This window comes from Chenopodium quinoa, unplaced genomic scaffold (genome assembly GCF_001683475.1).
Source record: "Chenopodium quinoa cultivar QQ74 unplaced genomic scaffold, ASM168347v1, whole genome shotgun sequence".
Lineage (NCBI taxonomy): Eukaryota > Viridiplantae > Streptophyta > Magnoliopsida > Caryophyllales > Amaranthaceae > Chenopodium > Chenopodium quinoa.
Window position 1 is genome coordinate 6,533,487 of NW_018742329.1, and position 72,089 is coordinate 6,605,575.

Consider the following 72,089-nt stretch of genomic DNA (forward strand, 5'->3'; position numbering starts at 1 on the left):
GGTGAAGTATGTTTTTTCTGTTTATTGATGAGATATTTGCTTCGGGATAAGCAAAGATTTGGATATGACCGGGGGAGTTTGATATGTCTATTTTATATAGTGAGTTTAATATGTGAAGTGCCTTGTTGTGTGCGTGTTTCTTCATAGATTAGAGTTCATTTCTTACTTTGTTTATTCTAGGATTTTCTTCGTTTAGAATAAATACTCTATTTTTAAGCGAGATTAGGACGTCATTCATTAGTTAATTTCCATATTTTAGAGTTCAAGCTTTATTTCTTAGCTATTTGTTCTCTCAAGATCTTAGCTTATGTAATCCATAATTTTTGTTTATTTTGGTAACAATTCTTTTCTTTATTTATAGTAATTTTATTGCCTTGATTAATTATGTCTTGTTTAGTTGCTTTGCTTAGTTTAGATTTAATGCGTGTGAGTAGTTTATTTCTATTGTTCTTAGGGATCCGTAAATAATATGAATGGATGATTTATTGTTGTTCATTGTTAATGTTTTAGATTAATTTTCTATTGATTGAATTAAGTTATGCAATCAGATTTAGGCCTGATTTAATTGTATAAGTTAAGCATATTGATTCGAGATTCGATATATGAGAATTGATGTTTAGGCTTAGTTTTATTAGGGAGGTCAATTTATTATGCTTAAGTCAAGATTCAAGAGATGTGATTTAATACCGCTAGATTAATTTGTGATCGTAATACGTAGCAAGCCCTTTATAATTTGGTTGATTTGTGCATTGATAATTGATTGTTGTCCTTCGTCTAGGAGCATTATTCATTGGTGAACCGATGCCTAGGCTTTAGTTTATTGATATTTTTATATAATTTTTTATTGCGTTAGTTTAATTATTCCTTTTTGCATAATTAATATAAAATCACAACTTGATAGATTAAATTATATTAATTTTTTTTTTTTGGCAATTAAAGAGATTTTATTAATTACCAAGAGAAACAGTTAGAGAATACACCCAAACACCAAAAAAAACTGGTACAAGCACCAGAATAACCAAAAAAGCAATAAACAGCAAAACCAACAAAACACTAAACATAATTAACAAAAAAGCCTCATAGCATCACTGCATCTGCAAGCAACCTTGAATCTGATTTCTCTGAACATCTTAGCAGCAGAAATAGCTTTGTGGTTTTGATTGAAAACCTGATCATTCCTATACAGCCAGATAGCATATAAGCATTCAGCAAAAAACATCAAGAAGACCCGATGCTTAGCATTTGTCTTCTTAGCACTCTTTATAATCCAAGCAAGTTCATCAGTAAAGGACCCAGGAGCTCTATAAAACTGCAAATGATTTAGGATCATACCCCAAATCTAAGCAGAGAAATTGCACTGAAAAAATAAATGCTCCACAGTTTTAGTGGCACTATTACAAAGACAACACTCACCATTATCCACAATTCCCCAAGTAACTAATCTGTCTCTGGTAGGAAGTCTATTGTTGATAGCAAGCCAAGCAATAAATAAGCTTCTAGAAGAAGCTTTGTTTTGACACAAAACTCTACTCCAAGGAACTTTAATAAAATCACCTTGAAGATACTTGTACATTTCCTTGATATAGAATGACCCCTTCTTAACAAATCTGTCCCAACCACCAGCAGAGGCAATGACATGTGAACAGTCAAAGATTTTCCTGAGAGCCCAAGAGCAGTTAGCAGGGTAACTAATACTAAGGATATTTCTGTTCTTAGTATAGTATGCATCAATCCATTTCACCCAGAGCCTATCTTTCTTACAAGAAATAGCCCAAAGAAGCTTGCAGATAGCAGCTTTGTTCCACAGCACCATATCTTTAATATTCCAGCCCCCTGCAACTCTAGGTAGGCAAAGAGTGCTCCAAGAAACATGAGCTTTTTTTGAGGAAGCAGTGCTGCCAGTCCAAAGAAACAGTCTACAAATCTTCTAAATTTCTTTGATCACCTTTTTAGGCATAATAAAAATCTGGCACTAATAAGATTGTAAGCTTAAGAGAATAACTTTAACTAGTTGTAATCTCCCTGAGTAAGCTAAAGTCTTAGCAGTCCAAACCTTAGCTCTAGCAACCACCTTATCTATCAAAGGTTTACACTCAGCATAAGAAAGCTTTTTAGTGGCCAAGGGGACACCAAAGTATCTAAAAGGGAAGGTACCTGCAGGAATCTGCAACTCATTAAGAATTTGCTGCTGAATATTAGAACCAATACCTCCAATATAGATGTTACTTTTCTCCAAGTTAGCTTCTAAACCAGAAGCAGCAAAAAATTGCTTAAAAGCTTGAAAAAGCATTTTAGCAGAAATGATATCAGCTCTGTAAAACATCAAAAGATCATCTACAAACATTAAATGAGTAAGATTCAATTTTTCACACTTAGGGTGAAAGTTGAAATTAGAATCATGCTTCAACTGAGCCATATTCCTTGACAAATACTCCATTCCAATGGCAATGAGAAAGGGAGAAAGTGGATCTCCCTGTCTCAAACCTTTCTTAGCAGGGAAGGGAGGGCTAGGCTTCCCATTAATAAGAATACTGTAAGAAACAGAAGATAGGCAAGTAAAGATCCAGTCTAAGAAAAGATCAGGGAAACCAAGCTCTTGCATTACATTCCTCAAAAAAGTCCATTCAATGGAATCATAGGCTTTTTTAAAATCTACTTTAATCATGCATCAAGGAGAAACATGCTTCCTTGTATCGCCTTTGATAAGATCAGTAGCCAGCAGAATATTATCAGAAATATGCCTGCCAGGAATGAAGCCAGTTTGACAGTCACTCACAATACTACCAATCTCCAACTGAAGCCTAGTAGTTAAGATTTTAGCAATGATTTTATATAAGACTGAGCAGCAAGCAATAGGTCTAAAGTCTTTGATCCTAGTAGGATTAGGAACTTTAGGGACCAAAGTGACAGAAGTGCAATTAACTTGCTTGAGAATTTGCTTTTTGAGAAAAAAATCTTTGATAGCCAAGCAAATGTCATGTTTCATAACACTCCAAGTTTTCTTGAAAAAGAAAGCATTTAGACCATCAAGACCAGGAGCTTTATTCCCATCAATGCCCATCAAGGCATTCTCAATTTCAGCATCAGTAATAGAACTGGAGAGAAAAGCCCTTTGATCAGAAGAAAGCCTAGGACCAGATCTCATAGTAAGAAGATTGATCATAGGAAGAGAAGGAGCAGAAGACCCAAGAAGACCACCATAGAACCTGATAGCTTCATGCAGAATATCATCATGGCTTGTAAGCTTCATATTCTGATCATTGTAGAGAATAGAAATTCTGTTAATCCTATTCCTTTCTTTGATAGAATAATAAAAGAATTGATGATTAGAATCTCCAATCTGCAACCACTAAATTCTAGACTTTTTTCTCAAAGCTGACTCATTAATATTCAACCATTTCTTAAGAACTGCAACTTTATCACTTTCTTGCAGAAGAAGAGAAGCATCAGAATAGTCAAACTGTAATTGGGTTTGAATGTCATGCAGATCATTTCTAGCAAGATCAATTTTCTCATGAATACCCTTGAATTCCTCATTATGCAAGTTTTTGAGCTTATCCTTAATCATCTTCAATCTAGACCAGACAGAAAACATAAGAGTACCCTTAACTTCAGCACTCCAACAATTCTCAATGATGGACATAAAGCTATGATGATCAGCTAAAAAATAAAAGAATTTGAAGGGTCTCCCACCACCAACAACATTCTCAATACACGACAGTAAGATTGGACTGTGATCAGAAGTAGAAGGATTCAAATACTCAGTAACAACATCAGTTTTTGTCATCGTCCAATTAGAATTCCCTAAACACCAATCAATTCTGCTAGCAGTACTATTACTAACACCACCCTTATGCCAACAAAAATAATGGCCAATACTGTTAAGAACAGTAAGACCATAAGCAGTAACAAAATCAGAGAAATCTAGAATTTCATGCAGAGTGACAGCAGAGCCATTTATTCTATCAGTAAGATTCAACATAGTATTGAAATCACCCGAAATCAACCAAGTATGATTGTTCACAGAGTCAGCAATGTTGCCCAAATCCGACCACAAAAGTTTCCTAGTATCAACAGAATGCAGGCCATAAACAACAGAATAGAAAAAAGGATTCCCAGTAACATGTTCAGTGATCTCACAATGAATCACTTGAGTAGAAACAGAGCAAACAGAGACAGTAACAAAGCTAGGTTTCCAGCCTAACCAAATCCTACCCCAGTCACAACAAGAATAATTCATTTCCCATTGCCAATGCCTCCCAAACTTCTTAACATATTTACTACAGTTTTGAGGTTTTATTCTAGTTTCAAATAAAGCAATTACTTTGATATTATGAGTATTTATCAAATTCTTAACCTCAGTTACCTTAGCTGGGTCATTAAGACCCCTAACATTCCAGGTGCAAAGATTAATCATTCAAAATCTGGAGGTTCCCCAGGCACATCCTGAGCAAAAGTATCCCCAGTAACCACATTCTCAACCTCAGGTATAACAGAATTAAGAGCATTGAAACCATTAGCAGCTTGAATATGAATGCCCCTATTCTTTGTCTTCTTAGTAGCCACTCTCCAGCCAGCATCAGCACCAGACTGGGTATTAGCAATAATCTGGTGCTCATGAGTAATAGTAACAGGTCCTGGCTGAGCCTGCAAAGATGTTGGAGCTATAGCTTGCTGAGGTTGCACTTTCTTAGGCACCCAAACTTGCTTTTGGGGTGGCTTCTCAACAGCTATTGGAGCTTTACCATAAGCAGAACAGTCATGTCCTGTAATTTGGCACTTCTTACAATAAGATGGCTTCCAATCATAAACCACTTTTTGCTTAAACTCAACCCCTAGGTCATCCGCAATCCATACATGGTCTGGTAAAGTAGTAGTGACATCCATTTCAACCAAGACACGAGCAAATGAAACTCTCTGCTGTCTGGTAGTACAATCATCAGCAAACAGAGGAACACCTAAGGTGCTAGCAATCCTGCTCAAAGAATCAGCACTCCAGTAGTTTAAAGGAAGGTTAGGGAGTTTAATCCAGAGAAGTATGACCTTCAAAATCTCCTCATAGAAATAAAAATCTGAAGACCCCCTAATAATCAGAGGTTTATTTAAGAAAGTATATGGCCCTCCAGCTAAAATCACATCCCTATCTTCAATAGAATTAAATTGAGCAACGAAATAACCATCATCATGTAAGTAAACATTAGGCATTTGAGCATGATTCCAGACAGTAGTAATATACCTCTTAATTGCAGAAAGAGTTGGAGTATTGCCCACAACATACATGATAATTGAGGCAATCCACTTAGCATTCATTGTTTCAATCTCATTCTTCTGCATTTGCGCCACTTTCTTACCCTCTTTCACAGTTGGAGCAACAAATTGCAGAGATACACCTTTAATTGTCAAAGGAGATCGCTGAAAAAAACTTGTCCAAGTAGACTTCCTTGCACCATCCATATCCAGGCGTCGTTGCACCTGTCTACCATCCCCACCTTCCTTCTCAGTCACTTCTTGATCCATGACAGGAATCTCCCCCATAGTATTCAATCGATGAGTTTCATCTTCAACCTCAGGGATAAAACCAGCTCCAGATCCAGTAAACCCTAAATTCATTGTTCCATTGGTTTCATTATTCACCATTGGAATACCTAGGGTCCGATTTTGTTCCTTCATAAGCTCATGCTCCTCCCTTGTAATGAGTCCAGCACTTGCATGAACTAGAGGTGAACGAAAAAGTTCCACCCGACCTCCAAAACCATCATCAGCAAGCATTGAGCTCAACCCACCATTTCCACCAGATCTAGCTGCAGAACTACTAGGAGCACCTATTGATGATGATTCACCTTTCTCCGAAGAATTATTAGCAGTTGATTTCTTCTTTCTGCCCATCTATGAAGATCAGTGCATGATAGTGATCGCCCTAAACATGCACTAGAACCCTAGAGAGAGAAAGTATATTAATTTATTAAGAATAAAAGAACGTTGTTTCCCTTTGGATTAGACCCAACTACCCTTTCTGTTTTTAGTAAGAAAAGACTTAGGAATTACATTTGATTTTGTGATTTGACTTTATCCTATCAAACGCACCGCACCAACCACCACCTTGTGTCCTCACGCAGCTCCACCACTGGCGTCAGCAGCAGACAACCATTCTTTCCTCCCTGGCCCTCCGCGCCTCCCAGCCAAACGTCGATGTTTCCCCTTAGCTTCCTCGAAACCCCCTCCGACCCTCCCATGCAACCACCACAAAAACCCTTCTGACACTCCCATTATTTTGAATTACTCCTTCCCCAACCCTGAAACCCTGGCGGCTAGGGTTTTTGATGGTGGAGGACGAGTGTTTGGGGATTTTTTGGGACTGGGGGAGGTGAATTAAGGGAGTTGCGAGTGGTGGTGGTGGCAGCTGAAGTGTGCAAGAATCATTGGCCGGCTGTAGCCCATTCAACCGGGTTGTACAAGAATCGTCAGTGTTTTCCATGGTGGTTGAGCTGCGTGCCTAGACGCAACAGCCGAGCTTCTACCTGGCCGTGGCGGCAGGCTATTGTGGTGATTTGGCTACGCGCCTGGTTGCGGCAACGACATGCCGACAGTCTTTGTTGCATGCCTGGTTGATGCAACCTCTATTTTTTTTTTTAAAAAATAAACTAGGCTGGTTCGGGGTCGCCGTCAGCTGGCATGGGAAGAGGGGATTGGGCTGGCAGTTAGGTAGGTGAGGATCCTCTAGAGGAAGGGTGGCTAGAAGGTGGTAGGACGTTGGCTGGGACCCATTAATGGATACCATGATAGAAGTTAGACGGAGGTACCAAAAGCTATATTTTTAGAATTTAATAGGTACCAAGATAAAATTAAATTTTACATGGGTACTAAAAGTCAGCAAAGGCCATTTTTCTTAAGGTATTAAAAGTCAAAATTTCCTTAAAATAAAAAAAGAGGGAGAGGCAAACCAAGGCTGCATAACAATGGTGGCTACAAGGTGTTGATGGTTTTGGACGTGACGAGGGAGGAGGATGGAGGTTGACACAGTGGAGGTGGATAGGGTTTAATGGAACTAAAATAAAAAACAAAAGTACAAGAAACATACTAAGCGGCGGCCAACGACCCATAAGGGATAACGGTGAACCAGCGGTGGCGGCAGTGACGGAATCCGTTTTTCTTTCTCTCTCTTTCTCTCTCCATTGTTCTCTTTCTTCCTTTGTCTTTTTTTGTTTTGAATAAACGAGAGCTCAACACCTTTTTTTTAAAAAAAATCGACAATTTTCAACGGATTTTTTTTGTCGGAAATTCCTACTTCCAACGAAATTTTCCGATGGAGATTTAGTTTCAAGGGAAAATTTCGTCAAAAATAGTAATTTGTGACAGAAAAAATTTCGTTTGAAATTTCCAACAGATAAAAAGGAATTTCTGTCAGAGTATTAACAGATTAAATTCCGTTCGAAATTTGGAATTTTTCGACAGAACTTTGTGTGCGTCGAAAGGGTTCCTTTAAAAAAGACATATTTCTAATAGTGTAACTGTGTAAGTGGTTGAGCTTGATATGATTGTTGAGGAACTAGAAGTTGAGGAAAGTTAGGCATTTACAAATGCATAACAAGGAGTATTCATGTAATTATAGATATGTACAAACGAATGCATATTCTGGTATCATTGGATGATCAAATGGTACCACTGAATATACAGTAATACTATACATACACATAATGGTATTATATATGCATTCAGTTGTACAAATTTTTTGCATAAATAGTACCAATGAGGATTCAGTGGTACCATATAAACTTTTAGTGGAACAATCAACATGTGGTCCCCTATCACGTGATACAATCCGACCAAAAAATAGGTGGGGTCCACCTACAGACCTCTTTCTTCCTATCTCTCTCCTCTTTTCTCTCTCTATCATGTGTTTTAAAAATATTTTACTTAATGTTATGCATTTACAAATGCCTAAATTTCCTCCCTTTAAAATTCCTCATGATTGTTGCCTTTTTACCCTACTGAAGTGCTTATGTTTTTCACGTGTCGTGCATTTACTAGCCTACGTGTCACCTTAGGATTGAAGTACGTGGTGGGGTATTTATACCCCCAACACATTTATTCAAAAGCTTACCACATCACGTCTTTAGCCAATAACATGTAGGCAAAATTACACCCATTGACACTAACTTGTACCACTAGTTAGATTGACACCATTTTTAATAAAAATACGTAAATAACATAAATGATACATGAGTGGGTTTCTTACCAGAAATTAATCATCTAATATTCTAAAACAGGGTAAAGACTAATATAAACTCGGTCCACATTAATATTACTGTGGACCGAGCTTCCATCACGTGACTATCACAGATTCTTTTTTGGGAAGCTTCCTTTTAATTTCCTCTCTCCTCCTGACATATCATTTTCTCTCTCTTCTTTCTTCTTTTTCTCTCTCCTCCTTTGATGTTCTTCTCTGTACACTTCAACAATGGTGAAGGCGAGAGAAGAAAGTTTGTTAAAATCAATAATGGTGAAGGCGAGACGATCATCAAATTGGAGTAAACGAAGAGGATTACGATCATCAATTGGGCGGCCTTGCAAAGGTATTTAATTAGGTTTTTGATTAATTAGTTCAATTTTTGTGTAAATCTTCTGATTCTGTTTAATTTAACTTTAGATTTTCAATTATAGTGTTTAAATTTCATTTTTAAGAGGTATTTTAGTATTTGATTTGATTTTTAGGGTTTAGTTTTTACAATAGCTTAATTCTACTGGTTTTCCTCTCTCCAGAGTTCGTTGTTCGTAGTTTTAGTGTATTGGTTTTAGTCGAAAAGCTTTAGAAATTGCAGAATGTGTGCTTATGCGTGCAAATATAAGAAAACAATTACTGGACCAAATATTAATATAATTATAAGATATCAATTGTGATTATATCAATATAAATATGATTATAAGATATCAATTGTGATTATATCAATATAAAAGTGACTATATGAATATAAATATGATTAAAAACTAAAAATTAGATTATATCAATATAAAAATGATTATAAGATTACAATTATGATTATATAAGATATCAATTGTGATTATATCAATATAAAAGTGACTATATCAATATAAATATGATTATAAGATATCAGTTGTGATTATATCACATCTTTCATTAATAATAATGATCCTCATATTTATTTTGTATGTTTTATTTACAGAACCAAATCACGATACTGGAGAAACTACTGAACCAAATCATGATATCGGAGAAACTACTAAACCAAATCATGATATTGGAGAAATTACTGGAATTGGTGATTAGGTTGGAGTTCTTGACACTTCTAAGCTTCTAATGTCCAAAAAGAATGTGGTGGAATAGAAGATTCAGAGTTGATTATGTATAGGAGGCGTAAACTCAAAACGATGGTTTTTGAAACTGGTGAGAAATCTGGTGATGAAAACTTCGAGCTCTGATGATGAATTGTTAATGGCGTCGATGATGAAGAAGATGCATGAATTGTTTGGGGTTTTATGGGTTTAAGGGTTAGTGGGCTGGGCTGGAGACTTTTTACTGTCTTCTATTTGGTGGTTTGGGCACGTGTGACTTTGGGTCCACAATAAGTTTATTGTGGACCGGGTCCACCCAAGATGAATTGCTAAAACAGATTATTAAAACAGTATTTATTATTTCATGTGTAAATTGTTGTTTTAAAAAAGCTCCAAATTTCAATAACAAAACCCAAATTTTTTCTCTCTCCTCTTTCTTCATCCATTCATCTTCTTTGTTGATTATTCTTTTGTTTCCTCTTCATTGTATATTTTTCCTAGCCTTCATCATCATCTTTTGGTAGGGATTTGAAGTCAATGGTAAATTGTTGTAAATTAGTATGATATTTTTATCAAATTTGCTCAAAAATTAGTATGCTATTTTTACCAAATTAGAGCCAAAAACAGTACGATTGCTCACTAAGTCACCTTTTCGGAATTTTTTTACAACTCTTGAAAGTTTGCTGCTTCCAAAACTTGACCCCTCTAACAAATTCTTAGAACGATGTGATTGATGACTTGCATACGGATGTTAATTTGGACACCATTATTGAATCACCTCCAAATAGTTTTAATTGTGGGCTTGTGGCTGTTAATTTGTAAAATCTAGCAACGTAATTCAGATGATAACTCCTCACCATCTTTTATTTCTTCAATGATGTCTCATAGTTTTTATGGAAGAAAAGATGATGAAGATAAGAGCAACATAAGCAAAGAAAATGGATGAAGAAAGGAGGAATGGGAAAAAATTTGGGATTTCGTTATTTTAATTTGGGGCTTTCTTTAAAAAAAATAAATAAAAATTTGACGCATTAAACTTAATTACCGATTTGATAATCTATTTTAAAATACTACAAAATCTTTTAATAAAGTAAATGATAAATTTTTGGCAAGTGGACCCTACTTAGACATCGTTAATGTTATTCAGTTTTTTTTTAATCAAAGTTGGTATCAATTTAATTAGTGGTACAAGTTGGTGTCAATAATTGTAATTTTGCCTAACATGTACTTCATAGTCCATACAATATCTGACAACAACAAAAATATTTAATTGTACAAAGGCTTAAACTTGAAACCAACAAGTATACAATATTATCCTAAATATTTATTTATTATGCTTTTTACTCAACAAAAATAAAGCTAAGCTAGATTTACTATAGTTTAAAATTGTGCTAATTTATGTTCACTATTGATTATAAGACAATTAAATTTTGATCGTGAAATAAAATATCAAAATTGATGTATTAAATTTTAGTATTGAAAAATAATTGTCTTTTTATGTATTAATTTTTCTAATAAGATTTATTAAAAATAAACAATCAACATTTTTGGATGTATATACAAGATATATGACACGATTCTCCAAATATATATAATAAAATCCAATATAAAAAGAGTATTCAAGATCAGATAACTATCAAAAAATTAAGAAAAAAGTTAATTAAACCTACTCTATCATTACACATTATTATTATTATTATTAATTAATTAATTAATATGGAATTGTCATTGTCTAGTGCAGGAAAATAAATCATATTCATTAGCCATTACACAGTAATACAAATATCATACTTCATTCGTTTGTTTTTAATTGCACAACTTACCTTCCAAGGAAATATCAAAATGTTGCACAATTTTTATTTTAGGGAAATATCACAAATATTGCACCACTTGTCTTTTAAAGAATACAGTAATACAAATATCATACTTCATTGTTTTTAATTGCACAACTTACCTTCCAAGGAAATATCAAAATGTTGCACAATTTTTATTTTAGGGAAATATCACAAATATTGCACCACTTGTCTTTTAAAGAATACAGTAATACAAATATCATATGATAACATTAGATATTACAACGTATCATAGAGCTTATTTGTCGAAGTTTCTTAGCTAGAATATCACTCACTCCAATCCGATTCTTTTTATTATTTAAATTTGAAAAAAAAAAAAATCGGAGGAGTATGTACACAATACAATATTATTTAACGTACTTTAAGAGTCCTATATCATTTTTTACATCACTCACTTGTGTAACTATCCACGGCTTACCATCAGGGTATTGTAAAGTTATCGGTGGATTAATGACTTTTTTAACAGCATTCCGAATGCCTTTCGAAAGAGCTCCCCAATTATTCTCCAACGACAATATCTTATGATCGTTAGGAGCTGTAGTTACAATAGCTCTCCCCTGGCTGTACTTGAAACGTGCTGCCTCTGCAACCATTTGAATCGCGATAAGTAGAAACCGAGCTTCAGTTTTGCTATAACCTCCGGTCGTAGTATCCATCCCATAGACCTTATTCGTGAATGTTTTAAGGTTATCAAACCCTAACGGAAAACTTAACCGATTTGTACCAGCATTGCTTTCGATTTGATTGTAACTTTCTCCATATGTTATATTTATGAAATCTTGAACATTAGGAAAAACTTTATTTGCTTCATCAATGGTAGAAATTCCAAGATTTTTGAAGTAATGGCCGCGTACTTTGCCTCCAAATTTATCAGCGTAGGCCACTACATACAAATCGTTTCTACTCAAAGCAAGTGTAATGGATATTTCATTATTATCCTTTTTAGATTCAAGTTCTACCAAAATATATGTGTCTGGGTTGGTTGGTGCCCTGATCATCGGAATCCCCTCATACACTAAGCTTGGATCCTTAGCTTGGTTGCGTATACTTTGCAGAAGTGAATCGCTAAACATCGCCCGCAAATTACCATATAAAGCCCACAAATATGATTTGGTGTAACCATTATGCCCATTTTCTAAAATTGAAATAATCTCGGTTTAAAAAATGTGGAGCCGTACTGGCTCGCCGGGGGAGACCGGAGGGCATGCCGGAGATGCGGGGGACGCCGGAGGTACGTCGTCGTCGACGGAAAACGAGGTAAGTCACCGTTAAAATTCACGGTTTACCGTCGGAGTGGCTCCGGCGCCTAGGATGGACGCCCAAACCGTAGCCTGGACGTCCAAGCCAGACGCCAGAACCACCAGAGTGGCGTCCAGCCCAGACGCCCAGACCACCAGACTGGCGTCCTGGCCAGGCGCCACTCTACTGGCTAAGGCGGCCCTGCCAGGCGCCAGTCCAGTGGCTGTGGCAACCCTGGCAGACGCCACCCTTATAAATTAATTTTTTTTTTCTTTTTTGATTTTGTTGTTGTTTTTTATTTATTTTTTTTAAAAAAAAAAATCGAAAATGATTTTTTAAAAAAAATCGAAATGGGTTTTTTTTAAATTAATTTTGAAAGTTCGAAATAGGTTTTTTTAAAATTAAGTTTGAAAATTCGAAATGGTATATTTTTAAATTTAGTTTGAAAATTCGAATTGGGTTTTTATAAAAATTAAGTTTGATTATATATAATTATGCTTTTTTTTGTGTTAATTCTGTGTAAATATAGAAATTAAATGTATTATCCGTTAAATGTATTTATTGTAATATATAATTGATGCAGGATTATGGTGGAGACGGAAATGATTACAGTGGGATATTTGGACATGATGGTCCATTCGAAGAAGCTCAACAGGCGATTGATTGGGCAAAACAGGTTGCAATTGCAGCTGGATTTTGCTTGGTAGTAGTAACTCATAAATCTCAACGGGATGGTAGAATGGATCGCATTTTGAGATGTGACCGTTATCGCAAAAGAGAAGAAAGAGATTTTCGTACAGCCACTCGGTTTGATACAAAGCGGAAAGGTTGTGGGTGTGAGTTCAGAGTAAAGGTTCGACAACTACGGAGTCGTGACGGTTGGGAAGTGATTGGTTACTCTAAATGGGGGTATCACAACCATGAGATGATAGTATATGAAGAGGGTCATCGACAGCTGAGCGGCTTAAGTCCTGCTGCGAAACTAGTTGTGAAAGAAATGAGTGATGCTCAAGTCAAGCCTGCTAAAATATTAGCATTTGTGTTAGTGAAATTTCCAGAAGACCATCCAAACCGAAGACACATCTACAACGTCAGACAGCAACTCAAGTCGTGCGTCCTACGTGCACTGGGGTACAAACACCGCTGCAACACGGATGCGATCTTCACACCTCCGTGTTCCCAAACACCTAGCGCCTCGGTGTACAGTGCAGCCCTGTCCACCGCCAACAACTCCGCCAGCAAATCTGCCTGATCCGCATCAGCCACAGCACAAAGTCGTTTACCCTCAACACGAATCCCCAGAATGGCCTCGACGTCATGTAACATGATCGTCATCTCACCGAACGGAAGGTGGAAAGAGTTTGTATCCGGCTGCCATCGCTCAATGAAAGCCGTGATCAGCGTACTGTCAATCTTATCGTGAATGGTGGCAGGAACGTGATTCACCCCAGTGCCCTCCAGTCGCTCGAACATCTCGCTCTCCGCCGGCCAAGCCTCAGCCCATGTACGCAAAAAGCTACAAGTCTTTTCCCGGGTATGACATTTCAACAACCCCGTAACTGAAGGCCTCTCCTGGTCCTCCCAAATACGGGCAGCTATGTGTCCTAGAAAGCTAGGAATCACACTCCCGTCAACAGGCCCACCGGGCACCTCACTCCTAACAACCCAAGAATCATTACCGGCCCTCCACCGTTTCCTGCTTGCCCCATATACAGTGGACGCAGATGATGTGCCAGATCTACTAACAAACCTACCACCCCTACCCTTACGCACCTCCACCATATGTGTCTCGTACATGTCATCAACCCTCTGACTGAATGGACCGTAATCATCATACGGTCCACTGCCATCGTCCACATCCTCATCCTCATCTGCGCCCTCCTCCTGCTCCTCCTCCTGGTCACCCTCCTCAGCATCATCATCGTCATCGTCATCCTCATCCCGACGGTGGATCCGTTCTCTACGAGCTGAGGCCGAAATACCACGGGATCTGACATGTCTATGCCCCGACCTCTCCACTGAATAGCTTCTACTAAGAAGCTCTACATTCTTCCCCGCACCATGACGACCCAGTGAATTCTACACAAAATTTTAAAATATATAAACATACAAAAATTTATACGAAAAATAGCTACCACTACCCAAATCAAATAAACTAAAAACATACTAACAAATTAACATAATAAAGAAATTAACAAAACAATTAAATAAAAATAATAGAATAAAAAATACACTTAGAAAGGAAATAAAACCAACACAGAAGAATATATATAAACATAAATAATTCATTCCCAATTAAAATAAATTAACTAACCAAAAACAATATCAATAATAAAATTTAAAATAAATTAACTAACCAAAAACAATATCAATGTCACAAAAAAAATATAAAACAAATCAAAATAGAGAATAAAAATAAAAATGTACAAAAAAAACAAACAAATAATTGTAAACAAAATATAAACATAGAAAAAATACAACAAAATTGAAAAAATTTATAAAAATAAACAACAAAATATAAAAATAATTCAAAAAGATATTACACAAAAAAACAAAAAAAAAATAAAAATAATATTTTAAAACAAATATATAAAAAAAAAAGGGGGGGCGCCTTGGCTGGACGCCCAGCCAGCGGTGGTGGCGCCAGCTGCAGACGCCGCCACCAGTGGGCTGGCGCCTGGGCTGGACGCTACAGCCACGGCTGCGGCGCCTTGAATAAACGCCACAACCGTGGCTATGGCGTCCAGCCCAGGCGCCAACCTACTGGTGTCGGCGTCTGCAGCTAGCGCCACCACCGCTGGCTGGGCGTCCAGCCAGGGCGCCCCACCTCCGTCACGGCGGTTTTCCCTTTTTTTTTTTTTACAAATTGTACCTTGCCTACTTGGGACCTCCTTCCCTCCGCCGCCGCCGCCAATTCCTTGCCTTGCCGCCTCGACATTGCCGTTGTTTGAAATTTTTTTTTTAGAGAGGTTGAAAGAAGATGAGCGATGAGAGTGTGAGTGTTTTTTTTTAGGTCAAGGGCAATATTGTCAAATCAAGTGAATTTTGTGGGCTTTATGTAGTAATTTGTGGGCGATGTTTAACAAATCCCTTGCAGAAAGGTGTTAGTAAGTATTCTGTGTTGGTTTTGGTTCGAGTTTGAAGGTTATATCGGCTGCATTAACCTGCTGAAGGATAATCCATATAGCTATTGCTAGAACAAGCCATGCTTTCTTGTTTCCTTCTTGCATTTTTACCTAGTAAGTTACTCCAAAAAAAAAAAAAAAAAAATAATTATGTTAGCACTATTTTATTACGAAGTCTATGGATATGATCAGGAAATCAAGATGTGAGGAGAAAAGAATAGTGCATTAGAGACCGTAAAAAGTGATTGGTACAATAATGGTTTTTAATTTTTAGTCAACAAAGTTCATTTTGTAGAAATTGTTTATTTTTTTTTATTTTTTTGACAACAGAAATTGTATAAACTAAGGACCAAATTAAAGTATAGTATATAAAGATCCTAATTAATAAATAAATAAATAAATAATAATAAAGAGGGAAGAGTATGGAGATTAGAATAACTTACAACGAAACTAAGCCAAAGCTTGTGTTGAGTGAAATAAAATATTGATGTGTATAACCACTAACTATAGTAGAGAGAAATGAAAGGTAAAAAATTAAGTAAAGATCAAATGTGCGTAGGTTAGAGGAAAAGAGATTGTCTCTTTATATACGACATAGTGCATATTCAATTGTTCACATTTACTGAACTGAGCTGAACTGAACTGATTGGAGTTGAACTAAAATGAACTGAGCTAAAATGAATATTTATGAGAGAAAGAAATTAGAAGCCGAACTGAACTGAACTGATTTGAACTGATTAGAGCTAAACCGAACTAATTGGAAAGGGGACTACTGTTGTTTCTCAATAGTCAATATATGCAAAGTTACTTTTGACTTTATGCATTATTCATTTAATTTTTACTAAACTTTTTACCTTACCTATATAATATTGTTGGACGCTTCAAAATTTTGCATAATTTTCAGTGTTTCATTATTGGGAAATTTTACACTATTTATCTGAATTACTAAGACCGATCAATGTTAGTGATTTATAAATAGTGTTTCATATAGTTTTGTGATTACTTATTGAAATCATTTTAATAAATACTCGGTATCAGCATACTTATTAATATATAAAGATATTATTGGTCAAAGTTTGATATCGGGTAAATTGAAAATAAAGTATATCCGGTGAATTGAAAACAAAATTTTTAAACTGAATTGAAATAAAGCGGGGAGCAATTTTTTAAAATATTTTTTTACTTAATGCATACTGTAATAATGATTAACATATTAGGTTTAAAGTGTCAATTATTGTGGAGCAAAGAGAGTAATATGGATTTGGGAATGAGAAGAAAACGAGAAACAAGCTAAGAGGGCCCTATATAATTGACTAGGTTGGAATTTTTGGATTAGAATTTCGAACAAAATAAGAATGAGTAATAAATACTTTAATACTGCATACGAGGACACGAGGTACCTAAATTCATAATCATACGTTACTTTCAGAAATTTCAATGCATGTGAAACGGTACGTTTGATTTATCTTGTTTGTTTTTATCTGCTCAATCATGGAAGCTAATACTCTGTATTATTGCTAAATAACAACGCAATGAATCTAAAGCAATAAGCCAATAATGGTGGCCCTTATGATTGAGATACATTAGGTTTTGTCTATGTTTGACATCAAATAAATTTACTTACATTAAGTATAGCTTAGTCTAGTGATAAAGTTTGTATCTCATCTAGTGGAATAAAACCTCATTATTTGAGTCACTCTAGGCTAGAGATTCTCTTACCCTTCTCCCCACTCTAAAAGTGTCTAGCCCGTTAACCGACTTAATTCGAATCGGGAAGACATGTGAAAGGTTTCAGCCTGGTAGGGCCTTCTCTTTATCAACCAAAAAAAATATTTACATATAAGAATAATTTGAAAATTTGCTTCGGACTATGTATCATAACTTGAAATAAAAGGCGTATGTTTTTTCTTTTTTGAAACAAACGCTAATTAGGGCATGTTCTCATTGACTAGACTCAGTTGAACTGAACTGAATTGAATTGAATATTTTATAAGAGAAGGAAATTAGGAGCTGAACTGATGAACTGAATTGAACTTATTAGAGCTGAACTGAACTGAACTGAAAATAATCGTATGAGAATAAGCCCTTAGTGCTTTTATTTAGAACTTGTTGCCCTATCGTGCGCGATAGTCCAAAATGGAAAATATCGGAGGTTGATATTGTCAATCGTATTGCTGTTGTGGAAAATAATGGCTTATTTGTTGTAATGAGACTTTGAGAAGTTCGGATGAATTGTTTTGGTAGAGTGTTTTTTAAAAAACTTAAAAAGTAGGAATAATATGTATTCCATAAAATAACTTTCAAAAAAGAAGTGACGTGACAATAATGATATTTTCGTGTGTCAAATTAATAATGTGTAAGTAAGTTGTGGGTAATTGTAAACCATTCGCTAGTTGTAATTATCTTAAGAGTGGAAAGTTACGAATATTTTTTTTTTTTTTTTTATAATAAGAGAATAAAAGTTCTAAAGACCCAAGTGAATTTTTGCGATAATTTTTTGGTACGTTGATTTTGAACTAATTAGATGTATGTAATATATTTTTAGCTATAATAACTACAATAACTATAGTTGATTTTGTCCCGTACAAAAAAAAAAAAAAAAAAAAAAAAAACAAACTATAGTTGATTGACCCATATAATTATAATAACTATCATATATTATTAGTTTTTATATTATCATCATATAACTAATATATAAAGCTAAACTTTTAGCCAGGGGACGAGACATCGACACTTGGCGTTCCAACTTTTTGCCAAGTGTCGTGCCACGTAGGATAGAGTTATATAAAATTCAATTTGTAGGATAAAAAAGTTAGTTTAGAATTTTATTTTCAATCAACTTTGGATATAATTTTAGGATAAAATTGTTAATTTAGAGTTTTATTTTTGATAAAGTACGAATATTTCATATGTACAAATTGAATTATAATTTTATTCAAAAAATATTTAGATTATAACTCTCATAAATTATCATATAAATTTATTTTTTGTATCATTATAGTTTTTAGAGCGAAGGAATTAGTTCAAAATGTACCACATCCATGGGTTATAATATATTCTAATCAATTAAAATAATATACTTCACAATCTAATATAATTTTATTATTGTGTGTAGACCTGTTAATCAGGTCGGGTTACGAGTCATTTCAGACAGGGTCAAGAAATGTTTTTCACCAGTATTATTATTATTAGTCATTACATGTCTACAAGTTTAAATCGTTACAAAAATACGTCAATTGCTAAATAATTTTGTATCAATGATATATTTTAAAATTTGACATATAGATTAAAATATATCTTAAAATTTAATAACAACCCGGGCATCACACGGGCACAAAACTAGTTATATATTATAATGATAACCTAATTTATATATTATCCTAATATATTTTGACCCATTTTTAATTATAATAACTATAGTTGATTTTGACCCATTTAATTATAATAACTATAGTTGATTTTGACCCATTTAATTATAATAACTATAATAACTATAGTTGATTTTGATCCATTTGATACGGATAATATTATAATGATAACCTAATTTATATATTATCCCATTTAACGTAATATAATTATCACCTCTGTGTTTATGATAACCTAATTTATCAATTTATATTATAATGTTGACTATCCATTATAACTCATTATATTATATTGATCGGGTGTCAATTTGTAATGGCATTAGGTTGATATCCGGTTAGAGGCCTCATTATATATACGGATAATGTGTTTGCAGTGGGCCGGGGTTCATCTTTTTATTTGCAGGTGCTCGACAAACGAAAATGGAAAATATCGGGTGTCAATATTGTTAATCGTACTTCTATTCGGTTTTGTATTTATGAAAAATAAAATATTTTAATTTATGTAAAGTTGAGGTAAATTTTATTTTATTTTATTTTATTTTATTTTTTTGACCGGAGAGGTGAATTATTTTGTTATATTGAAACATAATATTATAGAAGCATAATATATAATATATTTTTTTTTTTTATTAAAAAGAGCTTGTTATCTGTTTTCTTAAAGGCCATTCACAAAGAAAGCTACATAATATCATAGAGAACAAATTCAAAATGTGGGTATTTTTAAAGGATAATGATTTATAGATTTCTAAATTTTGTTTAATAATTTGGTTAGCATTTTATATCTGAATTTGGATGACTAAGGAGAAAACTTAATTCACCCACTAGGTAGTCTACCCATGTGAGTTGTCAAATAATGTGGCATTGCTTGTAATATGTGGCATGTACATGTCATTGAAAGGGATAAAAACACAATTAATGCTTTGTCGGAGTAAAGAGGAGAATATTTTGGTATTTGTGGCTTTTGTTGTTCCTTCTCTCCCAATGACTGATATCAAGCTACTAAACTAATGATTCAACAGGTTGCATGGTGAATAAATGAGAATCCCTTGGCACCATTAATTTTCATTCTAATTTTTTTTTTTTTTAGAAAGATTAATTGGTAGAATTGGCCTACCCCTTTATCATACTAGTGGAGACAACTCTATTTTATATGACCATGACTTAGACCATCTCCAATGGTGAGACTCAACTTTAAGTATTGAAATACAGTACAAAATGAGTTGTTTTTACCTCCAATGGTGAGATAATATCCACTTCTCAATTTGGCAACTCATGTTAAGTCTAACTTTTCAATGGTGAGACTCTCTAAAATATACAAATGTCACTTTCAATTTATGAAACATCAATTATTGTAAGAATAAAAAATAATGAAAAAAGGTAAAACTTAAATAAATTACAAAATATATTAGAATATTGATAAGGGCCTACACTTTTTGTCAAATGAGACTCAAAGTAGAGTATCTAAACTTAGCAACTTTCTTTTAGAGTTGCTAAGTTTAGATACCAACTTATTGGTATACATTGCAAAAATACTCTCTCTCTCCTAAAAATACTCACTTGAGTCTCACCATTGGAGAGGGCCTTAAAGAGGTATTTCTTATACAATCAACTTTGTTTCTTATGATAATATTAATTTCTATTATCAGTTGATATATAATTGAAGTATATTCAAGAATGAAGTTGTATCAGTTGTTCTTCGGGTGCTTTTGGGAGGAACATTTGTTATATTAATTCTTATCAAGATACATTTGTTAATATTAATTCTTATGAAGATACATTTGTTAAGGAACATTGCTTCGGGCTCTTCACATCTTCAAAGATTTGAATAGAGAGTATCTCCGGAGTTTTTAAAATAGAAGATACGAGTACAACGTATAATATATTCTTAAAATTATATCTTATGAAATATATTCTTAAAGGGTGAACCTTCATAGCAAAGAAAACTTTATGTCATGATTTCTTATGTTATCAATATGAAAAATTGTTTATATTTTATCATACATAAAGTTGTTTCATGCATAATTATTAAAATATAGGGCATGTTCACATTAATTGAACTGAGCTGAACTAAACTGATTGGAGTTGAACTTGAACTGATTGGAGCTGAACTGCTGAAGTGAACTGAGCTAAAATGAATATTTTATGAGAGAAGGAAATTAGGAGTTGAACTGAACTAAACTGAACTGATTGGAGCTGAACTTAACTGAACTGAACTGAAATTAAGTGACAATGGATTACAAAATAAAAGTATACACATATGATAAGGGAAGTTAATGCTTAAGTTAAATATACTCATATGAAAAACCAATATGGAACATTAGATTGAAAAAGATGTTATTAATATATACATGTTCATTTGTTTGTTGACTTGCATTCTTCTTGTATTTCGTAGTTTGTTTGTCATAGTCATACCCTTTTCCATGACTTGGTTTTTTCCCTTTACTCTAAGATCTTCTGGATCTTTGACATTTTGTTGATTATCTACATTTTCCCTTTGATCATCTCCATCAACTTCACCTCTAAGTGAGGGGTGTCTTCCATAAACTTTACCAAGTGTACTCACTATCCGCCAAGGTAGTTCTTGAGATTCTTCAACCAATTAATGCTTTCACTTGTGGCCTCAATTTAACCAAATTCTCCAAAATAAAAGAGTATGGTTTATCATCAATTGTTGCCATAGAGGCATTTTCCGCAAATTCCTTATGCAATGCTAAATAGCTCTTTGCATGTGGATTTTTGTCTGTGTAAAATATCGCACTACAATTTCTGTGTAGTCCTTAACCAAGTCTTTTCTCCATCGATTTAAGATATACTTTTCAGGAACACATAATATATCCTCCTCATGATATACACGAACCACATGGCAACACATGATCCCTCTAAATTCAAAGTTTCTACAATCACTCTTCACATCATATAAATCATGGTCAAAGGTCACTTTAAATTTTTGTATGCATGGCCATTTAGCCTTCTTGGTCACTACATCATAGACACAAACACTTCCATTATCATGGGATTTAGTTGCACTTGTATATGTAACCATACGCACTTGTTCTTGAAACTCTTCAAATTTTTTTGAGATATAAAGACGTTGAAATACACTCTCGCTCACAAATTCGGTGAAGCATAGGGTTGGCTTATTCATTGAACGAAATGTTTCATTTTCCTCCTCATTGGCTCGTTTTCCTAATGCAAGACAATATTTCTCAACAAATTCTTTCAAGGTAGTATTAAGGTTCACAAATGCTTTGAAAAAAAAAATCAGCTCTCACTACGTTGTGTACTAGACATTCCAACCCAAAAGTCATTTTTGAAATATATGGGAACCCACCGACGTCTTAGATTAAACATCTCGTTAAACCAATTAATTTGTTGTAACTTATGCTTTTCAATAACATCCTTCCATTTTTTCTCAAACTCTTCAACATGAAGAGAATCATGGAGAGCCCGACGCAGCTCTCTACGGATTATATCTCTATCTTCATGAAAATTCAAGTGCTTTTTTTGCAATTCTCATAATATGCCAAATGCACCATCAATGTTTTGTGTTTGGAAATACCTCCCTAATAGCACTCCCTGAGGTAATTAGAACATTTAATTTTTCAAAACAACATCAAGGTAGATACTATCACTAATATAGACAAACTATAGCTACTAATTACCAACAAACACCACATATATAATTTATTATAAAATAAAGCAAGATTAATTAGTATAATATTATGCCTATCACTATGAAAATACACTTTTTTTTTTAAGGAAAAAGGAGATATATATATATTAAAACTTAATCATTCACAATAAGTTTGGGTAATATAATGTTGCTATCAATCGCAGCTACACACAACAAAACCAAATAAAAGCTTAGCAAAATAAACAAACTATTTACTGTATAAATTATTAATCCATGCATGCAAATATATATGCACAACAAGTTATTTACTGTACACAATATTAATCCATGCATGCAAATATATAAATGAAAAAGTTATGCAAGTTATTTATAAAGTGGTAGGAAGTTTACCTATAGCCATGCATTGATCTGTGACAATACCATTTAGAGCTTTTCCCAACATACAAGCTAGCCAGGTCTTAAACAACCAAATATAATTTTTCGTGTCCTGACCCGAAATTAGAGCACACCCAAGCAATATCGATTGACCATGATGATTCACTCCTATAAAAGGACAAAAAGACATCCTATACCTATTTCTTAAGTATGTCGTATCAAATGATACCACATCTCCAAAATCACGATTTGCAGCTCTACATCTCTCATCCGCCCAAAATACATTTGGTGTACCATCGCTTGTGTCATACTTGTAGAAATTTTTTTTGTCTTTGGTAGACATATCCATGAAATGCTTCTCCATAGCAGAAAAGTCTCCTTCTTCAAGGCACAAACGTCTATGCTTAGAAACCAAATTTCTACAATCTTTCTCAGAGAAGGGAACTGCACCAAATCCCCGCTACTTTTGTCAAATGTAGCTGTAATTTTAACATTACAACCGGTAACTTCACTTCGTGTAGGCTTTGATGGATTCTTCCCCCTAGGAACAAACTTTCCTTCTTTCTTACATACTAGCCTCAACCTTGTGCAATCATACTTATTACCACATTCAGTACCTTTGACATTTTCTCTACTTCTGATTTTCATTTGGAACCCATTTTGTTTTCCAAATTCATGATAATACCCAATGACATCTTCATAAGACGCAAAAATCATCCCTACATTTAGAGGAGCAAGTTTTTCTAGGTTTAGGATGACTTTCATTAATTCCATTTGTATCATCATCATCTCTCAACACATCAACATTTTCATTCACTTCGTCACGAATAAAATCTGGTTCCGAATTAATATCAAAGTCCATATCGGAACTATCGTATTCACTGTCTTCAACTTGATACTCTATATTAAGATCTATTGTTGATGGTAATACTTTAGCAATACGACTCTCATCCATTTTCAAATTTCTGCATACAATATATATTATAATTAGTCAATCATTATTAAAGGGAGAAATTGATAGTTTTTTTTTTCATATTTTTTTTAAAATAATGTATCTGTTTACTTGAATAATATTTCAACAGTCAAAGGCTTTTCTTTTTGTTAAAAAATTCTAAGATACACGTTATTATTCTTATAATTTTTTTTTTTTTTTGCAAACCCTATCAATTGTACTATATATATATATATATATATATATATATATATATATATATATATATATATATATATATATATATATATATATATATATATATACTTCCATCATATAATATACTAGTAGAATACACAGATTAATTCCTCTCAATCTCTTATATTTTTCTTTATTTTACAACACGTTATCAGCACCATCGCTAAGCAAAATCAATCATAATTGATAATACTATCCAATTAACTGGACGAAAATATGAGGGAAATCAGTCATCCGAAAATATGAGGGAAATCAATCATCATTGAGGTTAGTCTTTTGTATTTATTGGATTAATTAGTATGAAATTTATCATGAACTCATCACCATTTTTGTGTTACGGTTGAACAATATTCCGATTTATAAACATGTACGTTATCGATTAATGCAAAGTATATATATATATATATATATATATATATATATATATATATATAGAGGAAGGCTCATGTAAGAACCCTCCTTTATATAAGAACCCATTATATATAAGAACTAATCTGGACCGTACAATTAGTTTGATCTGACCGCTGAAAATGAATGATTAGTAATGGCATTTTAGTAATTTTTGCTGTTCTTTTCCCTTTCTTTCTCCTCATTCACGGTTCTTTCCTTTTTTTTTTGGGCTTTGAACATTAAGCTCTCTCTCTCCTCTCATACATTACAAATTTACAACTCTTTCTCTCTCCTCTCATACATTACAACTCTCTCTCTTCTCATACTTTTGGATGCAAATTCCTTCAAGAAATTAAGGTTTGTTATTCAATTTTTATAATTTTGATAATTCTTTTAGTTAATTTATTTATTGATATCTATTCTTTGCGAATTTTTGTTGATTTTTTTTTATTTTGGCGAATTTGTGTGAAATTTTATTTTTCATATTATTTGTGGATATGCAATTCATCAATTCGAAAATCAGCAAAAATCTGTTTTTTTTTTTCTTTTTGCGATTTCATCATTCATTTTTTTTTATTATTGAGATTAATGTAAGTTTATGTCGATTTTATCTTCTTTTTTTTTTTTTTTTTTTGCGAATTTTCTTGAGTTTTTTTCATTAATTTCATCAATTTCATTTTCTAGTTTTCTCTTTCTTCTTCGATTTTTCATTTCCAGATTTTTTCAATGTTATATGTTTTTTTGTTTTTTTTTTCCTACTTTCGAGCAATTATTTTTTGTTTTTTTCGATTTTATCTATTTTTTTTTTTTGCGAATTTTCTTCAGTTTTTTTTCATTAATTTTCTGTTTTTTTTGTGATTTTTCATTTCCAGATTGTTCTGTTTTTTCCTTTGCTTGAGTTTTTTTTTTCATATTTTTGTTTTTTAATGGATTTTAATTTCTAGTTGCTTTTTTGCTACAATATGTGTTTTTTTAAATAGGTTTTTGCATATTGATGGATTTAGATGGTGTTCAACCTAATTATCCTTCTTCTTGTGTTACTCATTCAGGTAATTTTATTGTTTTTAATGTTTTAATTTCAATTTACTTACATGTTCTAAAGTTTCTTTACTATGTTCTAAAGTTTATCGGTAATGTTCTAAAGTTTTCTCTATATGTTCCCATCCGAATGATAAGTGCAAATGCCATGTTCCGTTGCCTATTGAACTCCTTTTAGAATGCAGAATACATCGGAGTATGAAAGAGTGGTTGATGAAGGATTATAAAAAGTAGTACGTGTGGGTAAACAATATTGATCATTATTGAGGAAGTTAATTAATTTGATAAATAAAAAATATCTAATCCATTTTAAATAATTTGTAATGATTCAAAGTAAACTGTGGGTAAACAATATCGATCATTATTGGATAATGCCACAACAACCTCAAGGCTCGTCTTGGAGCTGGGCATTGGGGGCTTGGGAGTTGGGAATGCTACTTTATCCTAGCAATCTGACATAGGGATAGTTGATGCATGTCACTGCCACTGGAATCACCAAACCATGGCCCCACCAATCTGACATAGGGAGTAGGGAATCCTACTTTATCTTTATATTCTAAAACTTTCATTCTATGTTCTAAAGTTTACCTTCTAGTTTTAAATTTTACTTTTTATGTTCTAATGTTTACTTTCATTGTATGTTCTAAAGTTAACCTTTTAGTTTAATTTTTTTACTTTATTCTAAATTTTATTATGTATGTTATAAAGTAATTCACTATGTTCTAAAGCAATATGTTATAAGTATGTCCCTAATTTACTATGTTCTAAAGGTTATCCTTGATGTTCTAAAGTTTTCTCTGTATGTTCTAAAGTTTTCTATGTATCTTTCTCTTTATATTATAAAGTTTTTTATTATGTGCTAATGTTTTCTTCATATTCTATGACTTTCATTGTATGTTCTAATGTTTACTTTCATGTTCTAATGCAGTTGGTGATATTTATCGTACTCCAGAGGTTGTTGGATCATTTAGCCCTGGTGGTACCACTAAGGAATGGATTCCAAATGTTCCCAAGGAGTTAAAACCCAGTTTGGGTATGATATTTAAAGATCCTGAAGAGGGTCTTAGTTTTTATAAAGCATATGCAAATGCCGCTGGGTTTACTTCTAGGAAATCTACTACTAAAAGGAAGAAGAATAACAAAGATATAATTGCTTTTCAATATGGAGTTTGCAATAAGGAAGGTTTTAGGGCAATAAGAAAACCTATTGCTCAACAAACAGTTTATGAAGAAGGAAAAGTTCATATTACTAGGAAACGTTTAGTCACTCGTGTAGGATGCAATGCTCACATATGTATGAGATATGATGCTGGAAAGTATGTTGTAACTCATTTCAAAGAAGAACATAATCATCCTTTATATACTCCAAGTTGTGCAAAATTTCAGAAGGATAATAGAAAAATGCATATTATGCATAAAAAGTTGATTGTTGATAATTCAAAGGTGATTTATTTTTATGTACTAAATAATGTTTTTTTTTGTTTTGATTTACTATGTTCTAAAGTTAATTCTTAATCTTAATAATATTTTTTTTTTCTAACAGGTAAATGTTGGTCCTGTGAGGTCTTATACTATGATGAAAGAATTAGCTGGATCACATGATAATGTTGGTGCATCTAAACAAGATTTCAAAAATTTTTATAGAGATTTGAAGGCTTATATTGATGGATCAGATGCCCAAATGTTTGTGGATAATTTTCAAAATAAGAAAGTGCTCTGGAGTGCATTTTTTTTTTCCTATGATGTTGATGAAGAAGATAGACTTTGTAGAGCTTTATGGGCTGATCCAATCTGTCGAAAAAATTATGCACTTTTTGGTGATATGGTTTCTTTTGATACCACATTCAAAACAAACAGGTGATGTTTTAAATATAAATTTCTTTCATAATGTAATTAATATTTTACTTTTACATATTAATTTTTTAAACATATGTTCTTATATTCTAAATATCATGCCTTGTGTTCCTAAACAATTATCCATCATGTTTTGATGTTCTAAACAAATATTCTTTATGTTCTAAACTATGTATGCCTTATGTTCTAAACATATATTGCTAATGTTCTACCTTATGCTTTAAAATATATCCATCATGCTTTTATGCTTTAAACATTATGCTTTTGTGTTTTACACTTTATTCTTTGTGTTCTAAACTAATATCCATCATGTTCTAAACATTATGTCTATATGTTCTAAAGTTTACTTATAAGTTTTTAAAGCTTTACTGTATATTTTTAGTTTAGTGTTTATGTTTTAGAGTAATTCACTATGTTTTAAAACAACTATATTACTGCCAAGTTTAATAATTAAAGTAAATTACTATCCTCTAAAGTTTATCCTTAATGTTCTAAAGTATACCTCTATGTTCTAAAGTATATCTCTATGTTCTACAATTTACCTCTATGTTCTAAAGTTTACCTCTATTTTCTGCATAAATAATTTGTGTATGTTACAGATATAATATGATCTTTGGTCCATTTACTGGAGTTGATCATCATAAAAAATGTGTTACTTTTGCGGCTTCTTTTGTAGCTCATGAGGATATATCATCTTTTGAATGGGTTTTCAAAACTTTTCTTAAAGCAATGGGAAATAACGAGCCTGTGTGTTTGATTACCGATCAAGACCCTGCAATGAAAGTTGCTGTTCGTAATGTTTTTCAAACTACAGAACATAGGTTTTGTATGTGGCATATTATGAAAAAGGTGCCTGAAAAAGTAGGTCGGGCGATTGCCCAAGACACTGATTTCTTGAAAAAACTGTGTTCATGTGTTTGGCATTTAGAGATTGAGCCGGCAGAATTTGAAGAAAAGTGGAACAAAGTTATTTCAGAATTCCATTTGAACGATCATGAATGGTTGGCATACATGTACAACATACGTGATATGTGGATTCCAGCGTATTTCAGAGATTTATTTTTGGGTGGCATTATGAGAACCACATCTAGATCAGAAAGTGAAAATAATTTTTTCACTATGTTCACAAATCCCCATCTCACTTTGATTGAGTTCTACATGAGGTAATAAGTAATTGTCTATATATGTTCTAAAGTTACTCTTTATGTTCTAAAGTTTTCCTTGTATGCTCTAAAGTTTTCTTTTTATGCTTTATAGTTTTACTATTTATTTTATAATTTTCTTTTATGTTTTCTTTTTCTCTTTATGTTTTAATAATATTTAGATCATAATAAACATGTCATGTATATTTATATGTTCTAATGTAATTCACTCTATGTTCTACAATTATCTTCTATGTTTTAAAGTTAATTTCTATTTTCTATAGGTTTGAATGTGCATTGGATGCTCAAAGGCACACTCAAAATAAAATGGATAATGATTCGAAGAATAAGCGTCCGGAGTGTAAGACTCCAATTCCTTTAGAGAAAGATGCTTCTGAATTGTTTACAACAACAATTTTCTATGAATTTCAATATGAGCTTGAAATTGGATGTTTTAATTGTGGTGTTGAGGAGATGAAGAAGGACAATGAGCTTTACATTTTCAATTTGAGGGAAGGAACTAGAAGGAGGACTTTTGATGTTGTTTTTGATCCAACTACCTTTGATACCAAGTGTTTTTGTAAAAAATTTGAACGTGATGGTGTGCCTTGTAGGCATATGATTTGGGTGTGGAAGGCAAGGATGTTAGAAAAAATTCCCAAGGCCTACATTCTAAATAGATGGTGTACAATGGCTTATAAGAAGACCATTTTTGATTTAGAGGGTAATGTGTTGGAGGAATGTATTAATGCAGTAGATAAGAAAATGTTATTAAGTGATTTGTGGTCTGAAATTCATGCTTGTGTGAGTTTAGTGCAAAACAATGAAGATGATCTTAGTGATCTTGTCAAAAAACTTCGAGCCATGAGGGTAGATTTGGAACAGAAGAAAACAAATGGAAGCAACAATCTTTCGAGCAAAGTTAAAGACATTGAAATGCTTATTGGAGCTAGTCTACCTTCTAATGTTTTAATCAAACCTCCTAAAATTTCGAAGAACAAAGGCACGGGGGTTCATGTTCCAAATCAGGTCAATGTTCCAAATGATGTCCATGTTCCAAATCAGGTTCATGTTCCAAATCACGTAAATGTTCCAAATGATGTCCATGTTCCAAATGATGTCCATGTTCCAAATGAGGTTCATGTTCCAAATAGTGACAAAAGAATGAAGAGTGACAGAGAAAAGTCTATTGAACAAAGTCAAAAGAAGAAGAGATTATGTAGAGCATGTGGGGAGCTTGGTTATCATGATAGTCGTAATTGCCCTGGAAAAGTCAAGTGATATTGTAAGTAAACTTTATTTTTAATTTTCTTATATTTATTTTGTTCTAAAGTAATTATGTTTTAAGCAAGTTTAGAACATAAAGTTATTCATATATGTTCTAAAGTAATTCAATATGTTCTAAAGTGTTTTCTCTTTGTTCTAAAGTTACTTTTCTATGTTCTAAAGTGTTTTCTCTATGTTCTAATGTTTATTCTTTCTGTTTTAGTGTAATTTAATATGCTCTAATGTTTAGAATATAAAGTTATTCATTTTGTTCTAAAGTTTTCCTTTATATTTTAACTTTTCTCTTTATGTTCAAAATATTTTCTTTATATGTTCTAAAGTTTTCTTTATATGTTTTAAAGGTTTCTTTAAATGTTGTAAAGTTTTTACTCTATATAATATCATGTGTTCTAAACTAATAGAAATGGCATGTTATAACATTTTTTAATGCTAAATTATGTGCTTATGTTCTAATATTGTTTTATTTTTTTTTTCTTTACAGGTTGGTGAATATACTATTAATCCAGTTGCATGAGATGTTATATATTTAGAAACAATATCTCATTTACTAGCACGTAAAATATTATTCATGTAATTCTTAAAATATAAGAACTCAATTTATTTACTTTTAGAAACAATATATTTTTATTTCTTTTTTGTCCAATTATTATTCAGAGTATCTCTACTAGTGTTTTTCTTATCAATTTTTATGTTAATTAAAGTTGATTATAATGTTTTATAACATCTCCCGTCTTTTCATCTTCCCCCCTTTTCGTAATTATAAGTTGTTTTATTAAGTCAATTTGAACTACGAGTAATGATAGTACAAGCATTTTAGATACCTTTATTAAACAACATTTAGTTGAATCTTGCTTTAATCAACTTTTATTTATTAAAGTTTCTTAACATTGATTTACATATGCCTTCTTAGATATGCACTAAAGAGTGTATGCATTGTATTCAAAAGGAAAAATAAAGCAAAAGTAATGGATTAGAAGCAGCCAGTTTAGAACATAAGCAAATACTTTAGAACATAGATAAAAATAATTAGAAGATTAGCAAAATCAATAATTTGGACATGTAATAAGAAAAAAGTACAACATAATAAGATATAATTAGAATCAAGTTACCAATTGAATGCTTTGGAATCTTGTTACTTTGGCTGTTGTCATTTCTTGTTACTTTTTTTTAATTTTCTTATGTTCTAATGTTCTACACTTTAAGTTTTAAGTCAAAATTAATATATAATAATATATTCTAATATCCTAACTTTATAAGCATATAATTATTAAAACATAATCAAAAATACTTTAGAACATACCCATATAATTTAGAACATGAATATAATTTAGCATATAAGTTTATATGATATATTTTATATTAAAATTTTAGCATTTAATATGATTCAACAATATATTTCTTGTAACAGGTAAATACATAGAACATAAAAAATTACTGTTATATTCTTTGCAAATATCTCTCTACAAATATAAACTTAAGATCTTAACAATCATATATCCATTTTGTTCTCCTTTGACCACTTTTTTGATCTCCTAATCACTTTGTTCCGTTCTTCATTTACTTCTGCTGTTATTATCTTCCCACAATACTCCACTCTTAATTTTTTCATTTGGTCAAACTGCAAAAAAAAAAAAAAAAAGAGTAACTTTTAGAACATAAACAGAAATACTTTAGAACATAAGCATATAATAGAACATGAATATAATTTAGCATATAAGTATAAATAAATATAATAAACCATAATATATCTAAACAATAACCAAACCAAACCACAACACTAAAACCATAACACCAAAACCATAAACGAAACTAATTTAAAACATGTATCTTATGTTTTAAACTTACATTGTCTAATTCTAGTCCTGAATTCCATTGTTTTACAGATTCTCCTTCATATGTTTCCATGTGCTTCAACAGGAACACTCCACAATCATGTTTGTTCTTATTGCTCTTCCATGACATACTCAAGTTTCTTGTTTTGAAGGAGGATACAAAGTCACTCTTTATATTTGAGTCAATTGAGTGAACGAAATCAGCAAATGCATTCAACTGAAAAATTGGATAAACTTTAGAACATATAAGGTAAACTTTAGAACATAAAGAAAAACTGTAGAACATATAAGGCAAAAGTTAGAACAAAAGTATAATTAAAAAAATGTAAACTTGATGTCTTACCATTAATCTATGGTAATTTCCATATTTATTGTGAAAAGGAATATTTGGTGGAAGAAATCTGTTGTCAATCAAATCAAATGTTCCTTCCACAAAGTTGACACACAGCAAATAGTAGTGATCTAGTAAAACGACCGGGAAGAAAACCTAATAGATAAACAGAATTAGAACATAGATAAGCAAAATTAGAACATAAGCATGCATTTTAGAACATAAGCATATAGATTAGAACACAAGCATATAATTTTTATAACATGTAGTTTAGAACATAAGTAAGTAGTTTAGAAGATAAATAAGTAGTTTAGAACATAAGTAGATACTTTAAAACATAGATAAAAATAATTAGAACATAAACAAAACCAATAATTAGAACATATAATAAGAAAAAAGTACAACATAATAAGATACCAAATTACCAATTGAATGCTTTTGAAGCTTGTTACTTCGGTCGTTGTCATTTCTTGTTGCATTCTATCAAACAAAGCCTTCATTCTATCATCTTGCCTTTCATTTGATTTGAAGTATTTTTCTGTACAACGTATGAGCTGAAAAAGAAAAAGAAATTAAAACATAAGTAATTAGAACATAGGTGCATAGTATAATCTATATGAGAAACAAAAAGAATCTACTCTTAGAACATAGTTATAATTTTAAGTTCGAAAACATACATAGCATTCAGTACTGAAAAAGAATCTACTCTTCTTGTCTACACCACGTCTTTTATTTTCAAAATTCAATAGGCAAACATAAGCATCCACAACATTGTTCAACATGTGCTTATCTTCTATGAGACTATGAATCTCATCTCTCGTAATCGTTGTCCCCATGTTATCAGCATACAAAAGCTCCCTAAAATCAGAACAATAAAATCAGAACATAAGCATGTAGTTTAGAACATAAGCATGTAGTTTAGAACATAAACACATAATTTAAAACATAAGAATATAGTTTAGAACATAAGTACCTATTTTAGAACATAAGCATATAGTTTTACACATGTACTTTATAACATAATCTCGTAGCTTAGAACACGCAGTTTAGAACATAAGAATGAAGTTTAGAACATAATTTATAGCTTAGATCATAAGCATATAGCTTAGAACATAAGCATATAGCTTAGAACATAAGCATATAATTTTAAAGTTTTAAAGTCTTACTTATTATCTCCTTGAGCAAACGCATACTCAGCTACCTTTCTATTGTCCACATTCTTGAAAAGTTTTTCATGTTCAACCATGAAAGGTGAACGCAAGTACATTGGAAGCTTATCCTTTCCTCTTTTTTTCCGTGTCTTTTCTTCTCCTTTTTCTTCTCCTTGTTTCCTACTTAATTCAATTAAAAAATATCACATAGATAACAAAAACCATAACTAAATCAAACGAAAATTTATTGATAACAAAAACCATAACCAAATCAAACCAAAATTTATTATTACCAAGTTCTAAATTAAAATTTAACTAAACCATAACCAACATTTGTTTTAAAGTTTACAAAATGATTACCCTTTCTTGTTCTCATTTTTTTCTTCTTTGTTCTTCTCTTCATTCTTGCTTCCTTCATTTTCTTTCTTCTCCTCTTGATTCTCCTGTTTTTCCTCCTTTTTCTTCTTCCCCTTTTCTTCTCTCTTCTCCTCTTGGATCTCCTCTTTTTCCTCCTTTTTCTTCTTCCCCTTTTCTTCTCTCTTCTGCTCTTGGATCTCCTTTTTTTCCTCCTCTTTCTTCTTCCCCTTTTCTTCTTTCTTCTCTTCTTTTTCCTCTTCTTTCTTCTTCTCCTTTTCTTCTTTCTTCTCCTCTTTTTCCTCTTCTTTCTTCTCCTCTTTTTCCTCTTCTTGCTTCTCCTCTTCATCCAATGTAGGTGGATGATCTGGATTTAGAAAAGCACAATTTAGAACATTTGCTGTCACTTCTTCGTAAGTGAGTTCTGCTTCATTATCTTCTTGATTTTCTGGGACATCAAACCATAAGTAGAAACAATAAGGACACAACATAGAAATAGTTGGAAAAAATTTAGAACATTAGAAATAACTAGAATATAACCAGAAAAATTTAGAACACAAGAAGTAACTTTAGAACATAACTAATTTACAACATAATTATATTATTTAGAACATATGCACATAATTAAGAACATAATCATACAATTTAGAACATATGCACATAATTTAGAGCATAACTAATTTCAAACATAATCATATTATTTAAAAAATATGCACATAATTTAGAGCATAACTAATTTAGAACATAATCATATTATTTAGAACATATGCACATAATTTAGAACATAATCATATTATTAGAGCATATGCACATAATTTAGTACATAATCATATAATTTAGAGCATATGCACATAATTTAGAACATAAGAAAGTAGTTTAAAACATAAGCATCTGATTTAGAAAAAATTTAGAACATCAGAAATAACTTTAGAACATAACAGAAAAAATTTATAACATAAGAAGTAATTTTAAAACAAATCTAGTAATATTATTTCAAAAGAAAAAAGTTTGAAAATAATGTAAAACTACCAACTGCTGGTGAGGGGGTCAATAACTTGAAACTTGGAGGAGTTATATCAAAAGGTTGCTTCTTTTTTGGAGGAATTGGGGTTTTTGGTGACTCCTCATTCCTTTTCTCTTTCTTCTCAATTTTTTCCTCCTCGTTTCTCTCTTTTCTGTACTGCTCTTTTTCTTCTTCTTTTGATCCCAAATCTTCATAGCAATTACACCATAAAAATTAAGTATTATAGTAAATAGCAAAAAATAATTAGAAAATAAAAAGTAACTTTAGAACATAAGAAATATATACAATTAGGAGACAACCTAGAAATAGTTAGAATATAAAAAATTAAGAATTAACTTTAAAGCATAACCAGAAAAAATTTAGAGCATAAGAAGTAATATTAGAACATATCTAGTAAATATTAGTACATAAAAAATGAATTTGAAAATAATGTGAAATTACCAACTACTGGTGAGGGAATCAACAAGTTTTTGTCTTTATTCTCTTCATTTCTCTCTTCTTTGTTCTTATCTTTTTCCTCTTCCTTTGATCTCAAATCTGCTTAACAATTAGAACATAACTAATTTAGTACATAACTAATTTAGAACATAACTAATGTAGAACATAATTATATAATTTAGAACATAAGCATGTGATTTAAGCGCATGTTTTAGAACATAAAAAAGTACTTTAAAACATAAGCATCTAATATAGAACATAAGTATAATTTGGAAATTAAGCATGTACATGTGAAATTACCAACTGTCGGTGACTTTGGTGACCTTGTTTCCTCGAATTTCTTCCATGCCTTATCCATAACCATATCCAATTCTTCAATAAATGCTGGTTCATCGAAGACATGTTGATCTTGGCTGAGTATAGAAGGGCTTTTCTTTTCTTCTTGGTTCACGAATGTCTATAAAATAAGAAATTATAATTTAGAACATAATATGCATAATATTTATATAAATTTATTATACTTTAGAACATAAGCTGAAAATACTTTAGAACACAACCAGAAAATACTTTAGAACATAATTATAATACCTTTGTTGTGTACTTGCACCATATGTTGTCTATGAGATGTTGCATTTTTCCTGTTGTTTCTTCCTCAACAAAAAGATCTTTTGCTTGTTCTAACATGCCATACATCTCTTTAACATTCGAGGCAAGTGTTTTTGCCAAATCTCCAAATTTGCTCAAAAAGCCCTTCATTAGAACACAAAAATATTTTAGAACATAAAGGACATAACATGGATAATTTAACAGAAAAGGATTAAATGGAGCATAAAATATAATTTACAATATAAACTAAATCATACCATCATGTCATTTCGAGAAGTTGTAGAACTAGAACCTATTGATGATTTTTCCATTCTCTTCTCTTTTTCCTTTTGTTTTGGTTGTTTCTTTTTTCCTTTTGGTGCCTTCTAGTATATAAATTATAAAATTTAGAAAACAACAACATAAAGTGTAGTGTTTAAACATAAACATATACAAATATCATACCACAATTGATTCTATTCTTTCCAAGAGTTTTCCATATCCAAATCCATGATCTTTTTCAAACTTATATCTCACTTGAATCCTTTCCTTTGTCCACACCGAAATTAGTGGACATTTTCTTGGTTTTTCTAACCCTCCTCTTTGTAGACGATCAAAATAGAATACCTATTTAGTACATGTTAAGAATTAATTAGAATATTTTTCACACATTTTCAACATAACAAGAATAATATATATACATAATGGTAAGAATTTAAAACTTACCATTAGAAAAGGTAAAGGACCTGTAAAGTAAGAATTTCCCTTCTTCCATACACTTACAGAATCTTTCAAGTGCTCAATCACAAATGTGCACCAATCCAATTCAGCAATTTTCTTTACATCCATACAACTATACAAGAATTTAATGTATAGTTGTGGGTTGTTTGTTGATCGAATGCAACAATTGACAACACATACCACAAAGTTCCAAAGAAATTCATCAGAAACTGATTTTTCCTTCTTCAATTCTTGAATTCTGTCAATCAATCTCTTGTTGGTTGGACTTCCCTTTTAGAGGTAAAAAAAAACATATAAATTAAAACCTATGGAGATAATAGATCTATTTTAAAGCAAAAAACACTTTAGAACATAAGCAAAGCACTTTAAAACATACAATTTATAACATAAAATTCATACTTTAGAACATAAAATTTAAAACATAACCACATTATATCATCATACTTTTTTGAGGCCAAACTTGCTTCTCCAAGCTTTTAGAAACTTGCTCCATTTCAGATTTGACTCATCATTTGGTTGCTCAATCCTTTTGCCTCCCAATGGCAACCCATAAGCCAAATGAACATCAATTGCCTCCAAAAAGATTTCTTGTTTTCTCTTTGGTAACATCAAACAACATCTCTCCGTGTCAAAATTCGTAACCAAGTTTTCTGTCAACCTAGAATTATAATGAAAAATGTAAGATTTAAAGCACAATACAGCTATATTTAGAATATAATAGTCAATCTTTAGAACATAGAAGATTAAAACATTTAGTATAATATTTAAACTTTTGAACATAATTTAGAACATTATATAATAAAAAAAGTCTATTTTAGAACATAATAAACATACATTAGAACATAACAAAAAATTAATTTAGAACATTAGTGTATAGCAATTCAAACATGAGAGTTCATAATTTTAGAATACAAGAAGTAACTTTAAAACATAAGTAATTTACAACATAATCATATTATTTAGAACATATGCACATAATGTAGAACATAATCATACAATTTAGAACATATGCACATAATTTAGAACATAGCTAATTTCGAACATAATCATATTATTTAGAACATATGCACAAAATTTAGAGCATAACTAATTTAGAACATAATCTTATAATTTAGAACATTAGTGTATAGCAATTCAAACATGACAAATCATAATTTTGAACATAACATTGATAATACTTATGATTTTAGAATATGATTTTAGAACATAACATTCTACTACTTACGTAGAATTAATATGGATTGGTAAATCCAATTCCAAAAAGCCTCCAAAACCAATGTTCCGAATAGCTTGCTTTTGTTTTTCCGAAAGATTTATCAACACATCCTTCATGAATTGAGTAGGAGGTACTCTTTGATAAGGTTGCCTCTTAACTAGTTTATCTTGCTCATTAGCTTCTACTACTTGGACATCCTCACCATCTTCTTCTTTTTCAATCTTTCTTTTCTTCTTCTTCACATCCTCACCATGAATAGATAAACATAATTAGAACATAGATAAGCAAAATTAGAACATAAGCGTGCACTTTAGAACATAAAAATAAAGATTGTAAAGATTAAAGAGTATTATTACCTGAGTTTGATTTTTTTTATCGATTTTTTGTTCCTCCTCACTATCATCTTCCATCTCCTCTTTTTCATCTTTCTCTTTCATCTTTACATCACCCTTATTATCATCCTCACCATCATCTTTACTATCATTATTCTTGTCATCATCCTCTACATTATTACCCTCTTCTTCTTTTTGATCTTTTCCTTCTTCTTGTTCTTTTTCTCTTCCTTCCTTTTTTTGCAATTTTCGAGGTGGTTGAAGCCTTGTTGGAAGTTTTCTATGTCTTATAGCAACACTTTTACTTTCAATATGCTTCTCAAATTCCGATCTATCAATTACTTCCGCTTCAACGTTTTCAACTTTCCTTTAAAAACAATTAAAAATAATTAGAATACAACTAACATTAAATAGAGTGCAAATATAAAGGGATAAGATGAACATAAACTATAATGGATACATATTAGAACATAATACAAATCTTCAGAACATAAGAGAAAATTTTAGAACATAATGGAAAACTTTAGAACATAATGGAAAACTTTAGAACATAATACAAATCTTTAGAACTTAAGGGAAAACTTTAGAACATATTGGAAAACTTTAGAACAAAATTTAAAACATAATAGGTAAAGTTTAGAACATTAGTTTAATTACCTTTTTCTTACATAAGTAATTTCTTCTTCTTGTATATTAGTAACTCCTCCTTCTGATTTTGCTTCATTTTGGCCTTGCATTTTGCTGCAATTTTAAGAAATAAAAAACATTAGTAACATTCCAACATTATTATTATATTTTTGAACATAGGAATAATTTAAAATATGCTGAAAAATAGTTTAGAACATGCTAAAAAAGAGTTTAGAACATGCTGGAGAGTGAAAAACCCAAAATAGAATGAGTAAACTAGAAATTTAAAAGACAAATGAAACAGAAACATGATAAGGTTTGATTGAGTTTATTTTCAGCCCATGTTCTAAATTATTTCAACCTATGTTATAATTTTTTCCTATGTTCCAAATTTTTCTACCTATGTTCTAAAGTTTATTTTCAGCCCTGCAATCACAAGTTCACTACCAACAACCCCTAACCAATTAGCTGCTGCTGCATAAATCAACCACCACACTACAACCCCTACAAACAGGGGCAATCGCACCAACATCACCAATTTTGAAAAAAAGTTTGTGAATTGGGCATGACAGAATTTTATATTGTACACTATATCTGATTGTTCTGCAAAACCTTTCAGAACTAATTAATCTTCAGTCTGACATCTGACAAATGTTTAACATTATTAAATCAAATCCCATGTAAATGTAATTTCATCTTCTCAGGCTTCTCTGTTATTTTGTCCATTTTATAGCTAAAAACCAAATCCTACTAAATTAATAGATTATGTAATACTAAGTACTGTAAGGACTTAGAGGGTCAGAGCCCACATTTTTGGTGTAGTGGGAGAGGGTTTTATACTTTTACAGTTTTTATTTACTCTACGAAGTACTATATGCATTGTTCTTTTAGGTTAGCCAGGCTAGCCGCTATCGAAAAAATCAGCAAAAATCGAACACTAAATTCGAACTATAGATCCAGAAAAATAAGAAAAAATAGAACATAGAGAATAAGCCAGATTTGTTTTTAGACATGACTAATTGATGCAAGCAGAATAAGTAATGCCAAGTTGTTCAAGCTATGCTTGCTCATTAATCTTCATACCACCATATGACAACAATAGCCACCATCCATACCACCATATGCAACAAAATCTTCATACAAACATGGCTTCTCCTCTCAATGACAACAATAGCCACCAAATCAAGGCAACATGTACAGCAATCCCGGTCACTCGTATTGTGTCCATTGGTAATCCAAAAGATGACTCAGACTCACTACTCATCAAACTCAAAGTCGATTTCAAGCCATTAAATAACATTGACGGAAGAGTGTTATCACACATATCCATCAACAACAAATACCAGATACATATCCATCAACAAGAAAAAAAACAATGATTTTAAGAAATACTGGACATTCATATTCATAGCTATAATTTCGCTTACTAACGAAATCGAGCATTTAGCAGACATTTTAAAAAAAACGCAAATATCAACTCACGAAATATCAAAAACAAATCAAAAAAACCATAAAAATCGAAAACAGAAAAACCATTAAAATCGAAAAAATCATCGAAAAATCGAACTAAAAAAACATAAAAACGCAAATATCAAATCACGAAATCGCAAAATCAAATCAAATAGTCGGAAAACATAAAATCGCAAAAATCAAAACAATAAATTGCAAAATGTACTTGAACAACATGCTAAGTTCATGGAAATTTGAACAAAATCGAAAAAAAAAAACGCAAAATCAAATCAAAAAATCGGAAAACATAAAATCGCAAAAAGCAAACCAAAAAATCGCAAAATCTACTTGAACAACATGCTAAGTTCATGGAAATTTGAACAAAATCGAAAAAAAAAACATACCTGAGTCGAAAATCCTTCAAATTGCAATTTCTATGGAGATTTTTAAGGGTTTGCAAAAGAGAATGAGATGAGCACGAAGAGAGAGAAAGTTAGAGGAGAGAGAAAATTTTGATCGGGTGGTAGGGCCGTAGGGGGTATGAGGAAAAATACGTGTTTTAATCTTAACCGTCTAAATTACCTTAATCCTACGGCTGAGATTGGTTCTTATATAACTAGGGTTCTTATATAAGGAGGGGTTCTTACCGGATCCCTCCCCTATATATATATATATATATATATATATATATATATATATATATATATATATATATATATATATATATATATATTGGTATGCGACACTGGTTATATTTGTTGTATGGAGTTTAATAGATGCTTAAATTTATTAAAAAATAATTATTTATTTATTATTGTATAATCTCCTTATATGCTTGAGGAATGCAATTTGATAACCCTGCATTGAAGGTGTTGCAAAATGCTAACTGGCCAGCCAATACTAAGAATTAGGGAGTATTACTTTATTCACTATGATTCCATGATTATTATGCTTGATTGTATGCTATTGATTTAGGATTATCATTGCTACCTTATTATAATAAACTATGGCTTATTAAGCATGCATTATTGGATGATGGTGAATTTATTGAATTGGTGGAAGTTTTTTTTTTTTTTTTTTTTATGTCTCGTATTATTTTTTCTGTGATAAACTTTGGTAAATAATAAATAAATTGTGTCATGATCATTGTCAATCCTTCGTACAACTACTACATATTATACATAGCAAGCATCTCTGGTAAGCCTATTAGTAGATAGTTACATGAACTCAATTTGGAGGTTGCATTGTTAAATTATGATAGGATGTTAAAGTTGTGCTTTTCTTTAATGCGTAGTAATGAGACGCGGCTTGAAATATTTATATGATGATTGATATTATTATTTGTGTACTATTATTTCAACTTGATTTTAATTGTTAGTGATATTTGTTGTCTTTGAGATTAATGAAATGTTGAGTATATATGAACTATTGATGTAGAGTATCCATCATTATGCCCATTTTTAGGTTCAATGATATTGTATAATTTTGGTTTTCAACCTTATATATAATTATATATTTTTTTTCAATCTTACTAGTAATAAAGAGTTAATGTATTATACTAGTACAAACCAAGTTGTCTCATCTATAATGAGAGGATTGCAAGTGAAACTTGTATTTCACTAGAAACATGACGTTAGATTAGGACTAATTTATTTTGTTCAATTGTAAATATGTGTTTAAAATCATATTATATGTATTATTTTGTTTGATCAATATACAAGTCAAAACTTGATTTATTGGTAAAACAAGCATAAACAAATATCCTCATAATTATTTACATATGATAATTCTTGTACAGTCAATTATAGTTAGCATTCTTATCTCCTAGCATACTTATCACTTTAAGTTGTTATATTTGTAATTATCTTTAGCTAGGTTGTTCTCTCTATAAAGTACTAAAGCATATATGCCAATCTTCTATTTCACTAGAATTAAACATTGTATTTGTCCAAGAGTATGTATATATTATTTTTGTTACAGATTTTACTTTGGGTCTATCTTGATTGAATCAAGTGATTGCATCATGTTAATACAGTTCTTGGTTGAAGATTGTTTCATAGTGAAATAGTCCAATAGTGAAGTACCAAATAGCACTATTATATAATAATATTGAAAAGAGTTATAATTAGAAATAATGAATTTTATATTTATATGGATTTAAAATTCCCCAAACTTTATAAAGAAAATATATATATATATATACTTGTATGCAATTTCATATGTAGTATCCAAAGAAGAAATAACTAAGAATATATTATGTTAATGCTATTCCTCTTGCTTCACATGTAATGTTGAAATATTGACGCATGGATGTGTAATTAAATTTGATTATATACCTATTAATGAAAAGCATGATTACAACCTAAACTAAGTAAAGAAAGCAGAATTACACGGTAGAACATTGGGGGTCGGACTATAAAACTTCTTACGTCTAGGAAACCAAGTGTACTCTTTGTCAAAAAAAATAAATAAATAAAATAAAATAAAAATTTGATTATATACCTATACTATATACATGAAGTTGGATTATGATAATGATAAATAAATTAAACATGAAATACTTATGCATATGTACCTGAAGTTCCTTTTGAATGAGAGTTCCTCTGATTGAAAAGAAGCAAGTTTGTATGATTTTTTCATGATTACTATTTATTGAAAAGTTCGATTAGAATTGCAAACATATTTACTTGTACATATCAACTATTGGACCAAGAAATAATATTTATGAATTTATAAAATGATGTTGTGAGAAACTTTACATATGATCGACGTTTTCTTATGCTCATATATAAAAGAAGTTTTTTTTAAGATGAATGTAATTGGCAAGAGGAACATGATTAAGTGTTCTATAATTAAGCATAATATTATCTAAACATATTTTTGCTAAAGGAAAACGTTACTTGATACATGACATTGCCAAAAGAATTTATGGCTTAAAAGGTGCAGGGATTTAAAGGTTGTTGGATTGATTCATATATATTAATGGCTAGTTTGATACATACATTAACTTAAATATCTACGATTTATTTAATAGAAGAGGCCTCAATATTTTAAAATTATACCATCATGAAGATGGATATAAATAAATGTCATTGATCATATACTATTTGTAAATGCATGCTCCAATTAAATTTGATGTCCTAGAAGGACAACATCAGTTGTTGATGAACCTATAGCACGCCTGAAGCGTGATAGATCAATGGGTTCTAAAGAAAATTAAGTATCTTTGATAAGGAAAGGATCGGAGCTACATACTATTGACAATGACAAATTTGAGGAAGTGATAAATCTCATTACATTTCTAGAAGAAATCACTTTTAGTAAAATTCATATGTCTCGTGATTATATAAAAGAATCCTGAAGACCAAAGTATGAAATATCCAACAAGATTAATATGTATCAAGATTATAGTCAAAACTCCAGCAGAGTATGATTAATTATTGTATAAAATATTAGTTGATTGTCTTGCCAATGGTATAAAGAAACACATGTTGGTGTTCAAATATCACATCATATTCATGACCATGCATAAAGTAAGTTTAATAAAGTGATCACTAGTGTTGGAAATCTGACCAGACTTCAAATTTAGAGAAGTGATTGGATGTGATAATTAAATTAGGCCATTCGGGTTTAATAATTACCCGTTATGAGAACTTGAATTTTCATTTGATAATGTGCTGACACTCACTCAATGTTAAATATATGAACTAAATTGAATGGCAAGACATAACATTGAGATTGAGCTATATTTGGATTGTGATTTTTAATAATTTATGTTAAAAGAGAAGTTCAAGAGATAATACATTGGTTTTTTCTGAATAATTGGTGACCAAAAATTCACTAGAATAATTTATATGTTGAAAAATATTAGGTGATCAGAAGCTCACCATGTACAAGTTATATGTGAAAAATTTTAAGTAACTAGTATCCTACTATCAATGTTTTTAGTGATCCCGAAGATCACCACTTAGAGAAATTACAAGAAAGTTTATATTTGTATTACAATTCTCTTGATTGGGGCTATTGTATGTCAGCACATAAGAAATAGAATACAAAAATAGACAACTGCACAATTTATTACCCACTATTAATATTGATCTCTAGAAGAGAACCAAATTTCATTATTCTCCAGAAGAGATAGAACTTTATTGAATATATATGATTATCCTACGAGATGAAATTTGACGCACATGAAATTATATTCTAAGTTGGTGAAGAATTGCCCCAATATTTGAGATATTTTACCAACTTAGGGGAAAGAATTGAAGTAAGTTGGCAAAAATTATAAAGCTATAATTAGTTGATTCCTCTAATGATACTTTGTGAAGTTACATGCCAACTTTTGTATTAACATATGTTGCACATCTATGATTTGATTTGTATACTGTTATGACCCATCTAGAGGCATAGAGAGACACATTTTGATTATATTGATAATGATATTATGTGCATACATTAAGATAGATCTTGCCAATTTTTCTTTAAACCACTACACCTGAAGTGTATTTTGTATGATCGGTTCCAATATAAACATGTGATATATGGCAAGATAGTGCAGTTGATACTTTTAAAGTATAATAATAGTATATTAATACCATAGTGTGAGAAACACCCTTGATAGGTGGTATAGATATCTGAATTATTATAATAGATGGCCTATTATGTAAGAAAAGTTATGATGGTACCAATGAAAAATGTATTCAGATATTATTGTCAAAATAGCATATAAATTAAAATTGTACCTTGAGGAATTATATGATGATACCGGTATATGATGGAACCGATAAATAATGCATATGCATGATATAATGGACTAGCGATTAAGGGATCTGGAATATATGTCCATTTTAATGTCGACATAATGATAATAATAAAAGTTTATGATGGACCAAAAGTCCAAAGAAATATGGATTTTTAAAATCCAGACTGTACAGTGTCTTGCATTATTTCGAGTCTTATGTATGTTCATATGCATGTGTGAGTCATAGGTTATTGGATTATTCATTACATATGTTCGAAGTTGTAAATGCATAATTCATTTTATAATTTGTTTATTATGTTATCATGTTTTTATATATCATATTGCATGCTTTAATTTCTATATAATAATTGTGGTGTATGTCAATGTTCATTCAAAGTATAGTAAGACATATTTACAACTTTGATGGAAAATTAGAAAGAAATACTTTATGTTACAATGGGCTTACACTTGTGATGAAGTTATTGATGACGTCGATTGAATAACATATTATGAATCATGTAAGAAGAGTTTTTGAAGAACTTATGCACGACACATTTAAATATTCAGCCCTACAAAGTTTATATCATGAATATTGCAATTCAATTATTATCAAACTCTTGATAAGTCAATGTGACTACTGACATCTCAACCTAAAGATTGAGCATATGAAAGTTAGTGAGAATTACTATTTGTATTTGCAAGAGAACTATCAAGTCAATTGTGAATATTCTAAAGAATATCAACGGGATGCTTATGCGTGAAACAATTTTATTATGGTCTAGAAGAACCATGATAAATGTATATAATTACATGTGTTATATTATAATTCATATGAAATTGAAGAATACATTAATGATATCAAGTTTTGTCATCATATTATTATTAATGAAGTTTGATCAAATAATGATCATCAATTTCTATCATTAACGACTTCCAGAAGAAGTCATAATCGTATTAGTTTAATTTTTAAATCAACTACTAAACAGATCGAGATTTGAAATAATGATATTAGAGATAAACACATGTATGGTGAAATGAAGACACTTCACATGTTCACGTGAAGACTTGAAGAATTGAAGATGCAACTTCAGTTTTAGAGAATCGAAGGTCAACTAATGATATTTCACTTACTACATATGAGAAGATATCCAAACATATTGGATTCATTGTTGCGTTACTAGAAGATATCAAGTTATGTATTCATCGGGGGGAGAAAATACACGATGCACTCTTTTTCCCTTGACCATGGTTTTGTCCCACATTGGGTTTTCCTGGTAAGGTTTTTAATGAGGCAGCATCTCGAGCGTATTACGAAGAATGTTGTACTCTTTTTCCTTCATTAGGTTTTTATCCCACATGGTTTTCCTAATAAGGTTTTGACGAGGCACAGTCTTCGATAATGGACATTCAAGGGGGAGTGTTATGAAATATTGTGTTGATGACCATTATACTTCTTATATCATCCGGAATATTCTAGATGTAGGGTTTATTCTTATCTAAACCTATTTGTGGATATCCATCCTGTATCATTCTAGAACTCTCTAGATTTTAAGGCTTATTATTCTCCAAGAAAACCCTATCAATTGTACTGTATATATATATATATATGTATACTTCCATCATATAATATACAAGTAGAATACACAGATTAATTCCTCTCAATCTCTTATATTTTTCTTTATTTTACAACAAGAAAACAAAATAAAACAACCTAAAAGTCTAAGCAGGGGGTTTGACGTATGAGACAAGGGAATTGAAAGTTATTCTTATAATATTTAGTTTTCATTGTAATACTTATCTCATATTACTTGCTTTTATTATGTAGATATTTTAAGAATTTGTTTCCTATTATCTTGTTCAATAATATAACTATATGTTTTTTAAAAAAAAAATCCAATTTTGTAAATTTTTTTTATTGTTTGATTAAAAAAATCGTTTCACAAAAAAATATCGTGTAAAAAAAAACAAAATCGTTTACAATGTTTTCTAATATATATCATAAATAAAATGTTATAGAATAACTATCAAATAACCGATTTTTTAAACTAGTATTATTTAGATTATAATTAAAATATTGACTATAAAAAAAATCGTTCTTAATAATTTAAGTTATCACATAAGTATATGATTAAATATGAACTATATTTGCTTTCAAGAAGATTATTTCATACCACAAAAAATTGATTGATTATGACATAAAAAACAGTTTACGTACTAACCTGTGATAAACTCCTTTAATATTGTTATTGGAAGGACATCATCACTTGAAGCCAAATCACAGAATAATTGTTTTGATTGAAGCTTGGATAATTATGGAGTATACTTTTTTGATATGGAAAAATATGCAAGACTTTGTCAATAAAGAAGAATAGTTAGCACCTTCTTGTTGTACTCATGAAGAATGAAAATGGTCTTTTTTTTTTAAAAAAAATAAATTATTTTGTGTTGTACAGTAAATTAAAACTTCAGTTTTAATGATTTAGATTTAGAAAATTGGAATGCATTTGTTTCAAAAAAATTGGAATGCATAAAATATGTTGTCTAGTTCTCTGTATTATGCTTATTGGAAAATTAAATTGCATTAATGATTTTATAGTGTTAAAAGTGGGTCAAATAAACAGTTTTTTTTATAAAAAAATTACACTTCATTGCCACGTCAGTTCCACATCAACCGGGTAAACTACCCAGTGGGTAGGTGTATCCATGCCCGATGACTAAGTATATGCATTTTGAGATTTTAAACTCTAACAAATTCCAATGGGAAATTGAAGTCATGTGAATTGACTAATAAGCAAATAAAATTTTAGAGGCACTTCCCAATAATCAATTTGATAAGACTATTCATAATATTGAATTCTATTAATCAATTGCATATAAACTGTGACCTTTAGTTAGGGGTGTTCAAATCCGGGTACCCGGGTTTTCGGGTACCCGAATACCCAGGTACCCGGAGTTTCGGGTACTTACTAATCTGTCCCATGTCCTGACCCCAATATCTCGGGTACCCGGATTCCGGGTACCCGAATTATTCGGGTCGGGACAAAGGGTACCCGGATTATTCGGGTCGGGACAAAGGGTACCCGGATCTCTTTTTATTTTTTTAAAAAATAATTTTTTACTTAATTTTATGTAATTATACCTGCTATGATTTTCTTGTAAAAAAAAAATACCTGCTGTGATTTAATTTATTTTACTAAAAAACATGCTGCATTTTTTTTGTAAAATTTTTTGTAAAAATTCCAGATTTCTTTTTTGTAAAAATTCCAGATTTCTAGTGACTAACTTTTACAAGAAAAAAAAAACTTGTTCTCTGTAAAACTTGTTCTGCTAGAGTGCTAGATGAATGTATTTCCAGAATTACTAGATGCATGTAAGTTGTTTATAAACCAATTATAATCACAAATTAAAAAACAAAAAAAAAAAAAAAAACCCAAAAAAATCAACCACAGATCATAAATCTCAAACTTTTACACCCTCATGAATGACAAAACCATAATTAATTAATAAAAAAATAATAAAATCAATTCAAATTGATAATTATAATTGTCCAATTGAACCCTAAAAAATTAATTGAAATTTTTTTTGGGCTGTAGAGGCGCGGATCCGTCAAACATCAAGCGAGCGGCCACCGAAAAGGAGATGAGATGACATCTAAGAACAAACAACTAGCAGAAATCCTACCGTTTTCACTCGCAATTTACTTCCTCGCAATTTCAAGCATGATAATTTCTCCTCCTTTGTTCAGAGAAGAGAATTCCTGCGCCTCATCGTGGAGAAGATTATGCTCACACCTCGCCGGAGTAGCTTTGTTGTCGTGGAGTTGCGCTGTGAGATAGTCATGGTCTGAGAAAAGGTGTGAGGCTGCCGTGACTCCGTGAGATAGTGAGGAAAAATGAAAGAGAAAGAAGGTTGAACCAAGAAAGGAAGAGGGGATGGTGGCTGCAAATGCAATCAGTAAACCCTAGTTTAGGAGTTCTATAAAAAAGCTTATATACTTACATTATATTGAATTTCAGACAGTTAAAAAAAAAAAGGTGCGGGTCAAGCGGGTACTTGTGTAACTTGATTTTTGTCCCATGACCCGTTCCGTGACCCGAAGATTTTACCGGGTCGGATACTCGACCTGAATAAATTGGGGAAAAATTTTAAAATACCCGTCGGGTATCTTCCGGGTAGTCGGTCGGACAAGCGGGTCGGGTTTTTTTTTAACACCCCTACCTTTAGTGCTTATTCTAGAAATCAGTTTTTTTTTTTTTTTTTTTTTTTTTTTTTTTTTTTTTTTTTTCAGTTAGCTTTAAGGCATTTAAATTTTAGTCAGTGTGAAACTTTGGCTGTTCAATTTTGCAATTAGTATCACATTATTAAATTGGTTCAAAATATGGTCATTGTTCATGAATTTATGTTTAATTGTTGTTACTGTCATCAAAATTCACTATCATAAAGGAAATACAGCTTGGCCGTTCGGATCGAGCTGTTACAGGTACAATTGTTAATATTTTCCTCATTTTTTTCTTCAATTCTTGATAATTACTCTCATTTTCTATCCTATTTCTTTAATCTGTGTTTTTTAAAGACTTTGATTTAAGGTTCGATCTTAACTTTTTTGTATCGATATTGTTTGATTGATCATCTTTATCTTAATTTTATGCTGTTGATTCATGTCAAAAATTAGTTTTTTTTACTCAAAAAGTTGAAGTGATTATTTGTTGACAAAATGAGTATTTATTCTCAGTTTATTTCACATTAAAATGGTTAGCATAGTTTTGCAATAGTCTGGTTAGGAATGAAGAAAAACAAGGTGAGTGCTCTAACAACATACTTTTATGTGTTCCTTACTTGTCAGTGTTGTTGTTTGAGATTTGTTTGAATACCATATAATTATCACTTGTTAGTCTTTTATATATGTAGTAAATCTGAAAATGCAATTGATTAGGATTGGATTATGTTGTAAGCGTTTAGATTTTGCGTGTTTAACTTTTTGAATGAGACATGCATTTCGCTGGACACATATGTATGTAGCATGTTTATGCTTTGTTTTCAATTTATAAAATAATGTATTAATTAGTTTCATAATTACATGAACTATGCGTCTGTACAGAAATTTGCCGAGCCATTTGTTGTTTTTTCAAGATGACTGTAGCCTGTAGGCAAGAGTGGTATTGCAAGGACTTTTCATAGGCTGTACACTATGCCCTTGTGTGTGTGTGTGTTTTTTTTTTTTTGTAGTTTTTCTTTTTTGAGGTGTGTGTCTCCATCTTTTTTTGTTGTGTTGCTGATGTTTGTTATGTATCTTGCAGGAGTTACCAGACAGTTGGACTGCTATGTTGGCTGGTGTGTTTATTCAGTGGAAGTCATGCACGGGAGTAATAGTCGAGTGTGAAATGTTAAACTGCTCAAAGTCACCAAAAGAACCAGAGAGTACATGTGCTTAGATTTTGGGTGGGAAGTGTTTGTAAACGATAATCACATACGTAATGGTGAGGTTATTAGGTTTACTATAGTGGAAATCGGACCTTTTATGTACGGATATTTTCATCCTTAATGGTTGAAAGTTTGGTTCTCTTGAACCTTTGCAAAATAGTGCATCAAACTGTGGAATTGAAGGTGTTGATGATTTTAGAGAATACTTGGGTATTGGGAATAAGCCATGGTTTCCTTAGGTGATTAAACCAGCATGTTTTGCAAGAGATTACTTGGTTTGTAACTTCTTTGCTATGCTTTAATCATGTCAACCATATGTCGGAATTTGCAATAGTGTTTGTAGACACCCAATTGTGTCTCCCCAAAACCAAACCCAGTGATGAATACCTTTCACGTCGAACCATAATCGAATGAAGTGAAAGTGTGAAAAGTCAAGTGTTGCCGTTAGTTTTTATTAAAATCCTTCTTTCTGTTTCCGAAAACCTGCTCTATTTTATAAAAACGTCCAATCCAACTTAGTTTAGTCCATGATAAGGGTCCAATAATAATATAGTTGGATGGGGATTGAAAAGACCTTTCCAACGATATATTATAAGCCCAATTCCGATGAATAATGAGGAAATTATGGCCAAAATACTAAATTGGGCCCAAACCCGATTTTACCTACGACCCAATAATCATGAGGAGGGTCCAAAGGTTTAATCCTATTCCTAAAATAATTAGGATTGATTAGAATCTTCTATAAGTTTCTAAAATATCTTAATTATCCTTTTTTGAAAAGATAAGATTAAGGAATTTGATTTAAATATAAACTTTCCTTTTTTAAAACTTTCCTTTTTTTAAAGTCCTAATTCTATTCGAATTTAAACATGTTCAAAGACAGTCAGATTTTATTTTCGTGCCTCAAATTTTTTTTCCAAATTTTATATGATTGGATAAATCTTGAAATTATCTTTCCAATGATATATTATAATATTAATTCTGAGTTATAACGAAAAAGATATGAAAGAAATACGAAACTCTATCCAAAACTGACACCGTCCTACTATTTCGGCTATATCTTTTTATCTACAAAATATTGTAATCTGATTCTAATTGGGTTGGAAATTAGACTTAAAGAGCTTTCCAACGACATATTATATGACTTATTTGGACTTCTGGATCAAAAGATATGATAAAAACAAAATTCGCAAAAACTGATGTCTACGAGTTTTATTTCGATTCGAATTTAGATTCTTTTCTTAATTTTTCGACCCTCTTTTTTCCTATAAATAGAGGTCATATCTCCCCTTTTTCAAATCAAAAATCTACAATCAACAACCATCATAATTCTCTCTATTCTCTCTCTAAGAAATATAGCTTATTCTTTCCCTCTTGTTTTTCTAAACTAGCTTTTACAAACACAATACCGCATTCACAAGATCTTGAAACATCTAGCCAAGTTCGAAGTTGCCTTCGCCCTAGACGTGAAAGGTTTATACTTTTCTGAGGGTTTGGTCCCAAATCCAGTCTAAACTTTTTAGTTCTTTCTTTTAATTATTTAATTTAATTCTTTAATTCTTTATTTTATTGAAGTTTACTAACGTGTGTAATTTGTTATTAGAAAGAGGTACGAGGCTTCATATTAAGTAATTAGATTACTCTCTTTCAATGTAGAAAGCATGCTTAAATTTGTTCAATTCCTAGTATCATGTTAGGATGTTTTTAATGCTTTCTAGAATCATGTTTAGGGTGCCTCTTATTATTTCTAATATCATGTTATCATGTTAGTACCATGTTAGGTTTAAATCTTTGATTTTTAATGTTTAGTGACATGCTAGGTTTTGTTATTAATCTTGTTAGTATCATGCCAGGATCTTGCTATTATATTTAAGCTTTATTATTAACATGATTTTTATTGTTATTATTATCATGATTATGATTATTATTCTTATTGATAATTATTATGTTGCTTGACATTATACATTATTGTTATTGCTTGATCACACCTTTTATGCATGTTTAAAGGAAATTTGTACTTGAAATCACGCTTAATAAGATAATTAATAATTTATTTTAGGCTAATATGATTTTAATTTAAGTGATCGCCAATAATAGCTTTGTTCGTGCATTAATATTCAACCAGCATAGATTAAACAGGTTTAAGGTTAATATAATGTTTGCACGTTAGTCAAAAAGCGCACATGAATACGAGTAGAATAAAGTAGAGGCCTATTTTATAGGGCGGATCCTTTCTTTTGTAGATTGGATTTGTACCCTCATCCCTGAACCCTACTTGGTTCAAGACCTTATTGAGTTGACGATCTCATGGATCGTTAAGGGGTGTAACCTTCACCTCGTGATTGGTTTACAAGTTCCTAAAACTTGTTGGCGACTCTTTTGCTATCTTTTCCTTCCCTTTGGACGCCACCATACTTAAATGTATGATCACAGTGGGGTTCAAGCTTGGGGTTATGATGCTTGAAATATTCCCTACAGTGTTCTAATGAGTTTTTTCTTTTGATATGTGTAGGATGTTCCTGTAACGTTTGGTAATCATGTCTTTCTGATGTAAACACGCAGACACAAATTCAGGTTTGTTATGGTAGCAAAACATGGAATGCTTATGTTCAGATTTGCTCCAAGGTCAATGGTAACATTTACAGTAGAATAATGAATGGAATCTCACAAGCTAAGTGTTCTCAGATGGGGATTTAGAAGCTGGCAAAATTGGTGTTGTATTTTTGCAAAGCAATGATCTAATTGTCTTAGAAATAATGTTTCATTAATGCGTAATTGTGTTATGTGTTATGATTAAGCTTGTGAGTACAAAGACTTGTTTGTCATTTACTTTTGCTCCCATCTTTAGTCATAGGAATAGGTTGATTGTATTTATTTGATGGAATTTATGTTAAGGAGTCTGTAGACAATATTTTGCAAAGTTATTGCAAAGCTACTTTGACAAAATTTTACACCCAGTATTATCCATATTGGAGTATTACGTGCAATTGTTAGGATATTATGAATCTAACACAAATCTACCAATACTGAACTTTTTTGTTAAATGTGCTACTAATTAGATAATTTTTCCTTGTTCCATCTTTCAACAAGCTTAAAAAATTATAAAACTTTCAAAATTCCAAATCCTTCTTATCTTTGATCCATCCTTTTAAAAGCTCTGAAAATTATAGTTTGCACTTTATCCTTTTTTTTCTCTTTTCCCTGAACTCATCTCTTCCAATCTGTCTCGCTCTTTTTCACTTAGTTTCTCTCTTTTTTGTGGCCTAGCCCCTTTCCTTTTTTGAATTGTTTTCTTTATCTCTTAGTTGCTCCCTTCCTCTCCCCCTCTCTCTCTCTTTCTCTGACTTTCTTCCTCTCTTTCTTTTTCTCTCTTTCTCCCTATACTTCTTCTCTAACCCTTTTATTTCTAGGCTCCTTTCTCTTCCCTCCTTTATCTTTATGTCTATCTTTTTCTCTCTACACTTGTATCAACATACAAAAAAGAACTTATTTTTTAATTTAACACGATTATACCATAATGTTGAACTTGTATATTGAATATGCAATAATTTAGAGGACTTGTCCTTGTTTTATCTTCTAAAAGGCTTTTATAATTTTTTAAAGCTTTGAAAATTCCCAATGTTTGTTATATTTTTTCTATTCTCTAAAATGTTTTGAAAATTATAGGTCTTTATGGCTAGACATCGTAGTGAAACTAAAGGTCAAAAGACTCGGCTGCTTAGTAATCACTTCATAGCACCAATTGAGGCTGAACCAGATTCGCCAAAGAAGAAACATGTCCTTATGGCTAGACATGATAGTAGGACTAAAGGTCAAAAGATTCAGTTGCTTAGTAATCACTTCATAGGAGTAATCACTTCAAAAGATTGAGTTTTTCCTTCTCCTTTTTTAGCAGCCCAGTTACTCAAACCGTCTTCACCGACACGTTCAGCATTACTCTTTGGTTGTCTCCAAGAGGATTTTTCATTGCTCTTTTCCTTCTAAAAGTTCCAATTTCCAAACCCACCAACTCCACTTTTCTTTTGTGAATTCCAGCTACATGCATAAATAAGGAGACATTTTAAAAATTGGCTTCTTCAGAACCCTAACTTGATGAATATTCAAATTTTTATCAGAATCCCATGAAGTTTGAGAATTTCATTCTTCTTTTTAGCATCCCAGTTTCTCAGATCGCCTTCACCGACACTTTTAGCATTACTCTTTGGTTGTCTTCAAGAGGATTTTTCATTGTTATCTTTCTTCTATAAGTCCCAACTTCTAGACCCACTAGGCCAACTTCACTTTTGTTCTCTAATTTCCAAGTATATGCAGCTTCATGCCTTTGGTCTGCCTTCCTTTTAGTCTCCAAAGAGGTGGAAACACCATCTTCATTGGCTTTACCGGCGCCCCATCCACAAGGACTTGTATTACAATTTTGCTTGCTAGAATTCCATCCATCAGCACTACTTTCATTATTCTTATCTTGAAGAATTTGGTTTCCTCCTAGAATCTTGTTTCTCACTATCCTTTCCAAAGTTGGCCTCTTCGGAACCCCAACTTAATGATTACCCAAACTTCTTATCAAAATCTCATGAAGATTGAGACTTTCCTTCTCATTTTTAAGCATCCTAGTTACTTAGACCCTCTACATTGACACTTTCAGCATTATTCTTTGGTTATTTCCAAGTGCATTTTGCATTGTTCTTTTTCTTATAAAAGTCCCAACTTCCAAATCCACTAACTCCACTTTCATTCTCTGACTACCACCAACATTCAGCTCCATGCTTGCAGTCTTCCTTCCTTTTAGTCCTCCAAGAGCTGGAAACACCATCTTCATTGGCTTTACTAGTGCCCCATCCACAAGGACTTGTATTACAATTTTTCTAAGAATCTCATGAAGATTGAGACATTCCTTCTCATTTTTAGGCATCCCATGTACTTAGACCGTCTTCACCGACACTTTCAACATTACTTTTTGGTTGTTTCCAAGAGAATTTTGCATTATTCTTTTTCTTCTGAAAGTCCCAACTTCAAGATCTACCAACTCCATTTTTCTTCTCTAATTTCCAACTATATGCAACTTCATGCCTGCGCTCTGCCTTCCTTTTAGTCCCCCAAGAGCTGGTAATACCATCTCCGTTGGCTTTACTAGTGCCCCATCCTCAAGGACTTGTATTGCAATTTTGCTTGCTAGAACTCCACCCATCAGCATTACCTCCATTGTTCTTATCTTGAAGAAGTTTGTTTCCCCTTAATTCCTATTTCTCACTGACCTTTCTAAAGTTGGCTTCTTCATAACACCAACTGGATGAATACCCAAACTTCTTATCAGAATCTCATGAAAACTGAGACTTACCTTCTTATTTTTAAGCATCCCAAGACCATCTTCACCGACACTTTTAGCATTACTCTTTTGTTGTCTGCAAGAGGAGTTTGCATTGTTCTTTTCCTTTTCAAAAGTCCCAACTTCTAGACCCACCAACTCCATTTTCCTTCTCTGAATTCTAACTACATGCATAAATAAAGAGACCTTTCCAAAGTTGGCTTCTTTAGAACCCTAACCTGATGAATATCCAAATTTTTTTTTTTATCAAAATCCCATGAAATTTGAGGATTTCACTCTTCTTTTTAGCATCCTAGTTACTCAGACCGTCTTCACCGATACTTTTAACATTACTATTTGATTGGTTGTCTTTAAGAGGATTTTAAATTGTTATCTATCTTCTGAAAGTCTCAACTTCCAGACTTACCAACTCCATTTTTCTTCTCTGATTTCCAACTGCATGCAGCTTCATGCCTGTGGCCTACCTTCCTTTTAGTTCTCCAAGACCTAGGAACACCATCTTCATTTTCTTTACCAGTGCTCCATCCAGGAGGACTTGTATTACAATTTTGCTTGCTAGAACTCCATCCATCAGCACTACTTCCATTGTTCTTATTCTAAAGAATTTGGTTTCCCTCTAGTATGTTGTTTCTCACTGTCTTTTCCAAAGTTAGCCTCTAACATCCTAGCTACACAGATCGTCTTCACCGACAGTATCAACATTACTCTTTGGTTGTCTCCAAGAGGATTTTGCGTTGTTCTCTTTCTTCTGAAAATACCAACTTCCAAACCCACCACCCCATCAGCACTACTTTCATTGTTCATGTCATTAGAAAATTCCTTCTTCCAAGTTGAAGAGTTTGGTTTCCCCCAAGAGTCCTGTTTTACATTGTTCTTTCCAAGTTGGATTCTTCAGAATCCCAACCTAATGGATACCAGATTTTTTATTAGAATCCCATGAGGATTGAGACTTTCCCTCTCCTTTTTTTAGCATCTTATTTACTCAGACCGTCTTAATCGACACTTTTAGCATTACTCTTTGGTTGTCTCCAAGAGTATCAGCATTACTCTTTGGTTGTCCAAGTGGATTTTGCATTGTTCCTTTTCTTCTAAAAGTCACAACTTCTTTGCTTAAACCTCTACTCTAATCAAAAGACAAATATGGAAAATACAAGGTGTCGATATTGTCGACGTTAATTCGGTAACCTTTATCAATAAACCAATCTTATAAATTAAACATTAAATTATACGCTTCTCTCAAACCATAGAATTTATGTTCAGGACACTATCATGCTAATAACTTCACACCCAAGCCACAACAAAAGCTTCAACTCTGTGGTGATTCCAGGAAATTTTTGTTATGGGTTCGGACACTTCGTATATTAAATAATATAATTCAAAATTTATTACGCTAATAATTTGCGTATGCATAAATATTAAAAATAACTTAACAAAATATCAAATTTTAAAACAATCAAAATTTTTTTTGATTAAATTAAAGTTATTTTTCAAATAAAAAATAATCTATCAATTAATTACTCTTTAGTCTTTAACTATATAAAAAAAATTGAAGTACAATGAATGGGACTAAATTTTTTAGGCTTGTTGGATAAGTCTTGGTAAATTGGGTATTGGGCACTCACTAGGAACAAAAATGGTTGTGGGAAGAATTGAACGCGCGACCACTGACATTTGAAGATAGGTTTCTATCGCTGAGCTACAAGACGCGTATTTAACATTAGCGCGTTGAAATATATTTAAATGGTTTTAATATATAAAAAATCTGATTAGTTTTATACCAAGTCCAGTATGGATTCAGCTGAACCCACTAAACCCATACTGGAATCACCACTACCTCAACTAATAATAAACCAATCTACTAAAAAATAAAACATTAATTTGTGCTTCTCTAAACCCATAGAATTTATATTCAAGACACTATCATGTTAATGAACTTAAATTTAATAGCAATATAAACTACATGCAACAATCAGAGGAATCTAAATCATTTCAAACCTTTACCAATAAACTAATCTAACAAATGAAACATTAATTTGTTCTTCTCTCAAACCATAGAATTTATATTCAAGACTCTTCTCCTCCATTTATTCTCGCTCTTTCCCTCCCAACCTCTTTCTCTTCTCCTGTCCTACCTCCTCTCTCTTATGAATTGCTCACTTTGTCTTATGGCTGCACTCGCTGTTTCTCGGCCCCTGCCCTCTATCTTTTTCTCTTACAACCCTTTTATTTTCCTAGTTCTTTTTTCTCCTTTTCTCTTTCCCCCTTTATCTTTATATCTCTCTTTCTCTCACTATATGGTTGTACAAACATTTTAAAAAATTCTTACTCGTGAATCTAACACGATTGTACAATGATGTTGAACTTTTATGTTAAATATGCTACTAATTAGATGACCTGTCCTTGTTCCATCTTCTAAAAGGCTTTGAACATTATAAAAGGCTTTTTAAATTCCCAATCCTTCTTTTCCTTGTTCCATCCTCTAAAATGCTTTATAAATTATAGGTTGCACTTTATCTCTCTTTCTCTTTTCTTCTACTCCTTTTCCGAAATTTTTCTCGTTCTTTTACTCATGTCTTCCTTTTCTTTCCCCCTCTCTCTTAAAGATAGCCCACTATATCTTTTGGCTGCCCTTTCTCTCTTTCGACCCCTCTTTCTCTCTCTCTCTCTCTCTCTCTCTCTCTCTACCTATCTCTCTCTCTCTCTCTCTCTCTCTCTCTACCTATCTCTCTCTCTCTTTCTCTCTCTCTCTCTCTCTCTCTCTCTCTCTCTCTCTCTCTCTCTCTCTCTCTCTCTCTCTCTCTCTCTCTCTCTCTCTCTCTCTTCCTCTCTCATCCGACCCTTCTATTTCCTGGTTCCTTTCCTTCCTTCTTTTACCTTCATTATCTTTATATTTTTCTTTCTCTTTTATGGTTGTACAAACATAAAACAAAAGTACTTAATTATGAATCTAATACAATTCTACTATAATGTTTAACTTTTATGTCAAATGTGCTACTAATTAGATCGATGATTTGTCCTTATTTGATCCTCTAATAGGTTTTGAAAGTTATAAAAAGCTTTAAAAATCCTTCTTATCCTTGTTTCATCTTCTTAAAGACTTTGAAAATTATAGGTTCCACTTTAACCAACCTTCTTCTTGCTCTTTTCTACCGACTCCTCTCCCCCAATTTTTCTCGTTGTTTTCCTCTCGACCTCTTTCTCTTTTCCTAGCCTACCCCCTCTCTCTTTTGAATTTCCCTTTTTGTCTTTCGGCTTCACTTTCTCTTTCTCGCCCCCCCTCCTCTCCTTCTCTCTCTTCCAACCCTTCTATTTCCTTGTTCCTTTCTCTCCTTATCTCTCTCACCCTCTATCTTTATATCTCTCTTTCTTTCCCTATAATTTTACAAACATTTCAAAAAATACTTACTCATTAATCTAACACGATTCTACTATAATTTTAAACTTTTATGTTAAATGTGGTACTAATTAGATGAGTTGTTCTTGGTATAACGTGAATACCTAAAGCACCAATAGAACTATCATAGATTACTGATCAATTTGATTGAAAGTCTTTTGTGACTAACAAAAATTATTTGTTCTGTTACAATTGAACTTAAACTTTGAAATTTGCAGTTCACTCAGTTGTCAATGAACTCGAGGACTCTACCGAAATAAAACATGTTGTTCGAACAACACTTGGACTCTGTTCTTTTGTGTATGTTATGATAAGTTTATTCGGGTTTCTTCTGTTTGACGATGGAACTCTGGATAATGTCCTTGCAAACTATGATATTGACCTTGGTATACGTACCATATGGTGGCGTGTTGAATGATGTTGTTCGTGTCATCTATGTTGCACGTACACTTGAAATTCAAGTGGCGGATGTAGAATATTTAGTGTGGAGTGGCACTAAATTAAAAAAAATAAATAAAATGCTTGTATAAGGGCTTGAACATAAGACTTTTAGTCCAAACTCAATGCATTAGCACTATGACAACGCTAATTTGATGTTATTATTGCATAAAATTGTATTTTACCTATAATATTACATATATACTTAAATAAATAAAAATTAGGCTTGATGCTTGTTTTCCCATTGTCTTCTATCCATTAAGGCTCAATATTGACGACCTTTTCTTCCCCTCATCAAGTCCTCTAGTTAACAGCAACAAGAGATTTTCACTTATTATCGCAGTGCTTATAACTCTCATAGTTCTGAGAGCTACTGTTAGGGCCTATTATTGTGTATAGTGTATAGTTATCGGGCCTATCTCATGAGCCCTAATCTATTTGCTAGGTTGTATATATACTCTACTCTACACTCTAATGAAACTACGGAAAATTATTTCGTGACATGGTATCAGAGCCAAAATCATTCTAATTTCTGCTACTACTTCTGCCTCGGAGGTTGCTGATACGAGCCTCTCCTCTGAATCATCTCTTGATCTTGGTCGTGGTCAACGACATAGATATCCCCCGGGTTGGCATCGGGATTATGTTGCACATACTATTTCTGTTCCGAATCCATCTATCTCTCCCAGTTCATCGACCACTCCAAGCTCCTCAAGTACTCCCTATCCCTTAGCACATTTTGTGAATTGTGATAAATTTTCTGTGCGACACCGTGTATTTATTGCAACTATTGATACGATGGTTGAGCCTCGTAATTTCAAGCAGGCAATGCAAGATGAGGGGTGGAAAGCGGCTATGCAAACAGAAATTGATGCATTAGAAAAAAATGGCACATGGGTAATGGAAAAATTGCCTCCGGGTAAGAAAGTTCTTGGGTGTCGGTAGGTTTACAAGGTCAAAATTAATTCCGATGGCACACTCGAGAGATTGAAGGCTCGTCTTGTTATCTTTGGTAATCATCAGGTTGAGGGTATTGATTACAATGAGACTTTTGCTCCCGTTGCTAAAATGGTCAGTGTAGACACCCATTTGTGTCTCCCCAAAACCAAACCCAGTGATGAATAACCTTTCACGTCGAACCATAATCGAGTGAGGTGAAAGTGTGGAAAGTTAAGTGTTGCGGTTTAGTTTTATTAATTCTCTTCCCTCTGTTTTCGCAAACAACCTTATTTTATTGTAAATAGCCAATCCAATTTAGTTTGGTTTGTAATAAGGGTCAAATAATAGTGTAATTGGATGGGCTTCGCAAAGATCTTTCCAACGATATATTATGAGCCCAATTCCGATGAATATTGTGGAAGTTATGGCCAAAATACTAAACTGGGCCCAGTTTGTTATTTACATACGACACAATAATCTAGAGGAGGGACCAATGTTAATTATTGTTCCTAAAATTATTAGGATTAATTATAATTTTCTAAAAGTTTCTAGAAGGTTCTTTTAAATTCTATAGAGTTAGGATTAATAATTATTTCAAGATGGATTTTTATTTGGAATAAAATATTATTATTTTATTATATTATTATTATTTTAATCATACGTTTTTAGCTTCTGTACGGATTCCGTAGATCAAATTTGGTTAAAGATCGGATTCTGCGTGGAAAGCGCGTGAAAGCCAGGTTGTCGCCAAACGTCAAGTCTGTCGCCTGGCCACAGACCTTGTCGCCTCGCGACAGAGTGTATTTCTGGCGACAACGTGTAGTTTTATTCCTTATCAAATTCTGTCAATTTTCGGACTATTTTTCTTATAAATAGGGTCCTCGACCTCCATTTTCAACAATCAACTCTCATCAAGGGTTACTTGATTTCTTCTCTCTCTTTCTAAACCAACCTTTTTAAACACAATACCGCATTCGCAAGACTTAGAAACATCTAGCCAAGTTCGAAGTCGCCTTCGCCCTAGACGTGCAAGGTTTATAATTTTCTGAGGGTTTGGTCCCAAATCCAGTCTAAACTTTTTAACTCTTTCTTTAAATTATTTAATTTAATTATTTAATTCTTTTTCATTGAAGTTTACTAACGCGTGTATTTTGTTATTAGAAAGAGGTACGAGGTTTCAAAGTAAGTAGATTAGCTTACTCTCTACTTTATTGCAATGTAGAAAGCATGTTTATTATTTATTAATTCCTAGTAACATGTTAGGATGTTTTTAATGCTTTCTAGTATCATGTTTAGGGTGCCTCTTATTATTTCTAATATCATGTTATCATGTTAATACCATGTTAGGTTTAAAGATTTGATCTTTAATGTTTAGTGACATGCTAGGATTTGTTATTAATCTTGTTAGTATCATGCCTAGGATCTTGCTATTATTATTAAGCTTTATTATTAGCATGATTATGATTATTATGATGATGATTATTATTATGTTGATTGATATATATTTTATTGTTATTGCTTGATCACGTCTTTTATGCTTGTTTAAAGGGAATTTGTACTTGAAATCACGCTTAATAAGATAATTAATAATTTGGTTTAGGCTAATGTGATTTTATGATTTTAATTCAAGTGATCGCCAATAATAGTTTTATTTGTGCATTAATATTCAACCAACATAGATAAACAGGTTTAGGGTTAACCTATTGTTTGCATGTTAGTCAGAAAGCGCACATGAATACGAGTAGAATAAAGTAGAGGCCTATTTTATAGGGCGGGTTCCTTCTTTTGTAGATTGGATTCGTACCCTCATCCCCGAACCCTATTTTGTTCAAGACCTTATGGAGTTGATGATCTCCTGGATCGTTAAGGGGTGTAACCTTCACCTCGTGATTGGTTTACAAGTTCCTAAAACTTGTTGGCGACTACTTTTCTCTCTTTTCTTTCCCTTTGGACGCCACCATGCTAAAATGTATGATCACAGTGGGGTTCAAGATTGGGGTTATAGTGCTTGAAATATTCCGTACAGTTTTTGGTGACTCCACTGGGGAGGATTTCTATTTTAATTCCTGAAATTTATTTTGGCAATTACTTAGAATGAGCGGATGAGACTCGAAAAGTTCTAAGTTTTTATGTGCGTAATTTTGATTAACATTATTGTCATATGCATAAAAAAGGTCCTCATTGGATAGACCATCCGAAATGAGTAAAAAACATAGGATTTTACACGTAAGAAATTTGAGATATATCTTTCACAACTAGAATCGAAATAATACTGCGAAATCTGGAAAATTCTAAGAACACAGATACCTGCCGAGGCATGTAGGAACTAGCGTCTAGAAAACAGGGCTTGTCGCCTGTAAAGAGCTTTTGTCGCCTGGCGACAGTTCTATCGCTTGGCGACAGAGGCTATTTTGCGGCGACAGTCCCTGTAGTCTAGCGCCAAGTTCTTCCAATACCAAGCTAGAACTCTGCCTTCTTGTTTTGACCATTTCTAGCACTTCTGGCTCGATTCTACTTCCTGATTGAGTTTTTCTCACTTTTCTGAAACCCATATGTGTTCTACATATGTCCATAACCCTCTGGGGGTTCATGCTCCATCTACCCAATCAAACACTCCTAGCAACGACGGGTACATCCGAGTTAGTGAATCCACCAAACCGTGGAAGCAAGTTTTTAGCTTGCAGGGTCCCATCCATACACGCCAGCCCTTCCAAAGGTAAGACTTCCGCGCGATGCATCCGGACTCATAACCATGGACCCTCTTTGACTAACCCTTATCCCTGAACTTTAGAGAACTAGAGCCATGGTTAGGTTGCAAACTCATTGCATCATATTGTGACTACGTGAACTACTTGTGCATTTTTTCTTGTGCATACTATATATGTGCTAACCGTTTGTTTGACTTGTGTTTAAGTCTAAATAAACCAATTAATGACTAAAAAGGACTTTGTCTAAATTAATTAATTAATTAATTTGACTAATTAAAGGCTAATAAATTAATCAACTTGACTTAGTACGACTTTAGGCATGTCCCCTTAGAGTAAAATTACTCGAAATAGTCCAGATTAATGTTCCAGCAATGGCGCAAAAATCTGAGCTGTGGCGCCTCTGTTTACTGTCTGTCGCCTGGAGACATCTCTGTCGTTTGGCGACAGGCTTTAAACAGTGGCGACAGTTCTGTTGTTATAGCGACAGTCCAGTTTCTTACTCGAGTCATCACGACAAGTCTAATAAAACAGTCTACTAATCAGTTTCACCGATTTATTAATAATTTGAACCATGTTTAAGTCTTTAATTGAGTCTAGGCACTGAGTCCTTTGTTCATACAAGAGAGTCAAAGCATGTCACTCGCACACACTTATAAAGCACACACTTAACATGTTCGTTACACCATGACCATGTCTAGAGAGTCTTGAATGCGTGTTTTCCGTCATTTTTTTAGGGGGGTAAGTCGGATATTAATCCTCCAATTAACCACTTGTTTGAACCCAATCCCCAAAAAAAAATATGCACCCTATTTTTTTTTTTCTTTTTAAACAATAAAATCAAAGTCAGTTTGAGTCGAGTCATTAAAACGAATATGGTTTAATTTACAGCGCGTGGACAAGAAAGGAAGGGCGTCTAATCAAGGACAACACTTTCGTTCAAGTAGCACTTTTTGATAAGCCAATTGGTAGGAAAAGGAAAGCTAAGAAGATAATGGCAAGTCAAGAAGAACTCAATGAGGTTAGGGGAGAGGTAGCTAACCTGGCTGAGATGTTGAAGGGTCTAACTCTTCAAATCAATGACCCTACAAGACAACAACAAATGGAGCTCATTCAGGAAAGTCTGAGCAAGCTGTCCAATGACTATAGATTCCAAGGGATTAGCTCGCTAGGGGTCTCAGTGGACAAGGACCTTCTTCCGCAGAAGTTCAATGCCAACGACATCCCGAAATTCAAGCCGATGGACAACCCTTATTTTCATTTAAGAGCTTTTGAAACTGTAATGAATATTAAGGGAATAGATAAGAAAACGTTTCATTCTATGTTTTCTTTATCTTTAGAAATTGTGTGTCAACAATGGTACTTTTCTCTTGACAAAGAGAAAACCTCTAGTTGGGAGTCCATTGTAAGTGCTTTCATTGATAGGTATAAATGCAATATTCAAGTTGAAACCGATCATAGGGAACTTGAAATATTAAAACAAAAATAAAATGAAAGCTTTACTTCTTTCTTTAACAAATGGAGGGAAACTTCTGCAAGAATGGTTGAGGTGCCCAGTGAAAAAGAGTCTGTAAGGATGTTCATTAAGAACCTCCAAGAAAAATACTCAAAGCACCTTAAGTACCAAAATAATCTACACAATTTCAAGGTCGTCTATGACATTAGTATTAATATCAAAGACGACCTGGCTAAACAAAAAGATGCTAACAACCATAACTCCAACAGTGGATGGAAAGGCAAGAAGAACGATAATCCTTCTTCTTCCAAAACCACCCACTCAAATAATGTTGGCACCTTTAATCTAAATGAAGTCCTAGCTATGAATAATAATCAAGGACAAAAGAAATCGTTTAGGAAGAACTATACTCCTATCGGTATGAGTTAAGACACCGCGTTCGATCGCCTACACGCAAAAGATCTTATAACTCCTATTGGACCATTTGGGGACCCACCTGTCGAAAGGAGAACGGCTAGCTGGAACCCAAATGCACACTGTAAGTAACATCAAGGTAGGGGCCATCCCACGGAAAGTTGTTGGAGGCTAAAGGAAGCCATCCAAGATCTAATCGATAGCAACAAACTTCCATTGCCCCCTGCAAGAAAAAAGCCAAGTATCAATACCACACCACTATCGGATTCTTTGGCCATTTCCGATGAAGAAAGTCAAGTAGACCCATCCAGCCTTATTAAACCTGTTGAGACTATTGAAGAAGAGGAAATATTTGAGGATGCTAATGACTCTTTCCCTTATGGACAAGAACCTGCAACTAAACAGGAAGTATACATGCTTATGCAGGTTATGTCAGAAGCAAACAGGTTAATGTACCAAGCCACGCAATGAGCTACTCAAGAATAGACCTCCACCAAGGGAGAAGAAACCCTTGTCCCTCCAAGTTATAGACACTCCCAAAAGGAACAATAGGCCATACACTCCAATTGGGACATCTTACACAAATATGTTCAAAATGCTCTCCGAGAATGGTAAGATTCAACCTCTCGAACCGAGACCATTTGAATCACTTAAGAGGACAGATAGGTATTACTGTCCATATCATCAATCAGGGGGACATACAATAGAAAATTGTTTCAAGTTCAAAGAGTTGGTTCAACGACTGATTGATGACAAGAAGCTAGTCCAACTCCCGCAAGATGCTACAATTAATGGAGTGTGGGACAGTGATGATGAGGATGTCTACCTCAAGGATTTCAAAGAAACTCCACTTTCAACGATATATCCAGTAGGTGACATTTGGGACGAGGAGGATTCACCTATAGATGTCCTCACAAGGTCTGGGAGAATGCACCTCCCATTACAACACAACCTATACCTACTATTCAACAAGTTCCCATACCCATCATAGAGGACAACGATGTTGTCAAGCAATTAAAGAAGACCAAGGTCGAAATGAACATATGGAAACTTTTAGCTACATCCCGAGAACATAGAGTTACGGTTATGGATGATTTAGCTAAAGCAGGCATAGATTCGGACACCACTCCTGAGGGGTTGGCTAAATTCCTAACGAGTGATCTCCCAAGTCCCATCAACTTGATCACTTTCTCCGACAAGGATTTACCGCCAGAAGGTGTTAAGCATAACAAGGCTCTTAACCTCACAGTAATCTGCAAGAGGATGAACGTCCTTATGACTCTTGTAGATAATGGATCGGTAATCAATGTTTGCCCACTTAGAATTGTGAGGATGTTAGGAATAAGAGATGAGGATTTATCCCCATAAACGCAAGGAATGAGAGCCTACGATAACTCACGCCGCCAAGCATTGGGTATAATTACCATGAATATAACGGCGGGAGCAATCGAGCATGCTACTACGTTCCAAGTGGTAGACATTAAAGCATCTTTCAATCTACTATTGGGACGCCCTTGGCTTCATGACCTAAAGGTCGTCCCTTCATCTCTTCATCAACAAGTAAAAGCCATAGTTGGAGGAATACCGATTACAATCGATGCTTCACCTATGAGAATCAAAACAGTAGAAAATCCACTAATTAATGTGGAACATGATGAGGATAATGAATACTTGTGGGGCTTTAATGAAGAGGTCTCCTTGATAGAGGAAGATGAAAGGACCCCTCTTCACTATGACCTCCACTCAAACATGGTGACCAATGCTATCTTAAGAAAACAAGGACACTTTCCCTGGAATGACTCTAGGAAAGAAGAAAGAGATAGCCAAGCATATGGGACTACCTGGCCTTCCCAAGCTAGACACTTTCGGACTTGGTTTCGAACCAACTCTCGAAGACCTTAAGCGAGCCCAGGAAAAATCAAAAGCACATAGGAACGCTCGCACACAAAAGAAAGTAATGCCAATGGATCGATACCCTCTTACCTTAAATGGACAGTTCATAACAGAAGGAGAGGATTATCCATCCTATGAATTTCCCGAACCCTTTGTTGTAAATGGAATAAGACAACCGGGGTTTGAAATATTCTTGGATTGTTACTTTCTAGAAGAGATCCCAACTCCTAGCTATAAGGAGAAAGCACCCCCTTGCTTTGAATTTAATGTCATGGGACTCCTCTTTGGGCGAGAAAAGAATGAGCCAAGATACGTGGAAGATAATTCTTCACTCATTCAAACGGTCCTACAAAGTGAAAATTTTGACCCTTCAAAGTTTATCACTCTAGTAGAAGATCTAGTGCAAGGATGGCGCAAGATAATAAAGGTGACTACTGCAAATGGAAAGAAGATCTCCATAACTACAGGACAATGGCCAATGTTCGAAGAATCGTCTGAGTCAGAGTCCGAGTCGGAGTCCTCCCCTATCGAGTCCTCTAAATCTCTAGTTGTAGCACCTCCATCTTCTATTTCTACTCCTAGGATAGTTAGTGATCAAGTCCTAAGGGACATCTCCTTATTTGATGTAATGATTTCTTAATTTAATAATATGTCTTCTTCCCCTTATTCTTCGTGTTTTTCTTTAACTCAAGATGATAAGCATTGCTTAACTAATGATGAAAATGACAAAGAAATTATTAAAGAAATGGAAACACTTGAAAATAAGACACCAATAATTGAAGATACTGAAACGGTTGACATCTCAAATGATCCAACCACTAAAAGAGAAATTAAAATCGGACTTACACTAAACAAAGATGAAAGAACCGATTTAATTAATCTACTTAAAGAATTTATCGATGTATTTGCTTGGTCATATGAAGATATGCCAGGCATTAATAGAGAAATAGCTCAACACACCATACCATTAATTCCAGGATTGAAACCTGTAAAACAAAAGTTACGTCGAATGAAACCCGACGTAGCTCTTAAAATAAAAGAAGGAGTACAAAAACAAATAACTGCATGTTTTATCAGGGTATCCAAATACCCTGAATGGGTCGCGAATGTGGTCCCAGTTCCGAAAAAAGATGGTAGGGTTCGAATGTGTGTCGACTATCGAGATCTAAATAAGGCAACCACACATCGATATTTTGGTAGATAATACAGCGAATCACGCACTTCTCTCGTTTATGGATTGATACGCTGGGTACAACCAAATTCTCATGGCCGAAGAAGACATGGAGAAAACAACATTTATAACACCTTGGGGAACTTACTGTTACACGGTAATTCCATTCGGGTTGAAAAACGCGGGTGCTACTTACCAACGAGCAGCGACTACCCTACTCCATGACATGATGCACAAGGAAGTGGAAGTATATGTGGACGACATGATTGTAAAGTCCAAAGACCGTTCAGGACTTCAAGTAGCCTTAAGAAAGTTCTTCTAAAGGTTAAGGAAATACAACATGAGGTTAAACCCATCCAAATGTGCTTTCGGAGTAACCTCAGGAAAACTCTTGGGATATGTCATAAGCTCTAGAGGAATAGAGATAGACCCAACCAAGATCAAGGCAATCATGTCAATGCCACCGCCCAAAACCGAAAAACAAATTCGGGGATTTATTGGCCGGTTGCAATACATAAGTAGGTTCATATCTAAGTTAACCACGATATGTGAACCAATATTCAAAAAGCTCAAGAAAAATGTGCCAGTCATATGGGACGATGAGTGTCTAAAAGCCTTTGAGAAGATCAAAGCCTATCTCGCCAATCCTCCCGTATTAGCCCCATCACTCCCAGGAATACCTCTAAGGTTGTACTTAACAGTCACCAAGGAAACAATGGGGGCTATGCTCGCACAAGAAGTAGAAGACAAAGAAAATGCCATCTACTACCTAAGGAAAAAGATTCTCGAATATGAAACACGCTATACACCACTTGAGAAATTGTGCCTCGCATTGGTGTGGGCCACAACCAAGTTAAGACACTACATGCTCGTCCACACAGTCTTTGTAGTGTCAGAATGGATCCTCTCAAGTACTTATTCGAGAAATCTACGCTTAACAGACGCATTTCAAGGTGGATAGTTAACCTAGCCCAGTTTGATATAAGGTTCATGCCTCAAAAGGCCATTAAGGATCTGTGGTCTCGGATTTCCTAGCGGATTTCCCAATAGAAGATTCAACACCAATGCATGATAATGAATTCCCAGATGAGGATTTGATGGTGACAGAAGATGATACATGGACTCTATACTTTGATGGAGCCTCAAACTAAAAGGGATGTGGCGTAGGAGTCCTACTAGTATCACCTAAAAGGAACACGTTCCCATCTCAATAAAGCTAGACTTCGACGTTACCAATAATGCTGCAGAATATGAAGCATGCATGGTAGGCCTCGTAACGGCTCTAGCATTAGGTGTGAAGAAACTTCGAATTTTCGGAGATTCCTCTTTAATCATCAACCAAATCTCCAAAAGATGGAAGGTTAGGAGCGAAAGCTTAGCTCCTTACCAAACATACTTGGAAACCCTCACTGATCAACTGGAAAAGGTAGAATACACATATCTACCTAGAGAAGAAAATCAATTCGCCGATGCCTTGGCAAGACTAGCCTCAATGGTTAGAATTCCTAAGGAAATTGAGCAAATGCCTTTAAACATAGAAAAAAGGCATAAACCGGCATATATCCAAGCCATAGAAGACGATGAAGTAGTCCAAGAAGAAGAACAAGAAGAAGAAGAGCCGTGGTATACCGATATACTCAATTATGTCACCAAAGGAGAATACCCTCCTCATGCTAACAAAAGAGCAAAACGAGCCTTAAGACTTTTGGCTTCCCAGTACGTGCTCATAGGAGATGATTTACACAAAAGGATACCTAAAGGTCGAGCTCTATTATGCGTAGGTAAAAGGGACGCTCAAAGAGCTATGAGAATAGTCCATGAAGGAATATGTGGAACACATGTTAATGGCAAAATGCTAGTCCAAAAGATAATGCAAGAAGGATACTATTGGACTACCATGAATAGGGACTGTCATCAATATGTAAAAAGATGCCCTAAATGCCAAATCTATGCAAATTTGCAACACATTCCTCCATCCCTCCTCTACACATGCACTTCACCATGGCCCTTCTCAACATGGGGAATTGACATAATTGGAAAAATTACACCTCCTGGAACAGGAGGTCATGAATACATTTTGGTCGCAATTGATTACTTCACAAAGTGGGTTGAAGCTAAATCATATGCTAAACTCACTGCAAAACATGTACCACTCTTTATCGAAAGAAACATAATTTGCCGATGTGGAGTCCCACATGAGATGATAAGTGGCAATGGAACTCACTTTCAAGCCGAATGTGAAGAATTGCTACAAAAATATGGTATTCAACATCATCATTCTTCCCCTTATAGGCCTCAAGCAAATGAAGCAGTTGAGGCAGCCAATAAAAATTTAAAGACTATCATCGAGAAAATGACCCAAACATCAACAGGAAATACACCATTCACCTTAGTTTATGGAATGGATGTCGTACAACTTGTGGAATTAGAAATACCTTCTCTACGCATCGCGTTAGAAAGTAAACTCGATGAAGTTGAATGGACTAGAGCACGATATGAAGAGCTAATTCTACTTGACGAAAAGCGACTAGAAGCTCTACATGATACCCAATGTTATCAAACTCGTATGGCTAGACACTTCAACAAAAGGTCAAGACTAGAAATATCAAGGTTGGAGACTTGGTATTAAAAGCACTAAGGAAAATTTTTTTGGACCCAAGAGGCAAGTTTAGGCCTAATTGGTCCGGACCATACATTGTCAAAACAATCTTGTCAGGAGGCGCGGCTAAATTAACTGACATGGATGGCAATGAATTTTCAAACATGACAAATCTTGACAAACTTAAGAAGTACTACCTATAAATACTTGAGTAGCACACTCAAGAGAGCTACGTTTGGCCTGATTCATTAGGAAAGGATACGTAGGCAACCCTTTAAAGGGTGCGGCCACTTTAAATTTTAAAATTTTCGCATCCCAGCATCGACAAAAGTATGACTGCAAGAAAACAAGTCTGTCGCCATAAAATGGACTCTGTCGCCAGGAAACAGAAAGAATATTCCGGCGACAGACTCAGAAAGGGTAGCGCCAGTTTTCTGCAAGCATCTGGGCAAGTTTGGTGCATTCTGGAAATTTTTTCGACTTCCGTACTCGAAGAAATCTTCCGGAAAAAAAATATTTTAAATTTTAAAGTTAATTTAATTAAAAGCTGAAATTACATTAATAAATAAAAATTACATTATTGATGAAATAAATCTTAAAGAAATTAACTTAAACAAATTTAAATTGTCTAATAAATCATAAGAAAAGCAATGCTCTAATCGTTCTTTTCTTTCTTAATTCTTTTCCATTTCTTGTCCGCATCCTCTTCTTCATCCATTACTTTTGCTAGGAGATACCCATTAGAATTTCTACATTCTATTTTGGTGTAGATGGTCTCTCCCTCAGCCAAAACTCCATGCTTCTTCTCTACCCAAACTTTCTTTTCTGTAGAGTCAACTTTTCTTTTCCCTTTGTCTCTGTTAGAGCTCTTCTTCTTAGGCATGATAGGAGTCTTAAACTCAACTTTTTCACCTAGGCGTTCCTTAGCGGGAATTTTCTTGTCTCCCAGACGAGTCTTCACATTGGTCTTCTCTACTTTGACTTGATCCTTTTGAGATCTCCCATCTAGCCATTGCTTCATACTATTGGACAAAGAAGGTGGAACCTTATGGGTAATTACCTCCCATAAAGATCTAGCACACCAATACTTGTCAAAACGCTCAACTTCTTGTGAAACAGGGAATTTATAAGGACGGTGAAGATCTCCTATAGGGATAGTTTGTACAATTCCATATTGTCTCTTTACTCTACAGGGATAATAGAAGGTCAATTTCGACAAGCTAAGAAGACGACAAAAGGGTTGATTATTACAACCAATCATCTTCTCAAGCTTCCACCAAGGAATGACCCAGTTTACGGAAAAGTCACCAGCGGCAAACACCTTGCCCCACTCACGGCGACCCATCTTTAAAGAGAAACGCTTCTTTCGCTAAACAAAGCAAATGGGAGTATACTTATCAATATCATCAGGAGGACTAATAAATCCTAGTCTCTCCATGAGCCATATGTGTAAAAATTCAATGCACATAATTAGTATTACTATACAAAAATAAATTTTTAATTTCTGTAATTAAGAATATTATTTTTCTACCTGTAATAAAATTGGAGAACCTCGAAGGGGAGCTTTTGGATTCCTTTTCAATTCATCAAGACCCAGCATAGTCTCTCCAACAATTAATGGCATTGGATTTCTCCCATATTCAATTTGTTCTAATATGGATATGATAATAGTTTGGCCCTCATTATTTTTACCCCTAGTAAGGAGATATTGGCTAAGCATGCAAAAGAGGAAG

At 33.0% G+C, this 72,089-nt stretch overlaps 5 protein-coding genes and 1 pseudogene across 6 annotated transcripts; 1 reads left to right on the forward strand and 5 right to left on the reverse strand.

Moving 5' to 3' along the window:
* Positions 1-3,349: 3,349 nt before the first annotated feature.
* On the reverse strand, positions 3,350-4,417 carry LOC110692050. The gene has a single exon (XM_021869042.1). The coding sequence runs from the start codon at positions 4,415-4,417 to the stop codon at positions 3,350-3,352; it is 1,068 nt and encodes a 355-aa protein (XP_021724734.1).
* A 6,604-nt stretch (positions 4,418-11,021) lies between these two features.
* LOC110691049 lies at positions 11,022-15,945 on the reverse strand (annotated as a pseudogene).
* Positions 15,946-25,374: 9,429 nt separating this feature from the next.
* On the forward strand, positions 25,375-30,635 carry LOC110691057 (protein FAR1-RELATED SEQUENCE 5-like). Of its 2 annotated transcripts, XM_021868002.1 has the most exons (6): positions 25,375-25,510; positions 26,428-26,942; positions 27,043-27,356; positions 27,953-28,516; positions 28,780-29,780; positions 30,264-30,635. In XM_021868002.1, exons 1-5 carry the CDS (start codon positions 25,456-25,458, stop codon positions 29,774-29,776), a joined length of 2,445 nt encoding a protein of 814 aa, XP_021723694.1. In that variant the 5' UTR covers positions 25,375-25,455; the 3' UTR covers positions 29,777-29,780; positions 30,264-30,635. The 2 variants fall into 2 exon arrangements, with proteins under 2 accessions (XP_021723694.1, XP_021723689.1); XM_021867997.1 differs by lacking the exon at positions 30,264-30,635 and having other exon boundaries at positions 28,780-29,862.
* A 46-nt stretch (positions 30,636-30,681) lies between these two features.
* Positions 30,682-33,510, reverse strand: LOC110691074. The gene is made up of 7 exons (XM_021868013.1): positions 33,457-33,510; positions 33,112-33,276; positions 32,623-32,803; positions 32,371-32,499; positions 31,958-32,101; positions 31,628-31,831; positions 30,682-31,400 (listed from the first exon to the last, which is right to left on the reverse strand). Exons 2-7 carry the CDS (start codon positions 33,210-33,212, stop codon positions 31,272-31,274), a joined length of 888 nt encoding a protein of 295 aa, XP_021723705.1. The 5' UTR covers positions 33,213-33,276; positions 33,457-33,510; the 3' UTR covers positions 30,682-31,271.
* Positions 33,511-35,967, reverse strand: LOC110692060 (nucleolar protein 58-like). Its single transcript, XM_021869052.1, has 7 exons — positions 35,776-35,967; positions 35,501-35,662; positions 35,213-35,369; positions 34,916-35,011; positions 34,480-34,662; positions 33,643-33,898; positions 33,511-33,529 (listed from the first exon to the last, which is right to left on the reverse strand). The coding sequence occupies exons 1-7, from the start codon at positions 35,827-35,829 to the stop codon at positions 33,511-33,513; spliced, it is 927 nt and encodes a 308-aa protein (XP_021724744.1). The 5' UTR covers positions 35,830-35,967.
* Positions 35,957-40,521, reverse strand: LOC110692070 (putative pre-mRNA-splicing factor ATP-dependent RNA helicase DHX16). The gene is made up of 7 exons (XM_021869062.1): positions 40,267-40,521; positions 38,444-38,527; positions 37,811-38,153; positions 37,464-37,690; positions 36,683-36,896; positions 36,224-36,508; positions 35,957-36,124 (listed from the first exon to the last, which is right to left on the reverse strand). Exons 2-7 carry the CDS (start codon positions 38,521-38,523, stop codon positions 35,957-35,959), a joined length of 1,317 nt encoding a protein of 438 aa, XP_021724754.1. The 5' UTR covers positions 38,524-38,527; positions 40,267-40,521.
* Positions 40,522-72,089: the final 31,568 nt, after the last annotated feature.

Coding starts and splice junctions, on each gene's coding strand:
- LOC110692050 (XM_021869042.1), bottom strand. CDS start 4,417: ATGATTAATCTTTGCACCTGGAATGTTAGGGGTCTTAATGACCCAGCT.
- LOC110691057 (XM_021868002.1), top strand. CDS start 25,456: ATGGATTTAGATGGTGTTCAACCTAATTATCCTTCTTCTTGTGTTACT. Junction 26,943..27,042: donor TGATTGTTGATAATTCAAAG/GTGATTTATTTT, acceptor TTTTTCTAACAG/GTAAATGTTGGTCCTGTGAG. Junction 27,357..27,952: donor ACCACATTCAAAACAAACAG/GTGATGTTTTAA, acceptor TGTATGTTACAG/ATATAATATGATCTTTGGTC.
- LOC110691074 (XM_021868013.1), bottom strand. CDS start 33,212: ATGTACTTGCGTTCACCTTTCATGGTTGAACATGAAAAACTTTTCAAG. Junction 32,804..33,111: donor TTTGCTCAAGGAGATAATAA/GTAAGACTTTAA, acceptor TTCTGATTTTAG/GGAGCTTTTGTATGCTGATA. Junction 32,102..32,370: donor GCTTCAAAAGCATTCAATTG/GTAATTTGGTAT, acceptor TTTATCTATTAG/GTTTTCTTCCCGGTCGTTTT.
- LOC110692060 (XM_021869052.1), bottom strand. CDS start 35,829: ATGGAAAAATCATCAATAGGTTCTAGTTCTACAACTTCTCGAAATGAC. Junction 35,370..35,500: donor GGTGCAAGTACACAACAAAG/GTATTATAATTA, acceptor CTTATTTTATAG/ACATTCGTGAACCAAGAAGA. Junction 35,012..35,212: donor ACCAAAGTCACCGACAGTTG/GTAATTTCACAT, acceptor ATTGTTAAGCAG/ATTTGAGATCAAAGGAAGAG.
- LOC110692070 (XM_021869062.1), bottom strand. CDS start 38,523: ATGCAAGGCCAAAATGAAGCAAAATCAGAAGGAGGAGTTACTAATATA. Junction 38,154..38,443: donor ATTACTTATGTAAGAAAAAG/GTAATTAAACTA, acceptor TTGTTTTTAAAG/GAAAGTTGAAAACGTTGAAG. Junction 37,691..37,810: donor ATAAAAAAAATCAAACTCAG/GTAATAATACTC, acceptor GAGGATGTGAAG/AAGAAGAAAAGAAAGATTGA.